This window comes from Cyrtonyx montezumae, unplaced genomic scaffold, assembly GCF_038088225.1.
Source record: "Cyrtonyx montezumae isolate F1298 unplaced genomic scaffold, pur_monq_1.0 scaffold_8, whole genome shotgun sequence".
NCBI lineage: Eukaryota > Metazoa > Chordata > Aves > Galliformes > Odontophoridae > Cyrtonyx > Cyrtonyx montezumae.
Genome location: NW_027072089.1, coordinates 45,079,930 through 45,152,018, shown reverse-complemented (window position 1 = coordinate 45,152,018; position 72,089 = coordinate 45,079,930).

Here is a 72,089-nt window from a genome sequence, read left to right as displayed (position 1 = left end):
TATTTAAGCATTATTTACCAAGTACTACCAAAGAACAGTTTCACCTTATACTGTGAGATGGTCCTTTGTCCACACTAAGAAGATAAATATTCAGATTTTCAGTAGAATTGACTACCTATGCAAATCTGACAGGAGTATTTTAGTACTACACACTCCACAGACAGAGAAACGAGCATCTGGAGGACTAGTTAGTTGCCAAACAGGGATTTGAAACAAGATTATCACACTTTATTTCAAGAGATTGAAATTATTATGGAAATGGCAATCAGGTTCCAATGAAGAGTTGCAAGGAGCTGAAATGGAAAGAAAGAATCCACACAGACATATAAGCTATCTTCCACCCTTTGAAACAGACTACTCTACTCTAGGACAACAGTGTGCCCAGGGGCCAAGAAGGACAATGGCATCCTGGCTTCTATCAGGAACAGTGTAGTGAACTACCCCTGTACTCAGCATTGGTGAGGCCTCACCTTGAGTACCGTGTTCAGTTTTGGGCACCTAAGTACAGGAAGGATACTGAAGTGCTGAAGCAGGTCCAGAGAAGGGCAACAAGGCTTGTGAAGGCCTTGGAGAATATGCCCTACAAGGAGAGACTGAAGGAACTGGGGCTATTTAGTCTGGGGAAAAGGAGGCTGAGGGGAGACTTTATTGCTTTCTTCCAATATCTGAAAGGTGCTTGCAGCAAGAGCGGGGTTGGTCTCTTCTCCCTGGTGACAGGTGACAGGATGAGGGGAAATGGCCTTAAGTTGCACCAGGGTAAGTTTAGGTTGGATATCAGGAAACAACTCTTTACAGAAAGGGTTGTTAAGTACTGTAATATGCTCCCCAGGGAGGTGGTTGAGGTACCATCTCTGGATGTGTTTAAAAACCGTTTGGATGTGGTGCTCAGGGACATGATTTAGCAGAGGGTTTTTAGTTAGAGAAGTATGGTTAGGTCGTGGTCAATGATCTTTAAGGTCTTTTCCAATCTGACTGATTCTATACTATGACTCTATGGTTAAGAAATATGTTCATGTAAACCCAAAGAGTAAGAGAAAAGAAAAACTCTCACAATCCCTTGAGCTAACACCATTTTTTTCACACTATGTATGCACAAGTGAATCTCTCACTACACACATTCTTACAACTCTAGGTCTGACTATATGGATGTATGTGCAGAAAGCAAGTTGATAAAATATTTTACATATTAAGTGTGCAAAGGATATTAACTCTCATTCAAAATGAAATGCTCATTTGCTAGACAATACTCCCATCAGTTCATTTTTGCTTTGAGAGAAGTGGTTATTATATTGAAAGTGGTGTTTTATTTCAACATTTTATTATGATCTATGCCATTACTAAGCTTTGCATGATGTGGCCCATCAAACTTTGTTGTGTTACATCTTTGGTATCCCATACCATTAAGCTACTTCTGATCTGGTTTTGTTCCTGTGATTAATAATAAAGTACCTTGGAGACATCTAGGTAAAAGTAATGATAGGTTCTGGCTCTGAATATTTCAACAAACAAATAATACAGCAGTTTTATCTTGCTAATTTGAACAAAGGAAAACTGGGATGCCTCCTGGGAATTACTACATTTTGCAAATTGCAAAGTGAACAAACAAAAGAAGCCTCCATAATGCTTCAGAAAAAAAAAAAAAAAAACAGAAAAAAAAAACCAGAAAAAAAACCCACAAAGGTAACCTTGAAGGCAAATAAGGAGCCTTACACGCGTACATTCTTTTTAGCAAGAAGATTACAGAAAAGAAAAAAAGCAAAAGAAGCACTATGATTATCAACACTGTAAGTAACAAACAGCAACACTTAAAAGTAGCAGCAACACTTAAAAGTCTTCATGCAGAACATCAGCCTTCAGACCACGCTACACAAAGCAAGCAGAGCTAGGAGGTGCAGGGTGAAAGTTCAAGAAGTCAAAACAAGCAAAACTCCTGATGGACCCAAGTGAAAACAAATGAACAGCAACAGCAAAAAAACTGTACTGTTTCAAAGAGACACTGCCGAATTTAAGCAATCACCTTGGAATACAAGCAAAAGTAGAATTAATCCGATTAAAAATAATGAATCAGTGAATAAATGATTCATCACCAAATTTACCCATGTCTGCAATTGAGTGTCCTGGATTCAGCTGGGACAGAGCAGATTTCTTCTTCATTGTGTCTGGAATGATGCTGTGTTTTGGTTTTAGGAGAGAAACGTTGATAACACACCAATATTGATAACACACCAATGTTGATAACACACCAATGTTTTAGTTGCAGCTAAGCAGTGCAGTACTGAGCAAAGGACATTTCAGTTTCTCAGCTTCTCATCCTGTCTTGGCAGCAAGGGGGCTGGAGGTACAAGGAGCTGGAAGGGGACAGCACCAGGACAGCTGACCTCAGCTGGACAGAGGGATTTTCCATACTATACAGCATCATGCAAAAAAAAAACCTATAAACCTGAGGGGAGTTGGCCAAGGAGGCTGCAGCTGCTTGGGGACTGACTGAACATTGGTCGATGGGTGATGGTGAGCAATTGCCTAGTGTGTCACCTGTTTTGTAAATATATATATAATTACTATTATTTATCTCTTCCTTTTCTGACTTAGTAAATAGTTTTTATCTCAACCCATGAGTTCTACTTTTTTTTGTTTGATTGGTTGATTGATTCATTCATTCTCTCTCCAGCGTCACTAGGAGGGGAAAGAGTGAGCAAAGCACAGTATGGTCATGAGCTACTTGCCAGGACAAACTACATTACTGGATAATCACCCTGGCAGAAGACTAGCTGTCCTTATCTCACTGTCAGTAGTGGGAAAGTGGGAACTCCCCAGTAAGGCATAGTTCTCTATTTTGGGCATTAAAATAAAAGAGCTCTCATATCTGATATCCACTATGCAAATTGAGTACGGTAAATATATTTCAGCCATGTCTTTCTTCCAGAGAGTCTAGAGAAAAGGAGAAACAGCCTGTGAATTACTACTCACACCTAATGACATCCACACGTAAAGAGCAGTCTTCTGTGTCCATGCAAACAAGCAGTCTTTATTACTGAATTGTGACCACTACCCTTCTTGGCTGATCCCAAACTGGTTAAAGGCAACTATATCAACTGCTTCCCATCCTTACAAATGGAAAAAAAAAGGACTGTGATCATCTTAATGAATGTTTCTCAGAGGAATCTGTGAGCAACATCACTGACAACAACTGTATCAAGGGAGGTTGTGGTGAGGGAGGGGTCGGCCTCTTCTTCAGATAACTAATGACAGGACAAGACGCAATGGCCACAATTTGCATTAGAGAAGATTTAGATTGGGTATGAGGAAAAACTTTTCATCTTGAGGAGTTGTCAGGCACTGGAATGGCCTGCCTAGGGAAGTGGTGGAGTTACTGTCCCTAGAGCTGTTCAAGAAGCATAGGGATGCTAAGGGATAGCTAAGGGATATAGCTAAGATAGTATGCTAAGGGATATAGTTTAGTAGCTTAGTGGGTAGGGATGGTGATAGGAGGATGGCTGGGCTAGATGATCTTGTAGGTCCTTTCCAACCTAGTATTTCTATGAATCTATGAATTAGTTGTCTATAAAGCACTAGAAGGTGGTTTTCAAAGAAAACCCAAAACAAAGAAAAACTCTACAATATTCCCGAACGTGCAAAGCAAGTATAAAGAAAATGAATACTGGAAGTAATACACAAATAATTAAAATAGCTCTCTTAAATGCAAATGAACTGCCATGCTACACAAGGCCACAAAATTTTTCCCCACCCAAGACAACAGAAGCATCCTGGTATAGAAACACTGAGAACACTTGATTTAGGTAGTCCTCCCCAGTCACATTATAGGATTTTACACAGTTTCCCGAAGTAGGGTCAGAGGCTCACTACAGCAAAGATTTTGCAAACTGGGAAAACTGAGCTTCTGCCAAGCTCATCCCAGTACTGTACAGACAGCTGGCTTTCTTCCAATTCAGCATTTTCAGAATCCAGTACATAGGAAAAACAAACTGTTGCTGGTATATTTGGAAATCTCTTTGAAAGAAATTAAAGGCTTTTCCTCTTTCTTACTCCCAGTTCAATTGATAACAGGGAAATAGCTGTCTCACTTCTTGAAGGTTCCTCAGAAACTGGTCCAACATGAAACAAAAGTGAATGGCCTCATTTTCTGAAGGGAGAATAATTTAAAAAATACCAGGAATGCTTTTCCTAGTCAGTAATTGCAAATTCAATTTTAGTATTCTGAATGGAAACAGGCTTCAAGAAGCAAGCATATTGCAGGCTGAAGTTTGCCAACTGCAAGACAGTCACAAGTGCTCTTTATTTCTCTTGTCACTCAATAATATTAGACCTTGTTAAAGAGGAGAGATTGAGTTTCAAGACTGAGCCCTAGAGACAGCATCCATTTACAAATAAACAGAAAAATTAACGCTGCAAGGTACCATGTGAGATATACACTGCCACCAAAATCAAAAAACTGTGTTCTCATTTATCATGGCCTTCCTACTGTGAACTTTACAGCATATTGAAGAGAAAGACAGAGTGAAATCAGTAAACAAAGGAAGAACTGTAAAATTAGATTTTGCAATAATGTCTCTACCTTGAAGCTAAAAAAGTAGTATTAATTTTATTTAACTTTTGCACAGGATAGAACCTTTCACCTTGGGTGGCTTCACAAGAAACTCCACCCCGTAGCAGTTGAAATGCTACTGTTCATACCTTTTGGTATTAAGCACACCAGCACTATCTGGTATAACAAAAATAAATAAATAAATAAATAAAGCATTCAGAGAAAGCACGTAACCCTGTGTTGCACCCGAAGTATGATTCACACTGCTTGCTCCACCAAAGATGTGCAATATGGTCACTGATTTCTTGTCTCTCTACTTGCATTCTAATTAATATGAAAAACCTCCTACTATTTGGAAGCCATTTCTCCTTTTCATTGTCTTTAATCCACACGAATATCTGTCTTTCAAGTCTTTTTGTAAAAATGATAGATATGACACTAATTTAGAAAACAATTACAGGTTCACCAATGCAAGAACATACCATGCATCTGAAATGCATGAAAAATCAAGACTAAAGATGATTAACTGTTTTTTTAACAGATTTGTCTCTGCCTTCTGAATAGACATCACCTCTCCCTTGAGATCAAGGATCAGCCACTACTTAGATATTTAGTACTTAGCACTGATTGGCATACAAACCTTCCCCATCAAGCATTCTTAGTTATGTTCCTCTATTCTAAGGAATAAAAATATCAACAAACTGAAATACTGAACAATTCATTTATGACATTCAGTGAAGGGAAAGAATGAGATAGTAAAAAGGATGTACTGTATTTATATTTCCTTATTCTTTCTATTTTGACCCAAGAATAAGGTGCTTTCTCTTTTACATTCTGATTGTGTTTCATGACAATCATTATTCACCGAATGAACCATTTTGATGGATTAAAAATTAATTTGATGGTCCCAGCATAGCTCCCCATGAACACATGCCCACATCAAAAAAAAGACCCCACACTAATTGGCAATCTCATTGGCATTCACAGCACAGAAGGAAGGAACTTCATAGATTTTAAAGCCAGAAGTGACCATTGTGATCATCTAGTCTGACAGGTCATGGGACTTCCTTGAATTAATTATTGCTTCAAAACTCAATAGCTGTGATTGACCTGGAACATGTTTTTTAGAAAAACATGCAATATCAATTTTCAGGTTTCCAATAATGGGAAAACCACTAAAAAAACTTGTTTAGTAATTCTAGGAGATTTTTCTTACTTGCTAAATAATAGTTTTTAAAATCTATTTTTACAGTGAGTTTTACAATGTTTATGATTTCAAATTTGTTGACATTTTATACCTTTGTTTGCTAGAGTGAAATGTCCTCCTGTCAAATTGTTAGTGGTAACACAAATGTCAGGACTAGAGGATGCCTTATTTTTAGTACTATTGTCTAGCTGTTGAATCATTTGCCCAGGAAAACAGGAAAACTAGATTCAATGCATTCCTAAATCTAAGAAATTTGTAAGCTACATTTCCCAAATCCTGGAAGAATAACCCAATTACTAGACTACCCACTGCTGGAAACGGGTTAGAATACTACTTCCCTTTCTTTTTTGAAGCTGCATTATGTTGGCCAAGAACATTGTGTTTCTAAGGACAAAGAGAGGACAGCAAGAAAAATTGCACTAATCCCAATGTACAGAGTTTTTAGTTCAGGGGTTGTTATGCTATGATATGTGGCATATATACTTTATAATGTTAAACAGAATAGTTGTTTAGTGAAATAACTTATAGAAGAATTTAAAACTCAAGGTACATCTTTCTGCCTCCCTTTCCTTGCAAAGTGCTTTGGTATCTCTTGTTCTTAATTCTGTTCTAATACTCCACTGTCATTTCATCCCAGACAGAGCTTCATCACTGCATGATGAAGTATATGATGGAAAAAGCCATGCTGTATTGCTTGTGACATACCCATTTTCTCAGTACTGATGTCTGAATTTTATATACAAATCAAATAGTTCAACACATTCCATTGACAAAATTTATTTTTATTTTTTTAATAATGTATTAGAATATTATCATAATATTGGTGTTGTCATGTGGAAAGCATCTCTATCTTTCTGAAGAGTATAATTAATTGTAGGTAGACATTGCATACGGAATCAATGAAACAACCACATTTTCCAACAGATGGAACTAATACGGATTCACCCTTGTTAATAGCTTCAAGTTTTAATGAAAATATAAAGCCTTTCCTGGGAAGTATATCTCCTTTGATTCACACTTGAGTCACAGTGGCAGCCCCCTTCTTAAGAGACCGACAGCAGAAGTGAAGCTGTCGAGCACTCCAGGAGCCCTGAAGAGTACGAGCATATGAAGCTTATAATAGGAAAGCATAGTAGTGGGTTCAAGGCCCCTCAGTGAATAACTGGTGCATTTGTGCTCTAATTAAAGCAATGCCCTTCCTTTTACTCTTTTTTTCTCATTATAGTATTATATGTGCCTGCAATATGTTGGGGTAGAAACCCTGACATCTTTAGTGCTGCTTGAAGTAAAAACAACATTTACTTAATCTACCCAAAAGAAATTTGGGAAGTGTTTCATTTAATATATATAATTTTTTTAGATATACAGGATAACCTCTTCCATTCAAATTTGAACAGAAGAAAAAGGACACTGAATGCCTACTTCCATAAATTCACACTTCCTTAGCATAAAGAGACTATTTTTAATAGGTGCTTTAATTACTTAATAGCGTGAAATAAAGTTATAACCTTTTGGTTTCCACTGTAATTATCAGTAACTAAAATATAGAGCTCTGGCAAAATGGCAACCTCTCCAGGAAAACCAACTCTCTACCTCTGCTACTCCCCAACACTCCACTTAATTACGTTTTCTTTCATTTAGATGGTGATTCTATTGCCAAATCTGACAAGAAGAAGATATAGCACAGTAATAATGAAGCTACTAGGACAGATGTTTGATCAAGGCATTACTGAATTACACATACTGAGCATGCAGCTGGATGCTGAAAACTGATGCTTTCACTAGGTGATGAAATTCCACTTTGTTGTTTTTAATACAGTGTATCCAAATAAAGATTCAAAGAAAAAATAAGGCTCATAATGGATTACATGCACAGAAGCATGTCTACCCTGATATGTTTATTCAAAACATTATTATCTCTCTTACTATCTGCATAACACTTTATGACCACTTAATTGGGATTGCTACAGATCTACCAGTCATCCCAATTAAGTAAAGTCTTCAGTGCAACAGAAATCAAGTGGAGCTATCAAAAGCTCCATCAAAGCCATTACATACTCAACAACAAGCCACTCAGAGGCACCCATAAATGCAAAAACCTGTTAGAAACAAAATCCCTCTTTCTCTCTAACAACAGAGCCGTAAGGGATTCAGTCCCTGGAAGCACTGTTGCTGTGCCCAGAAGACAGGCGTCGAGCTGCGCCAGGACAAGTTGCTGGTGGTAAGCATGGCAGGAGCATGACAATTCAGAGACCCACTGCTGCCCCATGTTTTTGGGACTGCGTGCCTGTGCTCTGCTAAGACTGCTGCTAATTCATGCCTGGCACCTGGCCTGTCCACAGAGGAGGAAGAGGAGGACCCCAGGGATCCACCAGCACAGCGTGTTGAAGGGATGATTTCCAGGGCTCAGCAGCAGTTTTGTTAAAGTCTTTGGCACTTCCTGTTTAATTACAAAAATAAACCTGAATGGCTAGTGAAACCAAGGGATAACCTTGGTGCAACACTAGGAAAGACAAACAAAAGTAACCCCAGTACAGGCAATCAACACAGTCAACATTGTAATTATTATAAGAAAACATTTCAGCAATAGAGGTGAATCTGAGTTCCAGAACTTGTATGCTCAGCCTCTAGTTACTGGCTGTGCAGAGACCTTTTTTGTGATATATAGAGTGTGCTATCCCACCTCTGGTCCCTTGTGTCTCATCAGCCATGTCCCAGTGTGTTTTCCTGTCAGACAAAGCATCTAACCTCTTAAAAGAAGAAAGGTAATCCATTTGGAGAAGTTTCCCTAAGAGGGTATGGAGAGGAAATAAGGAAGGTAAGGGCATATTTGGTCATATTGGTGACCAAATATGACCATATATGATGATCAAAAGGTAATAGAACTGAATTCAAAAGAGAGTCCTTCTGCAAGTATTACTGTTACATTTGAAGCTACAGCTTTCACTCCAAATTTTATTTTCCAGAGGTCATAGTTTTGCCAAAATACTTTGCCTTTGTCCTCACACTTCTTAATATTTGGCTTTGACCCCAAAGACTTTGCTTTTAAACATCTGAAGGGAAACTAAAAATGCTTCAGAACTGTTGAAGTTATGATGAGCTTCTCTACACATAAATACATAGAAACACAGTATCATTAAGGCTGGAAAAGACCACTAAGACCATTTAGTCCAATCATCAGTCCATCCCTGCCATGCCCACTGACCATGTCCCTCAGTGCCACATCCACACAGTTCTTGAACACATCCAGGGACATTGACTTCACCACCTCCCTGGGCAGCCTGTTCCAATACCTCACTGCTCTTTCTGAGTATAAAGTTTTCCTAATATCCAGCCTGTAATGTTTCCTTGGCCTACCTAAGCATTTGACAACTTTATTCAGTTATACAATTATATCTGCATAGATTACTATACACACACACACACACATACATACACACGAGCACACATACACATAAAGGATCCATGTTCACCATCACCAAAAGCCCATAAACACATGCGCAACCTGTTGGAAGCCCAGCTGGTTGTGCAGGGGAAAACATAAAGCAGGTCTTCTTCTAATGCACTTAGAAGAAAACTTCATATGTGACCTTCCAGATTCACAGCAGCTTCTGTAGATGTATCAAGGTTCGTTTAATAGGCCAATGAAGCAACAAAGTCTAATTCCCTAATTTCTGCAGCACAGGAGAATATATGGCAGCATAAGCACAACTGAAAATCTTGTTGGGAGACATACAGCACTCTATCCAATCCACCGGCAAAAATGTTTTTCTACTTTAAACTCAAACCCTGCTTCGTCACTGTCTTCATCCCCATGCACTCATTTACACCTGTGCAAAGTGAATGGAAAACACTACTGAGTGAGAATGAGAGCAATTTATCATTCTCTTTTTACAGCTACTGCACAGTGGGGAAGGATGTAAAGAAGCAGGCACTGAATTTATCAAGTCCAAAAGAGATTACAAATTCAAATGAATATATCTACGCAGTTTATTTTCAAAGGAAACACAGAATTGTAGACTAATACAATGTTAATGTTTCAAATATATCCTCAACCAGGAAATATATATATAATATATATATAATTATGGTTCCTGTAGTAGTCACATTTGGGACACATTCTGAACTGCCCTGAAGGTCAATAAAGTGATGCATAAAACAAACTGGTTAAACAGCATGAAAATACCATTGTGTGAAATTATATATTTATAGGTTTAAATGCATTAGATATATTATCACTTAAGTTGACCATGAAATAGTTGAGTTCAGGACCCTTATGGCATCAAAGAGGGTGTGCAGCAAGTTTCCTACTCTGGACTTCTGGAGAATAAACTTCAAATTCTTCAGGGAACTGCTTGGCAGGGAGACATGGGATAAAGTCCTGGAGGGAGCTCGGAATGCTGGTCAGTATTCAAGGACCATTTCCTCCCAGCCCAGAAGCAGTGCATCTCAAGAAAAGGGAATGCAGGCAAGAATGCCAGGAGGTCTCCGTGTATCAACAAGAAGATTCTGGACTTAAACCTAAGTGTAAAAAGAAAGTCCATAGCGAGTGCAAATAGTAACCAGTTATCTGGGAGGACTACAAAGAAGTTGTCTGAGCAGCTAAGGATCAGATTAAAAAAGCTAAAACCCAGATGGAATTAAATCTAGCCAGGGACATAAAGGGGAACAAGGGGATATTCTACAGGTTTATCAGTGACAAGTGGTGTTCCTCAGGGGTCGTTGCTATGACCGGTGATATTTAACATCTTTGTAGGTGACATGGACAGTGGGATCGAGAGGACCACCCAGCATGTTTGCAGATAACACCACGCTGAGTGGTGCAGATGACAGGCTAGAGGGAAGGGTTGTTATCCAGAAGGACCTGAACAGCCTTGAGAAGTGGGCCCATGCCAATATCATGAAGTTCAACAAGGTAAAGTGAGAAGTCCTGCACCTAGATTGGGGCAATCCCAAGCATAGATTCAGGTTGGGCAAAGAGTAACTTGAAGGCAGCCCTGAGAAGAAGGGAGTGTCAGTTGATGAAAGATTCAAAATGAGCCAGCAATGTGTGCTTGCAGCCCAGAATGCCAACTGTATCCTGGATTGCATCAAGAGAAGGGTTATTTTGCCCCTTTACTCTGTTCCTGTGAGACCCCACCTGGACAATGTGTCCAGTTCTGGGGCCCACAACACAGGATATCGAGCTGTTGGAAGACCATGAAGATTATCAGGGGGCTACAGAACCTCCCTTTTCTGGACAGGCTGAGACAGATGGGGCCTTACAGTACCTGAAGGGTCCTACGGAAAAGAAGGACTTTTTATAAGGTCAAGTACCAAGAGGACAAGGGGAAATGGTTTTAAATTGGAAGAGGGTAGATTCAGACTAAACACTAGGAAGAAATTCTTCATTATGAGGGTGGTGAGACAACTGGACAGGTTGCACAGTGAGGTTGTGGACACCCCCTTCTTAGAAGTAGTCAAGGCCAGGCTGGATGGGGCTTTGAGGAACCTGATCTAGAGGGAGTTGTCTCTGCCTATAGCAGGGGGCTGGAACTAGGTGATCTTAAAGGTCCCTTCCAACCCAATCCATTCTGTGATTCTAAGTTACCACAAAATGTTAAATACAAAGGAATGGCATTTGAATTATAGTTTTGGTAAAATTACAAAAATTAGACCAACAATATGAGAAGCACAAACTTTTAGATAAATTCTTTCATATTATTCCAAATTAATACAACTTTTGCAGCAAGCATTTTCATACAGCTCCTGTGACCATCAGGCTGACCTGAAGCTGATTTATGTCCTTGAAACGCTGTGATGCAGCGCCTGGGCTTTTAAATGATAATATAAATCATAAAAAACATCAGACCTCAGAAATCACATTCATTATTTCAGAAGAACAAAAGTCACATTTACGCAAACAGGTAATCATATTTCAAGTAGGGATTTTTCCACATCAAGTATGTGAACCTCTGTTTGAATATAAAAGAAAATAAGCAGATTTTACAAGTTGCTAGGCATATTCTCATCAGATGCAGATTGTTTCCTAAACACCCATTTACTTCGGGTAAAGGAAAACTGAAAAATAAATATTACAACAACAGCATAATAAACCCATTTAATTCACCTATTAAATATTCTTAGATTTCTTTCTGGATTAAATTAATTTTTTTCACTTTCAGTCGATATCAGAGAATGTAGAATTACAAACTTCTTTCTTTTCTCCTCTAAAGATAAATTATTGTTTCAGGACTAAAAAAGATTGGCAGTAATATAACAGGACGTAAATTTGCCTTCCAGCTTTTTTTAAAAACAAAAGGAAAAAACAAATCCCTTCAGAAATCATCTCTCATTGACTACTCCCAATTATATCTCCTTAATTTAAATGATCAGCTCCCAGGGAGAAGCATGTTTGTTGGGACTTCCTGTAAAAAATCAACTCAACAACTTTAATAAAATATAACATTTAGCAGTGTAAAATTTTCTGCTTCTGTGCATTATTCTGTTAGATAGATTATTAAACTGCTGCTGTCTTATTCTGTAAATAAATTACTGCCCATGAGTAAGAAATACAAGTTGGTTTGGTTGGCCCACAGAATCACATAAATATTCGTATATTTAGTGTTGCTTAAATGTGAAGGTTGTACAAACACTGGCACTGTTCTTATAGCAAAGGGGCTAAGAATTAATCCTACTTTTATGTAAGGAAATAATTGAATGCTTTCAGCACTTATCAGCGAAGTCTTACTTTCAGAAGATTGTATGTGCCTTTTAAAGCATGATTTAGTGCTCCTTCCCCACAGACCACCAAGCTTACCTTAAAGTATCACATACTATAAAGTGTTAAAGGTGTGTACAAGAAGGTAATTGTTAAAGGAGGCTCAGTAGTAGCATGGCTATACAAGTATGTTAAAAGGGCTGATTTTTGCTTTAATTTAGAGAATAATAGTGTTCCCACTCCATTTCTTTGACCATATCTAAGGAACTAAGTCTACTATATTGCCCTTAAGCAATGAAGAGCTGGTATTATTCACTTTTGCATCCTTAAATAGCATTCAAACTGGGCCAATATTAACAAAAATAGATCTTTATTTCATCCTTTTGCCTCCAAAAATTAATTTTCAAAATGGAGTTTCTTTCATTTTAAGTGCATAGGCTGCTTGCTGATTTGATCAATAGTGTCAGGAAGAGTTGCTAATAAGTTAAACCAGTGTCCTTTCTGTCTCTGTGCTAGGAGGTGATCACGGAATCACAGCACATCTTGAGTTGGAAGGAACCCACAAGGATCACTGAGTCCAACCCCTGGCTCCATGCAAAACCACTCAAAATCCAAACCCCATGTCTGAGGAGCACCACACAGATACTTCTTGAACTCCAGCACCTGGGGCCATGCCCACAGCCCCGTGCAGCCCGTCCCAGGTGGGCAGCACTGTCCCTAACCCCCAGCCGCCCCTCCCCTGACACAGCTCCATGCCGTTCCCTCGGGCCCTGTCGCTGTCACACAGAGCAGAGCTCAGCGCTGCCCCTCCGCTCCCTGGGAGAGCTGCAGCCGCCAGCAGGCCTCCTCCCCTCAATTTCAGATCTGTTTCTCTCCCTGGAAACTTCTAGTAGATACGGAGGGCACTAGCTGAGCCTTGGGGAAATGAAACTCCAAAGCCAGCCAGTCATCCTTCGAGAAAACAAGGAAGAAGTGAGAAGGTGGCAGCCTGCATCTTAAAATTGCTGGGAGAAGGGAGAGAAGTGTATATAGTCAGTACTGGTGTCAAAGAGGGTAAGGCACGTTGGGAGAAAGGGGGATGGAGAGCAGAGCTGCCTTTCTCTATAGCTGAACTTCTAAATCCTGGAGCTGGCACCGTGCAGCCGTGCTCCTGACGAAAGCTAACGGGATGACACCACACACATCTCGCTCCAAGACAGCTAGATGTTGCAGTAAGTGAGAGTTCAAATGAATTATTTAGGAAAGTATCAACGATATGAACAGTAATGGGGCGGAATTGAAGGGAAGCTGCAAGGAGGCAGTGTGATGAATTTATTGGAAAATCCAGGCTCACTCAGGTGCTACTCTTTAGTGGAAACAGGGAGAGACTTGCAGGTTGAACATGGGATGTTTCTTATGATTTAATAAGCATTTTCGCATTATTCTTAAACACTACAAATTAGCCTCTAGTTGTTATTTCAATTACAGCTGAAAATTATTATTGTTGAATTACATTTAAAGCATACTCAGGAGATAACTATCATATATTGTTAGTATACTCCTAATATGGAATCCCAGAAGTTCATACTCTTAGACAATTATCAAAACTGAGGAATTCGTTCTTACACATACTGAGCAACTTGTAATCAACAGTATTCCTTAAATATAGGAAATGTGTCTAAATTAGGTGATTTCTAGTGAAAAAAGCTTTTCCTGAAGAAATGTAAAGTATAAGAAAACACAAAAGCCTGTTGAAGAAATCAGAGTGAAGTGCTTTTTCATATACAAGATGAAATCAATGTGGTTTCTGAATCAACAGGATGTCTGGTTTACTGGTTTCCGTGGTTCTCTCCAGAAACGCATAGTGGTCCCACAGGATATATAAATTAATTGTTGCATTAACTTTTTTCTAAAGGATGCCAGGGAAATTCTTTCCATGTTATCTGGCTTTGTGAGTCTTCAGAAATAGCTGAAAATTAAAATATTTAATTTTTTTTTCATGTGCAATATGAAAAATAAGCCTTTTCTTTGAACTGAATTTTTGAATTTAATAATTTTCTCAGGGAAAGTGTAAGAATAATGAATAAAATAAGGCTTAGCAGACAGCAAAGGAAATAAAATTCTTAAAGTAAAGATGACAAAAATATTTCCTTATACATTCGTGGGAATATGTAGGTATCATAAACTTGAGATTTAAAAGTCAACATGTTTTATCTATCTAGACTTCTCTATACTTGCCTACACTGTCCATCAAATATATACATGCACATATACATTTGAAGTTATATTTGATATTGATAATTCATTTATATTTGTTATATGTGTGTATTGTCTGTGTGTGTGAATGCACAATATAGTTTCACAATTATTTCATAAAATACAAAAGCATAATCCAGTGCAGAGAAGTGACATGAGGTCACAAAGGTTGAACATGGTGAAGTTAGGATGTTAATCAAAATCTGGTTTTATCAACTAAGAACTCAGAGATTAGGGACTTCAAATTCAATAAAAAAGCTCCAAGCTTTTCATTTTCTTTCTTTTTTTTGTTTTTGTTTTGTTTTGTTTTGTTTTGTTTTTGTTTTGTTTCATATAAGAACATACAGTCATTTTTGACTTTCAAAATCCTAAAATGTATCTTCATTGCATTTTTCATCCTCAAGATTAGAAGCAGATTTTTAGAAAGTAAAATTGAGTGTACACTTTATATCAATAAATGAATATACATAACATTTCAACAGCTGAAACATTAGACATGAACTATTACAAAGAAGTCTGAATGTCAGAGATTATGGTGATACTACATCTTACACTTCATCTTTTCTTTTAATTTATGTTTTAGAAATGTTTCCTCATTTACTACTCAACAGCTTAAAGTTACATTTTCAATTAACTTTTTTAACATTATACTTGTATTGTAAACCTGCCTAATTTTATAGTGTTGCACACACCACTAGTAAATCCTCAGGATTACATCCTTACCAGAAATGAAAACAGCAATCATCCTTTTCCACTAGAAATCTGTAAAAGTGAAAATTTTGGGGAAAATGATACTTCTGTGTTTGTGCCAATTCCTGATAGGTGCTGTTTCATCCTAGATTAGTGTGTTCAAACTACTTAGGTGAAATTTAACACAATGTAAGCAGAAGGATATATAGTCCTGTGACTATATATATATCCTGTGACTATATATCCTGCTGGAGAATCACCAGTCAAATATCGCTGTAGTCCACAATGGGAGAAGTGAAGAGCTGAGCACTAAGTGGCCATAAAAGAGGCCTCTAGTAACAGCCTCACCTAAAGCCAGGGTATGCTCTGAACCTTTTCAATGACTCATCTGTCAGAACTAACAATTCATTTCATTTCATGAAGGTAAGCAGTGAGTGTAGCTTCAAAAGCGAGTAGGCCTGTGTGTGAGCAGTTCTGTATTACTCTTTCTCAGCTTCTTGTACCTGTTTACCTTGTCCATTCCTGGCATCTGGTCCAGCTATAAAGCATAAATCACCAGGAATTACACTGTATTTCTGTGTTACTGGAAGGAGATTGTCTGTGGGATTTCAAGCCTTTCCAGTGCAAATAACCTCTCACCTGAAACAGAAACAGGCTACTTTGCTTTAGGCATAATTTGATGTGTGAAAGGGAAAGGGAGACTGCTTGGGTCTCATTTGTGCCCTAGGCAATTTTCAGCAAGTTACAAGTTTCCTATGCCACTGACAACCAAACTACTGGTTAGCTTTCCCTCCATACAGCAGAATATGCCTGTCACCTACATCTCCTCAGCCGTACATTATGGTAGAGCTGACATTTTCTTAACAAGAAGAGGCATTTGCAATGAGCAACATCGTTTGGAAATCTCATCCTTTGGATATGAATGATATACAGGCTACTGCTCTGTGTATGTGAAGACAATGGAATGAGCAGATCTGTGGACAGGAAGGAGTCTGTAAAATAGGAATAGTAGAGAAATTAAGGAAATGGAAGCAGAAAGGCAAAACTGCTATGTGTGGACATGATTTAAGGTTTCTTGAGGTTTCATGCTTTTTTCTCTACACTTTTGATCCAGCCATAAAGAATACAAGCAAAGTGCAACAAAGTGTAACATCTCATTGGTTAATAAGTTATCTCTAAGGCCTTTCAAGACTCTTCAGAAGCCTTGTACACACCAAGAAGAACTAAATGTCAAAGTTGTGACACTCCTTTTTTATCTGTGTTAGAGTTTATGCTCTCATTTAAAACATAATTCCTTCTCATGCTGTTTAGCATAAGGGCAATGTTAAAGACAAATTTTTAACATAAAGTATAAAAATACTGCACAATTGAATAATCATTTTCACTTCAAACAAGTGAAAATGAATTACATATGGTCTTTTTTTCTTAAAATTAAGACTTGATAGTTTGAAAAAAAATATATCATCTTTGGACTGAAGAAATCCATGCTGTTTTTTTCCAATTTCTTCAGGTGAAATATTTATTTTGTTGTGTGCTCCCTGTTTCATGAATAAGTCTGCTTAGAAATCGTGGATATTACAGAGGCAGTTCCCAGATTGTCACTGAACAGGCAAAAGCTCTGAGAGAGCTGACTTGTCTATGGCAGTGGCACGGAGTAAACCAGCACTGAAGACATGAAAATCCATACATCAGAGTCAGCTGAAGTGTGAGAGCTGACAGAGCTGCACAGTAGGGTCTGCCTATAGATTCCTAATGTGTCTTCAGCTGCTCTTCTTTCTAAGCAGAAGTAACAAAGAGTAAATCACTAAGTATATTTTAGTCTGTATTCTAGTTAATGACATTTTCATTACATAGTTTACATTTTATTTTTAGGGATGCTGGTCACCACTGAACTGGCAGAACATATGCCCTGGGAAAATTAAAATAGCATATTTTCAATCAACAGATATTAAATTGTTCCATTTCCTCTTCCCCATCATTTAGCATCCACTTTTGTAGCAAGCAGTATTATGCCCATTCTCTCCAACAAACAGAGAGCCACTCAGGATGCCGTACTAGGATCTGAAAAAGGATCTATGCCTTACAGATTGATAGCAAGCATGTTGGTTTCTGACTTGTACTACTTTTCCTGTAAACAGGATGTATAGACGCTCACAGCCTGGCAAAGAGAGAGAAAATAGTTCCCCTGGATACTGAATTTGTAACTGCAGAGTAGAGAGCAGAGAGGGGGAACACTGAATAATGCACTTCATTAAAAAACCATTAATGCACTTCCCACTAAAAGGACAGAAAGAAGAGAGCTACACCCCTGCCTTGCCCACATAGGGTTGTTTGCCATGACTTCTGGACATAAATCTCAAGAATCTTCTATAATCTCAGGAAGTTCAAAACTGATTAAATCTTTCTTCTTAAAATAATCCAAAGCTCTGCGGTCCTCCAAAAATTTTTCTTTTCTTACTGCTGTCCTTATTATTAGTATTGCTGTTACCACTACTACTGCACTGTTGTCCTTACACTAATAGTCGTAGCACCTAATTGTTGCAAGAAGATGACACATTGCTGGTACAGTAGGCATCCCTAAACAGAATTCTGCCAGGACTAAAATTGAAAGGTGCCTTTTACATACAGCATGCTTTGAATTACTGTCTGTGTCCATGGCTGGCTGACAAGCCTGTGACATTTGGTAGATACATCACGCTTAGTGGTATTACCTTAGCTTTGGACTGAGTAAAGTGAGCATGGTTTGTCTGAATGAGAAACAAACTAGAAGGAATGTGTGGCAAACTTGTTGGCCTTTGTTTCGTGATTTGTTTTACATATTGCATAACCTCTCCAAGTGGGTGCAGAAATAGCCTGATTAGAGATAGCAGTCTTTTCTGATTTAATGCCAAAGACTCAGCTCTTGAGATAAAGAAAATAGTAATGATTTCCCCTGCCTACTACAGAATAAAAATATTCGTTCATTATATTTTTCTTTTACTTTCCTATTTGCTAATCACATTTGTAACACAATAGAGATTCTAACTAGTTTGTTATGTTGTTTTTGCTTTGTTTTGTTTTGTTTTGGTTTGGTTTGGTTTGGTTTTTTTTTAAGAAAATCCTTTATTTTTCTTCTTCTACATCTAGCACCAACATGTTGGAGGCACTGCAAACCTGGATGAGCAACCATCAGAATGCAGATCTGCTCTTCAGCTGAAGGGATGGATTTCAGGGACAAATTAAAGGAATGCTTTTATTGAAAGGTGCACAGTAGGTCAAGTATGAAAAATATAAACATATTTTTCAAACTGACTTTTTTCTTTCAATAATGACAATGTTCACTGCTTAGAATGGGAGTTAAACAGATCTACACACAGAGAACTACACTGAATTCATCGTTTTGATATCACACATAAAAATAAAACTTCGCTATATGAGGCCTTGTAGATGCAATTTGGTCAGCTTTCTAATATTATGTAGGACAAACAGATTGCATGCAAACCACTAGAGGCATTTTTTGCCTCCTTTGCACACCCTTCTACTCTGTTCTTGACATCATAGGGAGTAAAAGAATCTGTTTATAGAACAAGCTGCAGTAACAAAAGCCAGACACTGAGTATCTGGGATACAATCTGCATGTGAGGACGTAAGAGTTCCAAGCTAAATTTAAGCAGAGATTAGGTTGCAGTGGCTGACTGAAACTTCCTGTGTATCGCTTAGGAAGGCATCCAGTGGGATACAGACATCCAGCAGTAGCAAAACATATATCTGCAACTTCAGAATGCAAACAAACCACCAGAAATCCACAATTAAACCAAAACAGAGAATACGAACAGAGACACAACTGCAATTGGGCATTACTGCACCTGCAAAACAGACAATTGCAATCTGGATGCTCAGAGAACTCCATGAACTGCCGTGAATGCATGAACAGATGCATTCAAAACTCTTGTGAAACCCACTTTCAAAGCAGTAACTCTATGAGCTAGAGACTTCTATGTTTCCACTGATCGAAAACTGTATGGATATAAAGTAAATAGACGTGGAATATAGGAAAACCATATTGTTATAAATTCCTAAATATGTCCTAAAACAATGTGGATCCTTCAGTTGTAGCCCTTTCTTAGAAGACAAGTGTCTCTACATGAAACTGTAGCCATGAATACAGTATAAATGATTCTGTGATCTAACAGGATACAGGCTTTCAGGGTGTCAGAACCAATCAACATTCATAAAATTCTGACTACAGGTGGTGTCAGAAAGAAACTCAAGTGAAATTTAACATTTATCAGGTGACATATGAGCAGTGTTGCCACACAGAAATTTGTGATTTTCATTCAAAGGGAGCTGCTCCTATTTTTTCATTGACTCCATGGAAATCATATTAGTAAACCTAAGGGATTTTTGGTCTTTCATGTGTAGAACAAAGACTTTGATTTCCCCTGAAGAGAGTATTTTGCCTTGCATTGACATTAGCCAACAAAGGATATTGCTTTTCTTTCATAAGGATTCATTACAAGTATTTGCATTCACAAATACTTGCAGATAAAGTATTTCTGCCTTTTGCTACAAGCTATGTTTCTACAAATCCTCATGGGACCTTGGCACTGCCAGGAAAGTGGAAACCAGAAGAGTTCCAACAAATCTACTGGAGACCATGAGATTCAACAATCTAAGTGGAACGTCTTGAAGCTGGCTCAAGGCAACTCCTGCTATCAGTTCAAGCTGGGCGATGTAAGGTTGGAGCACAGCCCTGCTGAAAAAGACCTGGGCATACTGGTGGATGGCAAGATGGACATGGTCCAGCAATGTGCCCTCACAGTCCAGAAAGCCAGCAACATCCTGGGCTGCATATAAAGAAGCATGGCCAGCAGAGCAAGGGAGGTGATCCTGGCCCTCTACTCCGAGCCAGTGATAACACCAGGTTGAATTGGACCCTGGGCACCTTATCTGGTGGTTTTATAGAATCAGAAGCATTTAGGTTGGAAATTACATCTAAGATCCTCAAGTTCAACCACAAACATAGCAGAGGCTACCACTAAAATATGCCACTGAGCACCACAATTGCACATAAGTATTTTTCTATATAAACTGATCTCAAACAGAAATTTCTGGAACCTCTAAGAACAGGAACTCATTAACGAGATAAATAATACCTAGAAAAGGTATCACAAAACTATGTGTTTCAGTCACTCTGGACTACACAACTTTCTCACACTTGTCAAATCAGGTAGATCTGCAAGCTCCACAGAAGTCTAACTCATGTTGAAAAAACTGGTGCACACTACTACAAGTCAGAATTTTGTAAACAAAATCCCTAGGGAATAGGAAGAGAAGGAATGTATAGTGAAAAATTGCTGTTCACATTTTTCAGAATTTAGAAACCATCATAATATTGGGCTTCATTAAGGGATTCCTAGTCTGAAGAAAATTCTTGAGGTATTTGAATTCCATAAGGAAAACTTCTTTTCAAAAGACCAAAAAAAAAAAAAAGAATTGCTTCAAAATTCAAAATGTGGGGTTTTATTGAAAAGGAAAACCTATTTTGGGGGATGGGCAGGGATAGTTGATTATGGTAGATTTCATTTATTTAAGTTTTTTAAAACTCTGCTTATTGCCCCAACTTTGGATCTCTAGTCTCATGATCAAAATGAATGAAATTGAAACCTGTCCTGTAAGTCCAGAAAATCTCCCCTGGCATCTGTCAAGTTAGACCAGATATCTACTATTTTCCTCTTAAAAATAGAAAGCAGAGCTTTGAAACGTTCTCTGTGGTGTAGGCATATGTCCAAAAAGCAAAGAACTGCATTGATTAAAAATGTGCCCTCTGAGCCACCAGCATGCAAAGCTGTTCCAGTTGGGCATTTAGACTCCAGGACTGCACAAGGCAATTTATTATTACTCCTCCTGGGACCTCACCAAGCACCTTTCCATCATTGAATGAGATGGAAGCCAAGTTTATTGGTGGTCTTGTTTATCAGACATCTTCTCAGGTGACAGTGACTTCACAAGCTCTATCAGCATGCAGTAGGGATTTCAGGGTTTGACTGTCAGTTGGAAAGAGGGAGGCAGATAACACATTGAGAGTTTCAAGAAAAAGCAGGTGAAAAAGAAACACTCAATTTCAGCCGTTTTTAGCAAGTCTATTTATACCTCACCATATCCTTTGAAAACATAAAATTCTAGTCCTAATTTATTAATGGAATGTGCCAGCACCAAGTTATTTTTAAATTTAGAATATAAATGGCCTTCATGAACTAGAGCGAGCAGGCAGCATCTGACATGAGTCTCAGAGCTAGTGTGAAGTATACTTTTAAATTGCTGCTGCCTTTCCAAAAATTATGCACCGTGAGCATGTGGCTTCACTCGTGTTAGCTTTTTCTTTAATTAGAAAATAGAACCGCAGGAAGTGGCACATAAGAAGGATCTTGCCCTTGCTCGGATGTAAATAATCCTCTCAGCTTATTTCAGCTGCTTCTTCCTACGTTAATTCAACTCACCAAAGGAATGCAAACCTGAACATTCCAGATTTTTGTCAAGCACAAAGGGTAAAAATGTTATTTCTTGTGTTTGTGTTGTTTTCCCCCCACTACCATTCCTTTCCTTCTTTTATTGAAAGCAGGAAGTGGATAGAAAGAAAACTGAAAGAAAGGAATCGGGATTTCTGGAGTTCCTGGGGATCTTCATTCTCAATATTAAGTGAAATGAGAAAGGATATTATTTGTAAAAGTGTTCCTCAAAAGAACTCACATCCCGGTGTTAATCCAATCTAAATCATTTGAACTTATATACTGTTGTCTTTTTCCAACAGCTGTCCTCATCGCAGCTTTATAAACCCATTAGAGGCATGCATTTGAGTGTTTTAGGGAAAGACTAGATGCAGTAAATGATTTCCCATAAATAATTTATTTGATGACTTCAAAATCCTCAGTGTTCCTGTAAGACACACTTGTCATGGAGGAATGCTGGTAAGAGATAGTGGCTCTCTTCCCCAGTCCCACCACCTGACCCAGAGAAGCTGCTGTGGTTGCTCCTGGGACATATTCCTCTGTTGTCTGAGTTAGCGGGAATTTTCCTAATAACTGAACTGGAACTGAATGAGATCCACATATTTCCTGTTATTTTTGTCTTCTGGGAATAAAAGGGAGAACTTCATTGCTTTGCAAAAATCATTCTTAAGCATGAGTCAAATCTGGGACAAAAAACATGGCTAATAGTTGTCTGGTCTCACAAGATCCTCAAAGTAACAGTGCTATTATAAATGGGAAGAATGCTCCAAAAGAAATGCCTCGTATTTTATCAGTTTGGCCCACAACATCAGAAGTGGATGTTGGTGGTATGGCAGTAGAGGCTGAAACTTCCCACCAGTATCCCGTTACATGTTGTTGCCATGTGACAGATGGCAGCAGAGGGGCAGTCTGACAGAATGGCATCTGACGTGGAAGTGCATATGAAGCAAAGGTGTGTCACTGAATTCATCCATGAGGAAAAAGTGGAACTTATTTGCATTCACCAACCCTTGCTGAATGTTGCTGCAGATCAACCAGTGGATGTGAGCACAATGAGGTGCAGTGGCAAGAACAATGTGAAAAACAATCCACATTTCAGACAGTTATGCACAGTTGTCACACAACAAATTGAAGAGAGTCTGGATCAGCGCATTGGCTAGTGGTGGTGACTGTGATGAAAGATTGTGCTTTGTAGCTGAGAACTGGCTCTGTCAAACAGTGTTATTGTGCTCTCTGTATCTACTGTAGTTTCCATGGAAATAAATAAGAGGCATTACTTTTGGAGTGTTCTACAAAATTAAGATTTACAACACTAAACCATTGAAGATTTGCAAAGGTTCAGTATATGCATTTTAAATTGAGCTTATCTCAATCTTCATATTTCCAGTTTAGTAGACATAGATTTGTTTTAAAATGTGTGAAAGAATTCCCTAAGTTTTCATTCATTTTAGGTTAAAAAAAAAAGTTTATTATGAATTTTTTGTTTTCTTGAAATATCAAAGCTCCTCTACAACTTTGGCAAGAGAAAAGCTACCGATATTTTAACATATTGAACATGTATTTGGCACTTTACCACATTTGGTGAGTGTATGTCTCTGCATGTTTCTACACAGCCTGTAACATCTAAAAGAACAAATTCCTGCTATGCTTTTTTTCTATGCTCTTTGTAAGTTAATCATCTGAAGTGTCCTTGCATTGATTTTGAGGAAAGAAACTCAGATAAGTCTTTTTATTTACCCTTGCCACTGTAATTTAAAACAAGTTCAAATAAAAATTAAAATTAAATGTTGTAACTACATACTAGTATGTGGGCAATTTATTTACCACTCTTAACAGTGAATGTGCTTAAATTATCTCACCTCACTTCCTGATAAACAATCAATGAACTTTATTTAACAGCTCCATCTCTAGCGCTAATTGTATCCATTTAAATGAAATTATTCTGATTGTTATTCCATGGAGTGATCTGGTGATATGAGACTTCCGAAGAGATATTATTGATCTGGGGCAACCAAGCACCATCCATTACAGCCATGAAGACAGGAATTAAATATAAATAGTGGGCTATTATTTTGCGGATGTCTTTGTGGACAAATAGGGTAGCAGGAGCAGGATAATTATAAATTTGCACTAATTTGTCATCTTGATTTATACATACATGATTCCTGAAAATAAAATGAGGGTTACAAAGTAATCAGGTGAAACTGGTAATAAATATAACCTTGTCTCTCCTTCAGAAAAAAAAAAAAAAAAGACAGACAAATTATATATTGTCAGATTTTAAAAGGTGTTTAGATGGCTAAGAAGAACCACTTTGGCAACTGATGAGATTTAGAGCAATGCCTACAATGATTTTTGGACAATTAGAATTTGGGAAGCAAACTAAAAAGTAAATATAAAAATGAAAAAATTTTCATCTACTGCACTGAAAGAAACCATAAGAAAATCATTTTTTTTTATGTTGGAAAAAGAAACAGGATTTTTGCTATGTCTCTAACATCATGGGCCAGCATTAACAAAACAAGAGGCATTGCTTTCAGATCAACCCATGTAGTATGCAGAAGTAAGAATTTTTATAGTACATTTAAAATTTCAAGTGAGAGGAACAGAGTTGAGAGTCTCATTTAGTGACAGCAAACTAGATGGAGATAGTTCAAAACACAAGGAGAGGAAGGGAATGTGTGGTGAGGTTGTTTGTAATAATCATGATAAAGCCCCAGATAGAGTGAAAAAAAAATCATTATGCATAGCACCCAAAAGCTCATAGACACTCTGAGGAAGAAAAATAAAGAAAAGGAAAATTACAGAAGAGGTGTTTCTGACCTAACATCACCAACCAACAGCACCAACATTTGAGAAGCAATGACCCAACAGCAAATTTGATCTTATTTTGCATTAGATGCAGAGTTCATTTGACCAACTTTAATGGCGTACTGTGTTGCTGCATATGATTATTTTTGTGATTAGTTAACGTGCAATAGCTACTCACTCTTTCACCCTCACTGCAGGGACTCCATTGCCCACCCCCTTCACAGGGCCAGCTGTCCACTAGCAGTAATTTAAGGGGATGATGCACAACAGTTGAGGCACTTCTATCAAACAGAAGGTAAAAAACACAACCTGGCCATCAAGAAGGGCCAGCTTACCTGCTTCTCAGGTATGAATCATCACATACCGCTTTAGTCCAGCATTTTTCTTTACACTGTACAGTAATACAAAAAAGTGTAGTGTTCATAGGGCCAAAAGTACTCACAAGACAGACAGGTTATGTGGTGCCTCACACTGTGTTCCTGGGCAGTCTGATTTAATAGGCACTGAACACATTGCTAAATATTGCTATGAGCAGTATGTGAGCTCGAAAGCCCGTAAGTCTTTAGGCTAGATATTCACTAACAGTTGTAATTTTCTGGAAACTACTAAGGTACTGGACATACAAGTGTAATTGTATTTTGATCCCAGATGGCTAGAGAAAGATGGAATAACTGCGATTTAGATTTCACCCCTCCAAAGGGAACACTGCTACAGTCATTATTTGTCTCTAATGACCAATATATCTCAATCTGGCCAGCCAGGTCTTTTCCAAGTGTCCTGTGGGCTGCTGGGCAGAGTAGTCCTCTATGGATGCATGAGTGCTCTCTAGGCAGTGAAACAAAGCATTTCAACTCACTGTGAGATGATGGCCTAGAGGTGAGTCCAAAACCTGACAAGAGCAAGTTATGCAAAATTGCCAAGATCTGTCCATCAGTATTGAAGCCTCTCACTACAACCAGAGCCAAAGCCGATGTTATTCATAGACTTATACCTTTGAAAATATCACAATGAAATGTGGGAACATTTTTGGTACTTATCAGTGGATAAGAATTTTAAGAATCTAAATTTCAGGCTGAAATCCTTTTGTATATTTGCCATCATGCTGAACACTGAATATTTTCTTTACACTCCCCCTATCTCATGTTCAAGGCCAGGTTTGTGTGTCCTGAAGACGGTCAGCCTACAGTCACAGCTTAGGCATAACTCACCTTTTGCATGGCTATGTAGTACTGAACACAGGAGATGGATTATATCAGGCTATGGAAGACTGGAGAATTGGACTCAATGATCCTCTTACAGCTCAAGACAGCTCTATGTTCCTGTGATACAAAGTCATGTATTAAATTTAAAACTCTATCTAGATTGGTTATTCATGGGCTGTATGCAAGTTGCTTATAAAGAGAGTACTTGTCTGAAAAACAGGAGGAAAGTAGGACTTGCTGTGCTTTCAAATATCTGGAAGAATTCTTTCAGAGTTATGTAAGTGATAATAAAAACTTTTCATGACAGTAGCTATCACACTGCAACATTTAGAATTAGATGAAAATCAACCTTTTGCAAAATTATTGCAGTAGAAGGATCAACAAATACCTCTTCAGCACAAAAGAGGAAATTCATTTGTTGGTGTAAAGCCCTGTGCAACTTTCTACCTTAATATATACCTTAATCTATATTTTTCCTCATGAAAATAATCCCAATTGTAAAAGACAAGGCCTACTATCTAGGATCACTGTACAAGAAATCTGATGCCAGAGTTGCAAATCCCTGGATATCTCAGGTAACCAATAAGCAGAAGTACTGGTACATTTCTCCAACACCATATTCATCCAAGAATGAAAAAAAGTTCATTCCAACACTTCCTTTAACTTAAATATTGCATATTGGATATATTTTTTACCTATTCAAAAGAGGGAGGGAGGGAGGGAGGGAGGGAGGGAGGGAGGGAGGGAGGGAGGGAGGGAGGGAGGGAGGGAGGGAGGGAGGGAGGGAGGGAGGGAGGGAGGGAGGGAGGAAAAGGACTGAAAATCCTTCCTTTTTTAAGTGATAAAAATTGCCAGCTAATATCAATGAATGTTTGTACAGAATCTGAAAGAGCACAAACAGAAGGCACAATATAGTTATTCTTCTGAAGACAAAATTCTGTTTTTTACTCTGTATCTTTTGACACATGTAAACCTTCTGTCATTTATAAGGCCAAAGTATTATACAGTGGCTATTCACTGCACAAAACATGCACAGTTTGATGTTCAGTTCTGCTTCCCTTTGATGCTGATGTCATATTTTGGCACCACATTACAAGGCTCAAAATAAACTTGATTTTAATAGTTTACAAGGAATTCAGGGAAACTGCTACACACAATTTAAATGGGAGAGAATAGGAGCAGGGGATGGATGGAAAGCAATGGAAGTTTGTGCGTTTTTTTCCTAGTGTTATATTCTTCAAATGAAGCAGTAGTTTTCCAATCTGTCTTACAAGTAGTTGCAGATCTTACACAGTAGAACCAATACCATTCTAATATCACAGAAATGGTGAGTATGATATCAAATGGTGATTTTTCTTACATCCAGAGCATAAACACTATGACAATATCTTGTATGGTGAAAAGAGCTTTGCATAAAATGAACCTGTGGATCTCAACCCTCTTGTTGTCTGAATGATGGACTTACAGGGATATAATAGACAGGATATCTAGAATCAATCATAGAATCTTTAAAGGTTTAAAAAGACCACCAAGATCATCAAGTCCAACCACCAGCCCATCTCCAACAAGCCCTCTGACCGTGGCCCTCAGTGCCATACCCACACAGTTCTTGAACACCTCCAAGGACATTGTCTCCACCATCTCCCTTGGCAGCCTGTGCCACTGCCTCACCACTCTTTCAGAGAAGAAATTTCTGCTAACATCCAACCTGAATCTCCTCTGGCACAACTGGAAGCTGTTCTCTCTTGTCCTACCTGTGTCACAAGGGCCAATCAATGAGACATTCATTAGACGTTTCTCCCTTGAGGCAGGAACAGAAAACAGCACTGAGGCTCCAGAAGTTAATGGAACCAACAGACTGCTGAAACTACCATGTCTAGAGAGCAATACAGAAAGTTTGTACAAACAAGAGGTGTATCTGCAAATATATTTGATTTATATATGACTTCATTATTGTTGCTGAAATATTGCTGCTGGGCCTGGAAGGGAAGGATCCATCACAGAGCTCCCTACTGCACAGCTGGTGCCATTCAGGCAGAAAAGCTTCCCCACATGGTTATCACCAGAAACCTTAGCATTGCTTGGAACCAGCACATGTCTGTAATTCTTTAGCCAAAACTTTGCTTTTAATAAAGAAATGAAATACTAAATATTCTTCTCCTGAACTGAACAATCTGCCCAACATTAGCCTAGTGAGAACTTTTATAACAAAAATTTATTTGCTTCTGAGAGTTGGAGTTTTATAATGGATAGAATGAGTCACTCTTTAGTACTGCAGAAAGACAGAACTCCACTCTAATCACAGATTCCCATCTGGACCATTTATTTGTGAATTTATCTTAAAATATGAAGCCATTTCAGAAGCGTTTTTTTTCCCTGGCTCGTTTTACCCGTGCATCCTCCCTTCTCTTTTGCCAGTATTTTCTTCTTTTTTTTTTTTTCAGTTGGACAACTTTGCATTTTACTTACATTCTAGCATTTCCCAGCTGCAAACAAAATATTAAGAGATTTCATAATGAATTTGCTTTTTATTAACAAAGGAAACTGTGTTAAATCATTGTTTGAAGATACTCAGAATAGGTCTTAATTAGGTGTGGTCATGTAATTGCAAGAAAAAATGAGAATTGAATTGTAAATTAGAAGAATAAAAAATTTTACTGTTTCCCCAATGTAAATTTGGTTGACAGATGTCATTGAGGGCTGGAATTTGTTTAGTTAGAGTCTAATATGGACATCATTTATATTCAGATGACAATTTATAAATGAATATACAATAATAAAGGTAACACTTAAAGCTAAGCTAACTACATGCTCACCCTCTAATGACCTATTATAAAAATGACAATAGCATTATGGTAACTCAAACACAAGTGTTAGTGTGCAAACAAACAAAAAATATTTAGCCAAAAGCCACTTACCTGTGTAGCACTTGAGTTAGATCAGACTAATCTAGAGGGGTGGAAAAAGGAAAGAGTTGTGGTAATACCGGTATTTATGTGGTCAAAGACACATTTTTAATTTGAGAGTTTTGAATGAGCACAAACACAGCAGATGGATACATAAACAGATAGGGACAGTGATCTCTGAATGATGAGCCTCAGCCGGGCATCATGGCAGAATTCAGCTGACATTAAGCATCTCTGTCACTAGCTTCATGAACAGAGAACCAACCTCTGTTTAACAGCTAAACAACTAAAAAGGAGCTATTAAGAAGTCATTTTTCCAATTAAATAACTCAATTAGCAATCAGTCAGCACACTAAACTGTTTTGTCACACTAGGAAAAAGACTGAATTTTACAGAACAGAGAAACCTGAGCTCTGTTAACTGCTTTCTTGTTTCACATGATTCTGCTTAGAGTTTAGGCCGTATGTACATACACCACCACTCATGCAAACAACAAAATAAGGAAGCTTCCACAAAGAAAAGTACAGATTGTGTTTAACTTGAAAAACTGCATGATGAAGTTTACTGACAACACAATTTTGCTCTAAGCTGATGTTGCCAGGCAGAGTTTCCAGGCGCCAACCTGTACCATATTTCCCTAGAAATGCCCCCAAAGCCATAGTCACGATCTGCTCTCAGACCTTCAAAGCCAGGGGGTTATGGAAAACCAGATCTCCTCACAAATGTCCCTGCTAGTACTTCTCAGTGCATTTTACAAGATCCCATTTCTGATATCCACAGCAGTCAGCTAAAATATTTCTTATTCATTTTTTCATGGGTTAGAAAGATTTGAGAAGTGGAGATTTGACTACTCTATTGCATAATTGGACTCTCTGTCTGTTTGACCATCACACACAGTTGTATCATGGACAGATATCATGCCTAGAGGTGATAGACATTGCTCCATTGCATGCAGCTACCTCCTTGAGCTGCAACTGAAGATGAACGAAATCCCATTTTAAAATGATGTACTACGACAGCTAGCACACCGTTGATGCTGTGCAGTCAGATAGATAACAAGAGTTTTATAAACACAAATATGTGCAGGTGAAAATGTCTGAATATTTCCTTTTCCTTGGATGTCTGTGGAGTAAAAAGGAGGTAGAAACAGTAGTAGAAGTTAGCATCAGTGATCACACAAATACGATAGCCAGGGTATTTTCTCCATTTGGTAGAAAACCCTTGTGCTCCCTAGTCTGTAAGAAATCTTGAAAGAAGTCAGTGTGCTCAAACTGTTCCCAAGAACAGAATATTTCAATCTTCTCAAATAGCTCCTAACATCAACCTTTTTCTTAGGTATACGAAGTTATTATGCTGTGAGAGAGAAAATCTTCCCTCTCCCTCTCTCACAACAACTGAGAAGTTAGGAAGACAAAATATGAAGAAGAAAGCCAGCTTTATCCAAAAAGAAGTTACATCTTAATCCTTTGAGAATCTATGCTGGGAACTCTAATCTTCAAGGTTCATAAATGGAAAAGATGTGAGCAGTGAAAGAACTACATTTCCAAATGATGCAAGTTTGTTTTCCAAATAGTCGTAAATTAACATAACTTACAGAATATTCTCCTGATACTCGGTTACTTGGCCATAAAATGGCAAATTAAATTCAGTGCCAATAAATGTAGAGTAATGCACATTAGAGGAAAAAGTCCATGCATAAAAGAAATGATGAATTCTCAACTTACAATTATCATTCAAGGAAGGATGTTGGAGTCAGTTTGGACGGTTCTCAGAAAGCATTGACTTAGTGCTCAACAACAAACAAATTGAATGATAGCAAATACTAGGAAGGGTGGAGGGCATCGCTAAAAACATGGTTCTGCTATGTAAAACCCTTATGTAGGGTCGTAGGTTGACATGGGGTAACTGACCCAGAAAAGGCACACTGAGGACAACAAAGTTTATTAACTGTCACAGAAGGAGAAACTAAATAGACAGAACTTGCTCATGGTCAATAGCTGATAAATCTGTGACAAGATTGACATGCACAGGAGGTCTGGGAGCAGCAGGAACAGCTGATCCCAAGGGGCATCCAGGGGCATATCCAATTCAGTCAGCAGCCCAGTGGCCAACAGATATGTTGTCTGTCACAAAGGCAAGCAAAAAAGTCAACAAGGTCCCACAGACAACAATCTAATTCCAACAACCCTCACAGAACGTAGTTTATGCAAGGACCAAGCAGCAGGGCTTTAATGGAGCTCCTGGGCCAGTGGGTGAAGGTGGCTGGATCTTTCAGATGGTGGATCTTCATTTCATCTTGCTACTGACGGAGAAAAAGGGTACCATGGTATATGGGCATGTGCTCAGCCTCTGAGCTTATTAGGGAATGGTCTGATTATCTTTGTAAATGAATCGGCAAAATAGAATGCACAGTTTTACATCCCAAACTTGTATTAATGTAGTATCTCAGTGATTTGTGATTCATTCCTGTACTGCTCTATTTGAGTAAAGGATAAAAATAAGCTGCCACTATTTAGCCATCTTTGTGAAACTAAAATCAATATTTTAACTAAGAAAAGACTAATAAGGCTTAATGAAAAATAAAAAGACCAAAAGTTAAGTAGTGAATTCAAATAACTCACTACATTTTTTAACACAAATTTATTCCATAACTATGCATTTCTATTTAACCAGAGCAGCTGGAAAATGTTTTCCCTTTTCCATGCACGTTGTAGACCCTGACACAGGTCCTATTTACTGTGAGTTGAAAAGATGCTACATTTGAGAATAGAGCTGTTATTGTTTTCAGATTTATAGACCTACCTAGAGGTAACTGTAAACCATTTGAGTGACTGTCATAATCCATCCTGAAATGACTGGCAGCCTTTCACAGCAGATACTCATATGCAAGATGTAATCCTAACACAAACAAATAAACAATTGTGGGGATACCAGAAGATATTTGGAACAGATTTTTGCCTATATTTTTTCTAGCAGATTTTAACTGGAATGTACTGGAAGTGCTGAGCACTACAGTAGAGATTGCAGAGCAGAATTACAGTAGGATCTGCCCAGGAGTGGGCTGAGAATGGCTGTATACCTCAGAGCTTGTGAGCCAGCAGGAAGGAATAGCCTGGAGACCTCCTGGGCAGAGGGTTAAGGAATACGATGTTCATAAATTAATCATGCTTCATCTTAAAACAAACAAATCCATGAAAATATCTTCTGAAGAGTCCCAACAGTAACTCTTAAAGCTTCAAGGCAGTTTTTATCAAGTATAATTTCCTGAGATTGCCTCACATACCTAGACACTGGGTTCAGTCTCCTGACTAAACCCAGAAAGACTGGGTTGAATTTTAAATGAAAATTGAGGTAAATTCTTATCTAAACAACTTTTTTGAGGGAAAAAAATGAAATGGGCTAAACAGTGTTAACTCATCTGTGCAAATTTACACTAATAGGTTAAAGTTTACAGTGAACTGGAGTTACTGAATTTTCTTGTGAAACAGTGGACCATACAGACTGGTCTCCAAGGACTAGGGTGAGGAAATGCCTGTTCTGCTGATGTAGAGCTACCTAGGTGGTGGGGCTGCTTGCAGCTCCCCAGCTGCTGGGTGATGAGAGAAAGGGAAGCAGAGCAGGAAAACATCTTCCAGGCAGAACCACCCACCAGCATCTCTCTTAGTGATCCTTGGCAGACTGTGATAGGTTCAGTAAACTCTCCCAGGCCAAGCACAGGTAGGAGGTAGGACCAGACTATGTGACACGTTGTAGGAGGCTGAAAGAACATGAATTATTTTCGTATTTCCCACAGTCTTGCATAACAACTTGGCAAGCCTGGCTCAGTCAAGACTGTGCACACTGTTACATGTGAAGTAATGGACAATCATGCAATGGGCTCCTTCCCATGGAGGAGATGACTTGGAATGCCAAGTCCTGCCACTGGGGAGGAGTAACCGGAAGAAGTACATGCTGGGGACCAACCAGCTGGAATGTTGCTTTGCAGAAAAAGACGTGGAGTTTCTAGTTGACAAGAAGGTAAACATGAACCAGTAACATGCTTTCATGGCAAAAAAAAAAAAAAAGGCCAGTGCCATCCTAGGTGAAATGAGGAAGAGTATCACTAGGAGATGAAAAAAGGTGATCTTTCCTCTCTGCCTAGTAGTGGGAGGCTATCAGAAAGAGAACACAGACTTTACCAGGGTCTCTTGTGATAGGACAAAGGGAAATGGTTTCAAACCAAAAGAGGGGAGATTTAGATTGGATGTAAGGAAAAAGTTTTTTATAGTAAGGGTAGTAAAGCACTGGAAAATGTTGCCCAGAGAAGTGGTAGATGCCTCATCCCTGGAGACATTCAAGATCAGTCTGGACCAGCCCCTGAGCAACCTGATCTAGCTGTAGGTGTCCCTGTTCATTACAAGGGAATTGGACCAGATGAACTTTAAGGATCTGCTCAGTCTCAAAAAACTGTGATTCCACTAGTGGGTTGCACCTGAAGTACTGAGCGCAATTCTGGGCTCCCCAGTAAAAAACAAAACAAGGCATAGACTTACTTTATAGAGCCTAGTAAAATGTTCCAAAGGTGATTTAAGGGACTGGAAGTTCTTACATATGGAGAGAGACTAAGAACTGAGACTACTCAGCCTGGAGAAGAGGCTATATACAATCTTATCTGTGTATATAAATATCTGATGGGGTGGTAAAGAAGACAGAGCCAGACATCTCTCAGTGGTATCCAGTGATGGGACAAGAGGTGATAAGCACAAATTGTAATTCAGTAAGTTCCATTTAAACATAAGAAAATATCCAAAAGATGTTGCAGTCTTCAAAAGATACTCAGAATTTGACTGGACATGGCCCAAGGAACCTGCTTTGACCCTTTCTTTGACCCTGTCTTGACCTCGACTGACCCTGCTTTGAGCAGTGAGTTAATTTAATTGGAGCAGTTGGACCAAGTGATCTCCAGAGGTGCTTTCATTCTTCCATGAATGTGATTTTATTTTAATATGACATTTTTTAAAGTAATTGCCCCATGATGCAGTGATTCCTTGTGTGGAATGCAGCAGTGATTTGCAGAGCACTACTTGGAACATAAGAATACACATTTTTAAATAACCCAAAGCAGTTCTCATATGTGCTAGTATTGCTTAGGGAATAGGTTTTCTCTTCCCATTGTGAGGCAGGAAAGCTCTTGTGATCCCCACAGTACAGACTTGAGGTGACAAAGATTTGTCCACAGCTTGGCCTTACAATTAGAGGTTTTATTTTCAAACAAAAAGCACAACTCTTCCAGGTCTCTCCTTATGGAGTGAAGAGATGCAGGCTGCAGAAGACCATTTCTGGGCAGGAATTTGCCCAGTTAACTTGACACTTAGGAATGTACCAAGTAATTTTATGGCTATTTCATTGAAAACAGGGTATGTTTTCAATGAAAAGCATGATATGTGCCTACCTTAAAATCTTGTCCTACTTCTCAAATATAGATCCCTTCTTCCCTCTAACACTGACTATACTGTTATTGGCCATCCTTGGCTTTATAGTGTTCTATGCCTCTCCATGAGAAGCAGCAATATTTTCTGTGCCTGCATTGCTCCGCCTGGACAGGACCAGGAGAGAATTAACAACAGGGTCTTGCATTTCTTCTTGTGCAGTGAGGTACATGCAACTGAGAAAACTCTTGTGCATCTTGTGCATCCCAAAGGAGATGACTGAAGTTGCAAAGGGGAATCCCACTGGGGTTTGTCAGCAGGATCTCTTTTAATGGAAGCCTGCTTGATGAACCCATCAAGACTGAGGAAACACTGAGTAATACAGTGTTTGGTGGGTTGCAAAATGTTTGAACAATTTCTGAATGCACTGGTAACTTTTTCTCTGATACTTTTCAGTAGATGAGATCCCTTTCCAAAGATGGGCATGATGATTGCATCACCCTGTATATAACACATGTCCACATATGATGCATATCCGTGTATAATGTATGCCCACATATAATGTATGCCCTGCCTTCAGTGTCCCTGCCCTTTAGAGAGAGATTACTCCCTGTTTAGGGCAAAAAGAAACAGTCCTGGAATAGATGTCCCTTTGTCTCCATCTTTCTATACAAACTGGATCCTAAGCATTCCCAAGGTCTTGTTTCCACTGTGAGGAAGAGGGAATTTATCAACAGCTGGTCAATGGGCATCTCAAATGTCTGGTAGAATTCTAAAGTGAAACGAAAAAAAAATAGTGTGATATTCTGACTGTTTATCGCTTCCACTCTCTAAACTGTCAGAGAAGTCAAAATCTCTTCTCTGCAGCAAGTCTAAAGGCCATCCCATGATAGCCAGAAAATTTAATTTGTTTGATGGTAGAGTCTTCTTGGCTGGGTTTTAATTAACAGTTGATTTTCTTCCAATGAAAAAAAGCAAAGGGTGTATGTCCTGCAACACAGAAAGGAGGTGTGCATCACGTCTTGAAAGCTATATTGATTTGTCTGTTTCCCTCAAATGGTGCTATATTTTGATGTTTTCATGTGGAAATATACAAAAGCACAAATATATATGGAAGTGTATTATGAAGTAAAGAGGAAAAAGTAAACAAAATAAATGCAGACCAAGAATTTAAGGACTCCATTTGTTTCTTCAGTATTGCTGTATAGAGTAGTCTTGACATCAGCCAAATATTAACAAGCACAGATTGTCCTGTGACTTCTCTAAACAACATGTTCACCAATAGTTACGGCCAAATAATGCCAAAAAAAAAAGGCCATATTGTAAATAATGTATTGATCAACTGATGGACAAGCAATTATCAGATACATTGCTAGATAATGTTTCAGCCAGCTACATAACTGTTAGACTAATGAATATGTTAGCTCATATATAATTTCATCAAAGAAATGACTAATTTCCCAGATATAAATAAATAATTCAGTTAGATGTGTTTGTTTACTGTCATTTGTTAGCTAATATAAATATTTTCTTAAGATCCAAGATCCTTTTACTGAATTTGAACAGAGGCTTTTTAAAGAGTTTCAGTCCTACTTGCCAACTCAATTTTACAGGAAAAAAAAATGACCACAGATTACAAATTACCTACGTGCTCATGTATTTCCATAAATTCAGCCATAAAAAATCAGCTCACTACTTTTCCCATCAAAAAATCTGCACAACTCTCATAACAATTGCGGTGTCAGTGGATAATTATCTTAATTTAACTCATTCAGGCCAGCCTCCTGCTAAAGCAGGTTCCCTACAGTAGCTTGCACAGGAAAGCATCCAGCTGTTTTTCCTTATGTATGGAACTTCCTATGTTCCAGTTAGTACCCATTGCCCCTTGTTCTGTGACTGTGACTGGGTACCACTGAAAAGAGCCTGGCCCCATCCACTTGACTCCCACCCATTACATATTCATAAGTACTCACCTCATTCTTCTCTTTTCTGGGCTGAGCATCCCCATCTCTCCCAGCCTTTCCTCATAAGGGAGATGTTCCAGGCTCCTCATCATCTTTGTTGCCCCCTGCTGGACTCTCTCCAGTAGTTCTGTGTCTTTTTTGAACGAAGGGGTCCTGAGCTAGACACAGTACTCCAGATGTGTCTTCACCAGGGCAGAGCAGAGGGGATGGACCACCTCCCCTCAACCTGCTGGTCACCCCAGGATGCCATTGGCTTTCTTGGCCACAAGGACACACTGCTGGCTCATGGCCAGCTTGTTATCCACCAGACTCCTAGATCCCTCTCTGCAGAGTTCCTCTTCAGCAGGTCATCCCCTATCCTATACTGACACAACTGTTTATTCCCCCCTAGGTATAGGACTCTGCACTTGCCCTTGTTGAACCTCATCAAGATCCTCTCTGCCCAACTCTTCATCCTGCCCAGGCCTCCTCTATTTACAGGCCTCCAGCCAGCCTTTGCACTACTGATCACAGCCCTCTGAACTCCAGCAGTCAGACAGTTTTCAATCCACCACACTATTCACTTGTATATTCCTTAATTCCTAAGCTTACCAATGAAGATGGTATGGGAGGCAGTTGTAAAAGGTTTGAATCCTACTTGTTTCCTTGTTTCTTTCATGTAAGATTCTGAACTCTGCTATCTCACATGGTCCCTGCATCTAAGGCTCTCCCTGTCCTTTACACTGCCAACTGGTCCATCCTTGTTCATATGAACAAGGTGCAGCAAGGCACCTATGACTCCTTATCACCTGTGTCAGAAGGTAATCTTCCGTGCACTGCAGGAACCTTCTGAACTGCATGTGCCTGGCAGTGCTGTTTTTCCATCAAATATCAGGGTGTTGAAGATTTCCATGAGAACCAGTGCCTGTGACTTTTGAGCTACTTTTAGCTGTTCACAGAAAGCCTAAACACCTTCTTCCTCCTGATCAGATGTCCTGCAGTAAATACTCATAATGCATAACACTCATAATAGTGTCACCCATATTAGCCTGCCCCCTAATTCTCACCCATCATTCATCCCTAGTCAGAGCTCAACACATTCCAGCTGCTCTTTCACATTAAGAGCAATTCCATCACCTCGCATTGCTGGTTTCTCTTTCCTCAAAAGAACATAGCTATCCATGATAGCATTCCAGTCATGTAAGTTGTCCCAGCATGTCTTCATGATCACAGTAAGATCATGGCCCTGCAACCACATGCAGTTCTCTAATTCTTCCTGCTTATTCCTCATGCTGCATGCATTAGTATAAAGGCACTTCAGAAAAAAAAAAAGGGGGGGGGGGAGGGGGAGCAGAGGATGCAGGGTTTCCCTAGAGGGATTCAAGAGGATCCTCCATAGCTATACACACTCTCACAGTAGCTGACCTTCTTATGTCACAGGAAGCAGCTAATGAATATTTGTCACTGTTCTGGTTGGCCTGGCTTATTCCCCAGTCAGTTGCAATGGCATGGGCAGTGCCATTTTGGACTCCACCCTCAAGTATTGCAGTTGAAAGCCCAACTCACTAGTTTGGCCAGCCTGCTTCCAAAGATTGCCCTGCCTTTTCTAGACTGGTGGATCCAATCCCTCTCTTAAAAGGTTATATCTTCATAGAAAGTCCCATTGCCATAAAAACCAAAAACCAAAAACCAAACCAGCTGCACAGCCAGCAACTGCTATGCATTATATGTCTATTTCTGGCTTCCCTCTTTCCTTCCACTGTCAAAACTGCAGAGAAAATCACTTGGTTCTTCACTTGCACTCCCAGAGCTTTTTTGATTCTGAATGTGTTCCAGCTGAACTGTTGTTCTCGCCCACGTGAAAGAGCATTAGTGGATAGTAGTCTGTGCTCTTGACAAGCTGTAGCACTCTCCTGACAATGTTTCAGGTCTTGTCCCCCAGGAGGCAGCAAACCTCTCAAGACTGCCTGAGGGGCACATTAGTGCCTTTTAACAGGGAGTCACCCACTACAAGCACACAGTGTTTCTTTTTATGATACTCCCTGTTGGCTGCCAGTATAGTTTCTTCTTGTAGATCTTGGTCTTCGGTGTCATGGGTGTCTATAGCTGTAAGAGCTTCATATTTGTTTTTGGTAGTGAAGCTGGAGGGCAAGTACCAGAGCGGAGCCCTGTATTTGTGGGTCACAAGTGCAAATCTCTGAGTTCATTTGTACATTTGGAAATATTTTTATGTCTTGAGTTTAGTGCAGAGGTGCACAGTGCCTGATCCATCTTTTGCCCAAAGGCAGTGTTACCAAGACACACAAAACTCTTGTCACTCTTCACCAAAACTCCAGACTTTGAAATGTAGACATTTTATGATTGCAGCATGTTTTGCATACTAAGTTTTCAGCACACAACGGAGGAGCTGTCCATACACAATTCATGCAAAAATAAAATTTTAAAGTGCAATATTTTAATTGCAAATAGTGCTGATGGAGTGTTAATGGCAACATATTACATTGTCCGTTTGAAACTGATTGAGAATGAATGTGCTCAAACCTGTTCAGAGTCTAAGTTCACCACGATAGAGGTTAATTCATCCCCGTGATTGCCTACATGTATTATAGGAATTCACAGTACTCACACTTCAGTTATACACAAAGAAATATAATAAGAATAGGAATTTAGAAAAACCCAAAGATCTTAAAATCAACCTTAGTTTTAATTTTAAAGTTAATGGGTTTCTATCTTCCCTTTTCTATCTGAGGACTTTGTTTCATTCACATCTGGGTGGATATTAATGGGAGAAGTAAAAATCACTTGATCTATAATGTACTCTTGGAAAAATCTACTGTTCTTTCACATCATAAAGAAAAAAAAATGAATATGCATGTATATATATATGTATATACATTTTCTGCTTAACACCATTTTCTCAACTTCTGAACTGTTTTCAATAACGTTAAAAAAAAACAATCTGAAGCAATCACCTACCATGGAAAATTTCAACATTACTTGTTAAAGTGCAGAAAAGGTATTAGAAAATGAAATAAACTATAAATAGATTTACAGAAGAGCAGATTAAGCACTTCAAAAGCAAGATTTCACACTGTTCATTACACTTTGTCCAAGATAAAACACTTATTGTAATCCCAAAGCAGTGGTCATTGCAAATTGATGCACATCTTAACTAGAAAAAGGCACTGGGTACCCATTAACTCATTTTATTTTAATTTAGCAGTAAAAGCTTTCATTATAGCCATTAGACAAGAGAAAAACCTTTGGCATTAAAGTAAAAGAGAAAGCATACATAGGAAAAAAATAAGAATTTAATTTACAGCACAGGAATTGGCATGTTTATATTAACAAAACTTAAATACAGTTCTTAATAATTGAGTATATTGAATACAAATGGGAAATATATCAAAAACATTAAAAAAAATGGTAAAAATCATTTTTGAGCTCTGTATATAGCAACTAACACATGTTTTAATACATATTTTTCCAGTCATGACTTGAAGAAACAAAAACACATTGCTTTCACAACCATTTGTAGTGTATTCGTGTTATTTGTAGTATATTTATGGTGATTATTATTTTCCACATTTTCCTGTAACATCTGTGTGGTAAATAAGGGTGAGAAATATACAGACGCTTGCAAGCACAGTATTCCTCCACCTGCTCTTTTCTTCAACTCTGGAAATATTTCTTTTCTTGTCTTTTCTTAAATCTTACTCTTAAAAATATGTATTTTTGGAGTTACTACTTTCTATTCACTATTTACAGTGTCTGTTAAGTAGAATGGTGAATTTGATACATTAGATAATATGAAAACAAAAGCTAAAGCATCTAATTCATATTAGAATAGGGAAGTCTGGAATACAGTAAATTTGGAGTAGTTTAATACAGTTTTTCTACTGGACGTTCTATACAGCTTTCACACAAATAACCTTTGGATAATAGCTCTCTGTAAAAGACTTATGTACTACATCTAAAATGCACTATCCACATGGTTTCTAGAGGACCCTGGGGGTATGTACAGGTTTGAGAGCTCCCCTCTGTGCTCAGCACTGCAAAGCTCAGCCTCATGCAAGCCCTGAACCAAAACGATTTGATCAGTTCCATCTCTGCTTTCACATGCTGACCAGTCCAATCTCATCTTCCACTAAGAAGAAAATGAAAGGTGGAAATGGCCATGCCTCTAAATCCCTGAGTCTTGTCCAACTCAAATGTCATCCTCCAGGAAGGGGACACCCAGACTGAGCATCTTTAGAGTTTTCACGTTGCCCTTGATCTTGCCAGGCCACTCAGAACCTGGGAAGGTCAGCCTTACCCAGTCACCAGCAGACATACAAATGCCAGGTGCCAGATTCAAACTTGTGTCTGTCTTTCATGACCACGTTTGTTTTAACAAACCAAAATCCAGATTCAGCACAGCTTTTATTTTACCTTTCTGTACCCCCATGATGCTTAGCAGCACACAGGGCTCCTGACCCATAGCTTCGGTTCCTCAGCCATACAATTTACACTGCTTGTAGAAATAGAAGCTATGTTATGTAACTGAGAAGATATTCTAAGCTCTTCTCATCCTGACAATTTAAGCTTTGTCTCTCAAGCAGGACACACGTATTGTATGCTTCAGACATGGCAAAATCTGCTTTGAAATTCATCCTTCCATCACATTTTAATTTGAATTTCAGCTTACGAAGTAAATATGTGTAACATACATACTCTAGCTGTGCCTTTTTTAGGGAGCACCAAATCTAGCCTTTTTAGCAGTGAGTTCATTTGCATACAAGTGGGCTGAGCTGTCCTTCAGAAGCATCTGAATCCCATTTTCCAAGGAAAAGGGATTTACTGCATTTGTGCCATGGAATTCTCCATTTTGTAGTCAACAAATTCACTGGGACTCTGCAAAGTGCTGAGGTCCACCCGCACAGAACAGCTTGCAAGACTAGGGCCTGGGCACAAACAATAGCAGTTTTCTTGGCACGGCTTGAAAGACCTTCTTGTTGGCAGATTGAGGAAGCCCACGCTTCTCCCACTGCACTGCCGTTGATCAGTGTTGGAGAAGAGCATTAATCAAACATGTGATACCATTATTTTTCCAAATTGAGGTCTCAGGTCTGTGATAAGCACTTCTCTTAACACAACATTGAACAAATATTATGCAACCACACTTCAAAACTGCTGTGTTGAGAAATTTAAATAATAATGAGTAGTTTTTGGAAGTATTGCTCCAGTCTTTCCTCTGTCTAGGCAGGGAAGGCTGATCATGGGCAGATAGCTATTTGCAGCATAAGCTAATTTGTCTTTTTATCTGCTTTTGGCTCACAGCTCACATATAATTTTGTGAGAAATGACAGAGTGTCAACATCTTGCCATCAGTGGGCCATGTGACAGACGCCCAGCACAGCAGGCTGAGGGGATGCACTGGACTCTTACGGCAAACTCTTACAGCTAAGTTTTCTGATGGATGACAGAGCCCTACAGTGCTGACAAAATGCCACTGATCCTACTTTCTATATACTGTATGGTTGGCAGTTTACAGGGGTAAGTTCAGGATATAAGATACAGAAGAACCCTGATAAAAGAATGCTTGTGTTTTTGTATATGTCTGATTGTCTTTTATATAGATAAAATTATGCAAAAGCAGTGAAATCTCTAAAGGAAGATCTTTTGAAAAAGTATTTCTACAATATAGAGAAGAAGCATATCTCTTTCTGAAGAGTAAATAAATGAAATGATAGGAAATCGCCATCATTTTTTCCATGTACCACTTTTCCTCTGCTAGAAATTGTATTGCTAACCTGTGGTGGCATCCTAACTCTCCAGATCATGTTAAACATTTTGAAAGTGGGTGCTTTAATCATAGAATCATAGAATGGCTTGGATTGGAAGGGATTTTAAAGGCCACCCAGTGCCACCCCATGCTTTGGGCAGCCATCCACCAGCTCAGCTTCCCAGGTCCCCATCCACCTGGCCATGAGTGCCTCCAGGGATGGGGCACAACAGCTTTCTCTGGGCAGCTGTGCCAGCACTTCACTGCCTGTTTTAAAGTTCCCTTTATAAAGGGATCTTCAACAATACAACAAATCCCTTCTCACAACAGTTTCTGCTAACTTTTTTCTAGTTGTTAAATACTTCTGTTTCCTTCCCTGCAGAACAAGCAAACATATTCAGGCTTTAAAATGGGAGTAAGAATTAAAACAACATGTGCTTTCCTTTTCATTCTTCATCATCTTTGAGAATCAAATAAATACAGCCTTCTTGTCTGTGAGGATGGGTATTAGAAGTATAAAAGTAGGACACATAAAACAAAAGCTTCACTGAGTCATAGCTGCATACACGGCAAAACCAAAAGCTATTCTGGCAGCTCCGAAGAGTTGCTCATGTACAGTCTTTGGTGTATTTGCATTAGTGTGTTAGTCCAAGCCAGGAATGGCTCAGCTGTCCCTGCTTTCCATGCAATGATGCCATAGCAGAACTCACACAGCAGCAGTGCACATTCTTGTGAAGCAGCCCCAGGATGTCCTCTGGGAGGACATCTAATTTCTTCCAGCCATGAAGAGGCATTCAGGCCACAGAACCAGGCTAGAGCCAGCCAAAGGGAAAACTCTAGATAAGTCATGCAGATGAACAGCCTTCAGCACTATTTCTCTCCACGGGTCCACACCGGTTGTTCCATACTCCCCAGTGAATTCAACAAAGCTGGTGAGCTGGTCAGGCAAAACCTCTGGGGTATGCAAAGCTATATCTAAGCCAGACACTGCTTACCTTCTGTTTTACTTTTCAGCAGGGTGCAATGATGACCCATCACAGTTTGTGAATGCTTCAGCAAAGGAACAGAAGTATCATCAAAACCCAAATCTTAAGGTGAGGGTAGGATTTGGAAACAGAGTAAAGAAGCTGTGGTCTTAACATTAGTTCATAGGACCATAATGTTTAAGGGGAGCTCCAAAAGCTATATGGACAAACTGTGCATATTTGTAACAAGAGGGGTCCTGTCTGAATACTGCAACTGGCTCTGAGGCCAAAGAGAAGCTACTAAGGTGCTATTCAGCTGGGGAGAAGTCACAAGCTGGAGGAGAGAAGTCCATCAAACACTTCTGAAGACACTGAGAAAGCAGAAATGAGGACTTATTACCTCATGTACATAGTAGTACAATACTACACAAAGAAATTGTGTTCCAACAAATATTATCTGCAGTGAAAGGTGAGGCCTCAGCTCTTCTCAATTCCAGGGAAGACAAACTCCCACAGATATGTTAATGTGCCATGATGTTCACTCACATAGTGAGTGCCCATTCAGGTGCAGTACTTTGCCAACCAGCAGTGCCAGCAGCCATTGTGAACTGGAACATGTTCTTCAAAGAGCTGAGCACTGGGGAAAGCAGACTTCACTCTTTAAAATTCATGTACTTCAGAGATTAATTCAACCTGAATGATCACCTGTTTACAGCTACATCGTTATTCTATTAAGCCTACAATATGCCTCTCCAGATTTGGAGATAAGACTTTTGTTTGTTAGTGTTCCTTCTGTCATTTATTCCTGTATCTTAATTGATATTTAAGTGATAAGGACTTCTCAGAATGGTAGCTAGACACAGAGAATAGAAAAATGTTCATCAATTTTGTTTTGCCAAAAAAAAAAGTAATGATTTGAGCTTTAACATCTAAACAGAAAGGAGGGGAGGAATAAAGTAAATAAAGGTAAGTTCAAATAAATTCTGCATCGTACATGTTTAGATGTGGTGAGCTAGACTTATCCAGCAGCCAAATGCTCACCCAGCTCCTTGCTTGATCTCTCCCTCCTCAACAGGACACTTGGAAAAAAAAAAAAAAGGAAAAGCTCCTTCACTCCTGACTCTTCTATCTCTCTTCTCAATGGAGCACAGGTGTGGGGAATGGAGTTAGTGGTCCGTTCCCAACAGCCTATCTCTGACTCTACTTCCCATGCTGGTGCCCTGCTACAGCATGAGGTCTTTCATGGCTTTCACCTTCCTTCAGGAAACAACATTTCTGATTGGTTGTAAACAGCACAGGGATAAATACACAGTACTTCCACAAAGAAGAATGTGCAAAATATGCAATTCGTGGAAAACCACATATATATGATTTCTCAATATTGAGAAATCTAGTGCAAATTACTATTGACACATTTTTTATCCATACTCAAGATCAAGGACCTTTGCATTCAATATTTTCAAATAAAATTCTATTTTATGCAAGGATGTAATGCTGTCTTCAGACCTTTTGCAGATTTTATTCCTGCAGTAACTCTAAGTGTCTTTATATTTTCCACAAGGGTAGCAGAGTATTTCCATATTTCATAACAAAAGGTTTAGAAGTCTCATCAAAGCAAATTCACCTGCTTGATATTTGTGAAACTTTTGTCGTACATAAAATATTAAGATCAAATACTTCTGAAAAAGTCAGGAGAATCTGCAAGATATTTTCATTCAGACAAGACAGGAAAGAATTTACTTTATGAATAAACATCTTTCAAGAAACTCACAGCAGGAGCAGCAAATCTAGAAAAAAAAATAAAGGAACTCAGAAACTTAAAAAGAAACTTATTAGCATGCATCAGAAAAAGAGAAGTCTGGCAAGACTCGAGCAAAATCAAACTTCACATTAAACAAATTACATCACTGATTTAGCCCAAAGTCTTGACTTTTCCTAGTAAAAGAACATGACAATAAACTGAACTCGTATATCTGTTAGATTGAGCCTTTCATGTAATGCATTAGAAGGTGTTTTTCAGCACATCTCTCTCTGACAACATTAATCAGCAAAAGCCCTATCAAGACAGAAAATTTACTGAATAAGATTGCAGTATTATTATTAAACCAGAGACTCTGACACAGCAAGACCCTACCTAAGGGAATGAAGTGCATGACAAGGTCCCTATTATGCATTTTTTTCTGGGAGGCTTTTTATTCTTTCAGTCAGTTACAAAGAAACAAAGAAAACGTCTCTGGAGCCATGGAGCACCTAATCTCAGCTAAAATTAGGAATCTTAAAACCTGCACTGGCAGCCCAGAAAATGCTAGTTCATCAGCATGGATTTTCAAGGAACTGCTCTGTCAGTTTAATATAGATTTTCTAATCCAATACCATTACAAATCATGTGCCAAGTAGGAAAAGTAAGAAATTAAGAATTAAAAAAATAACAAAAACAAACAAACAAACAGAGAAGTGTTATAAAACTTAAGACAGGGTGAGTTTATGCCTCTTCATGGTGATACTAAGCCTTTTTTCCAGCTTGCAACTGTAAACTGATGAACCCTAAATGTGCAGGAAAATCTTGCCAGCAAATTTCAGTGGGTGCACAAATCTGCATCCAAACAAGCACAAGACACCTATGGGGAGTGAGTCTCCTTTTCTGGAGGGTTGTAGATCTGCAAGACCAACGTCTTCTGGCCCACCAGCAAGTGATGTGTCCACCACCCACTTCCTACTACCCTGTGCTTGAAAAGCCAAGGGGTGGACATGTATTTTGTTCAATAACTTACCCTTGGGAATTTAGGAAGTTCTGTTCACAAATCTTGAAATGATTTGAGCAGGAACTCTCTGTTTGCATATGTTTAGAGGATTTCCAAGAAGTTATCATGAAATGCCTCTTTGTAATATTCCCAGTGAGGATTAATATGAAATACATGTTGGGAGAGGTACTGAAATAACCAATTTTATAAGTTTATTTTTATGTTCCCAAGCTTTTCTAATGAGTGGAAACAAGTTACGTTTTCAAATCCAATACTACTTGGCATTTTCATTAAACATTCATCCAGAAATAGGTATCCAGCTGACAAAATATCAGCTGAAAATGGCTAAGTTATAAGTGATCTGACAGCAGGGTCTTTTAGGAGAAGATATCCAATTTGTGAGGACTCCTAACACCTGGTGTTTGTGTGATGCAAGATGCCTGAAACACTGTTAATCACGGGTGATTGTATGCTACATGTATGATCCATATGTTACAAATGCTGTGAAAGTTGTTCAAATAGGTCATTTATAAATGTGTTAGAAAAGAGTGAAATCTTTTCATGAGAACTAGCTTAACCCTATATTTACTTCTTTTATGTAACAAATGGAGTAATTTGGACTACCTCTTCTTGTCTATTTTAGATCAAGTCATCAGTCCTTATAAGGTCAAAGACTTCAATTTACCCAAAATAAAGCCAATTCCTGAGTATCGATTGCTCACCCAAGCTGTAAATTATCACTGATTACTTTGAGAACAGACGTGTTGATAGTTCCCCGTCATTACTTACCCAACTGAAAGTAAGTTTAGAATATAGTTTATTATTTATAGCAACTAAAATAAGACAGGAGTGTTTTAATGTTTCAGTTTGTTGGGTTTTGTTCACTTTATGGAAAACCTTAGAAAATCATAAATACTAATGTCAGATTCTTTTCTGTTCAGAGGTGCTTTACTGGGGTAAATAGTTATGCTCAAGAGTAAGGTCTAGAAGACTGATAATCTTGTAAAATATGTTTTTTGAGTTGAAATATTAATGTGCAGTGCTGAAGGTTCTAACATCCCATCATAAGTGAAGCTAAGCATGTTCATGTGCCATGTGCCAATGAGGGGTAAGTGAGGAGGATTTGAAAGTATTCAGTGAGGATGGCTTGGGATCCATACTGAAGTATAAGCCCCTGTTATGTCCAGAGAAACCCAGGATATACAGTGGCATTGAATCCAAGTTATTCCTGGTCAAATTCCACCAGATTATTTCCTCCCAGGCAGATTTCCACATCCTCTCAGCCACAAGATACTGGTGCCTCTGTTGGACTGCACCAATCCGGCACAAATCCTAACCTGTACAGATTTGTCGAGTAAAGATATGGAACATCTTAATTGGGTAGAGGCAAGGAGAACCAAAGAGTAATAACTCATGTTCAGTTGTCTGAATGAGTACAAGCCTTCAATTCCCAGAGCTGCCAATCTGGTATTTATCACAGATCCTTTTTTTTTTTTTTTCCTATCTTAAGAATACATCCATCCATACTAAATGAAATTGTAATATGTCTTCTTAAGTAAAAAGGGGTCAAATGCATCAATATAGTCAAAAAAAGACACAGACTTTGTTACCCCTTTCTTTTGCTTTCAAATGGGAAAAAATGTGCACAACAAAAAAAAAAAAAAAAAAAAAAGAAGAAGAAGAATTAAAAAGAAAAATAGAGGCAAGAACAAATAGCTAGAAACTCAAAGTCCCTCTTTTGGGACCTTATGTCAGCAACACCAGTGTTCCCAAAGTAGCTCTTCTGATCTGACTCTTTCTGCAAAGTAGAGATCAAACAGCACTATCAAATATTTTACTGAATGATCTTTTGCATAGCTTCTGATACTAAGTAATTAAGTACATATAGTATTAATTTACAATTTTTCAATTCTTTCTCCATTTTATAGCAAGCTTTACATGCAGACAGAATTAGTCATGATAGGGAGAATTAGATCTCTATGTATGAATGAGGAGTCATTGCTATCTATTACTGAAAAGCAAATGCTACAGGTTTGGGGTGGAGTAACTGAAAGACTGTGGGGTAGAAATGGACCTGGGGGAGCTGGTCGACACTTGACTGAACATGAGCCAGCAGTGTGCTCAGGGGGCCAAGAAGGCCAGTGACATCCTGGCTTGTAGCAGAAATTGTGCAGTCATCAAGAGCAGGGATGTGATCATTCCTCTGTGCTCAGCACTTGTGAGGCTGCACCTTCAATGCTCTCAATTCAGTTTCAGGCCCCTCACTACAAGAAAGACATCGAGGCCCGGGAATGTGTCCCAGGAAGGTGCATGAAGATGTGAGAGGTCTGTAGCACAGGGTCTTATGGGATTGTTCAGTCTGGAGAAGAGGCTCAGGAGAGACCTTATCACACTTTTATCACTGCCTGAAAGGAGATTATAGCATCAGCCTCCTCTCCAGTAACTAGATATAGGATAAGAGGGAACGGCCTCAAGTTATACCAAGGGAAATTTAAGTTAAGTGAATTGTTGGACTAGATGATCTTAGTGGGCTTTTCCAACCTTAATGATTCTATGATTCTATCTCCGAAGAGAACCTTCACAGCACAATCCTTTGAAGTCTGTGTGTAGCAGAAGATGCAACAAGAACCATTTTGTTATCACATCTAGAGAAAATATTTTTCAAAATGTTTCAAATCTTCTTTCTTATTTCTATAAACTAATAAGTGGTGCAAACATACAAATCTGCAGTGTACCATCTGCTGTTTGCTTTCTTTAGATGGATGATTATGCCACCCTCCTGAGATGTAGCAGATATGGAGTTGCACATTGTTGATCCAAGTTCTTTGTGAGTTTGTATCTGAGGCCCACTTATCTGTATAAGAAGTTAAAATACAGCCAAAGCAGCAAGTTCCCAGGCAAGGTTTAGATTCAACAATTCTAAGTCATTTGGTGCCCACTGTATCCGTTTGTTTATTTTCCATTCTGCTGTTTGTAAAAAAAAAAAAAAAAAAAAAAAAGCAACAGATGTAATTAAGGTTGATTAAAGTAAAGAACATTCATTTGCACGCTTTGAAAGAAATTGAAGAAGTTTTTTTTTCATTTGACTGCTTACTTATGGTGTGATTATTTCTAAGAATTTGACTTTCTAGAAATCCTGAGCTCATCTAGCCTGGAGAAGGGAGATGCTGGAGATACTGTTAGAAGGGGAAGCTCTGTCACAAGCACAAACAGCCCAACCTCAGAGCTGCTGACAACAGTGAAAGTCCTTCCTGTGAATTCCTGGGAGCTTGAGCTGAAAGAGCAACAACAGGTCACCCATCATTTAGCACAAATGAACACTCACATATGGCTCCATGTTTGTTCTCACCCCACTTGCTTTTATAATTTTTTTCCATAGGGTTAATTTTCTTGTCAGTAATGAGAGACAATTTTGTGAACAAGGGGAAACAGCATTTGCAGAGACAGGAGCTCCCCTTGGAGACCTTCACATGAATTCTTGCCACAGAAAAGACAGGAAATTTGGCGTGTGATCTAGAACTGCCTAGAGTACACCCAGCATTTCAACACCAGCTCAGTGCTCAGATTCATCAGACTGGATCCTACGCACCATCACTTTGCTTTAGTTATTTCTTCTTCCTTTTTTCTGGGCAGTGTTGCAGGGAAGCCTCTTTGGGGACCAACTTTCCTAAGCCAGATATGATTTCAATCATGGAACCTCCTGGGCTCGGTGAAACAAAGCAAACAGATGTCTGAATTTTCAGTAGGAAAGTAACAGTGGAAATAGAAAGTGATAACACTGACAAAATCCAGCTTAACCCAAAAAATACTAGCCAACTTTTTCTACTACAGTACTGGTTTTCTAATTTCCCTAAAATCTAATTCTCAAAGTCGTCAGGTTTTTTTCTTATTTCCAGAAGTGGCAAATGTGAGGAAGAAGAAACCATTGTCTTTACAACACTTCTTTATTTTCTCTTTTTCTCAAAACTACTGTTTTGCCTAACATGGTGTACATGCCAGTTTTGATCAGAAGGTTTAGAGTTTTGACCCTTCTTTTCCTTTTTGTCCTGTTCAGTGCTGAAAATTAAGTCAGTGATGTCTTAGCGTTTCCTCAATGCAAATAAGTAGAGGAAAACAAAGGACTTGATGAAAGCAGATAACCCAAACTTCATTTTGGCGTTCCATTCTGATTCTGTTGCTGTGACAGGAGGCCATATATTTTGATATCTAAGTACATCTCCGTGTTGTTTCTGTGAAGGGAAGCCCTTGGAGATAGCAGTAGCTGGTAGCAGAGCTGGCAGAGGCCAAAAACTCCATCCTTCTCAGTCAAACAATGTACGGGATATAATACCACTGAAAATAATTTTGGCTGGGTTTATTATTACAAGAATTATCCTGAATAGAAAATTGGAGTGGAAAATAACATATACTTGGAAAACCCACTCATTTGCATATGCAATCAAATGTTGAGCATGACTTGCAGAAGTCTCCAGTTTGAGTGATTGGCCCTTGAAATTGTACTAATGAAAACACTTCTGTTCTGTATTTCCTGTGTGTATTTTTATTTCATTTATGAAAATGAAGGCTTGATTGTGTATTTTCCTCTGCCATTTGGTAGTCTGCCATCAAAACTCTAAGTGGCGTGACATGCAATAGATTTCTGCACCATGAAGCAGAAACAGCAGGGGTTTGGGGTATTTGTGTTTTATTTCCAGTCAAACAATACACAGGGGGCTGTCATACTAACAAGGTATATAATGATTGACTTGCTCAGCCTCTCTGAGACCTTTACTTCGGTATAGCTGTAATCTCAATAAACAGGAAATTTATATTTGAACAGCTGCTAGTTTTGAAATGTTGGTCTTTTACCTGCTTTCTTTTCTGAAAACTGAATAAGGTTAATTCCTAGTCAATTCAAAAAATGTTCAAACTGAACCAAATTTATATATATTATAGTCTTAAAATGAGGTTATGCACTATTCTTTTCTCCTTTCTCCTTATTTAACATGTCATTGTGCTTGTTGATATGTGCACAGTTTGCAAACTATCCTCTGCACCTTTGAACTTTCTAATACTGTTGTTTTCTCCCATTGGAGGCATCATAAGGCAAAAACATTGATGTGGCCATCCTGCTGTCCCAAATACATGGAATAATTTCACCATCATGTTACTGTGTGTCTCTTTAAACATCAGACTGGAGCCTTGTCATAATATTTATGGTCTTTTGTCCCATACGGCAAGAACAGGACAAAGCCTCCAGGTAGCGTTGTCATCTCTGAAGATGTTTGCATGAGTTTCATATGTAGAAATTCTGCCTGGAGCTCTCTCCAAACCACTTTCTACCTCTCCTGTGCAAATTTAGGGCCATTTAATCTCAGGCTCTTACTTGCTGAATGAGCAACAGTCAGTAAAAAGAAACATTAAAGAAGCAATTGTGCATCTAATGTGTGGCAAAAAAAAAAAATTATCTTTTAGCTATTAGGAAGGTGTGATCCAGCTGATTCATTTGTGTCCTCAGATTCTGAGAAATAAAGTCCTACTTTATAATAAAGCTTTGCCAGGACAATTTTTCCTCCTTAGGCTGCAGAAATAAACTTGCTAGCAGAGCACACAACAGTTCATCCAAGTTGGGAAAGCAGCAGAGGTGCCACTTGTTCTTTGCTGAGTGCTTTGATTCATCTTAAAGCTGATCTCCTGGACTGGGAATGATGAAGGATATCAGCCATTACAGCTGCCCTAATCTCTGCAGCAGTCAGGTTATGCAACCTGAGAGTTGTTTTGTTCAATGCACAGAGCAGGAGCTATCATGACAGATTTAAATCAGTCTGTAATTACTTTTTTTTTTTTTTTTTTTGCAGTTTCACTAATAATATGGAGTGAGTTTTAAAACTTGAAATTTCTCCCATCCTTTTTCTGTGCCCACACATTTGAACCAAAGAACAGAGCGCTGAAAAAAATGATCCCTCCACTACAAAGCAGTTTGTAAGCAAAGGCAAAATTTTCTGACATGCTAAATCAATGCTCCCTGATTTATATTAGCCAAAGTTCTGGCAGCACAAGTCTCTGAGTACAAGGGCCATACTAGACAAAATGAGGAGGCGTATGCTAGCCTTTCATCATGAATGAGGCCCAGCAGCCAGTTTCTTACCTCCTCAGATCTTTTTGTATGAAGCAAAACATCCTCCTGCATGAAGAGAGCAGGTTGTCCCTGAGTAGTAATCTATCTCTCGTATCTTTGAATTTGCATAAGAATAACTGAGCAATTAATCATTTCTGTCACAAGAAATGAGTAATGTTCATTGAAATTCACTGGCAACAAGTGAAAAAAAAGGTACCTGCAGTGGACAAGTAGGTTAAGCCTTGTGATAGCTCTGCTAGCTAGGTCCATATCACCCAACACTTAACTGAAAAGAAGATTGGCCTCCGTCTTGCTTTTTACCAAGAAAGGCTTGAGGGAGGAAGACAGGGAAAAAATGTGAAAAGATTAGCACTCATCATTTCCACTTCTGAACCTGCAGAGCTTCAGCACTTGATCTTTTTCCTGGCACTGGATATTTATCTTAGATGAGAGTCTCATCTCAGGTAAAATTCCACTAACATTGAATCATAGAATTATAGAATCATAGAATACACCAAGTTGGAAAGGACCCATAAGGATCATCAAGTTCAACTCCTAACAGAAGGAACTTTTTGCATTACATAGCACTGACTGTGCCTGTGGGTCTGTTTGTTGTTTTTTCTTTTGCCAAAACTTAAATATTTAACTTACTGTAATATTGCTTTACCTATTATTTTGATTGTAATATATAGATGATAATTTAAAGGCAAGGCTCATCATCTCATGGTTCGTGTTAGCCAGATCACCATAGAATTGCAAAGAGGGGGACCTCTGGAGATCGTCCAACTCCCTGATAAAGCAGATTCCCCAAAGTAGCTTGCACAAAAAAGCATCCAGGTGGGGCTTGAAATACCTCCAGAAAGAAGACTCCACAACCTCTCTAGGTAGCCTATTCCAGTGCTCTGTCACCTTTGAAGTAAAGAAGCTTTTCCTCATGTTCACATTAAACTTCCTGTGTTTCAGGCCATTGTGCCCTTTGCCTCTTTTCCTGTCCCTGAGCACTGCTGAAAAGAGCCTGGCCCAATCTACTTGGTTCTCACTCATTAGATAAGTGTTGATAAGATCCCCCCTCAGGCTCACTCATACGAAAGATGCTCCAGCCATCATCTCTTTGGCTCTGTCCTTCAGATGTACAGTCTGTAGATGAATGTAGTGCTTCTCCTTACACACTGTTTGCATTTCACAATTTTGCCACCTTCTCATCTTCTCCAACCTTTTCCCAGCTCTTTGGTTCAATGTTTGCCTGCCTCCCACAGCAGCCAGAGGAGGCAATTGGCAGCACATTTCCCCTCCTGTGCTCCATCTGCCCTTCCCATGCTCCCAGTCCATGGAATAGGCCACAATAACTCAGTGACTAGCTGCTCTGGCAACTTTGCTGCCCAAGGGACAAAATGAGATTTCTTTTGTCTTCCAGTATTTTTTGCAACCTCAGATTCACCTTGAGGACTGTAGCCAAACAGCAGGTTTAGGAGCTGCTGTGATTAAATCATCTGCAAAGACAAAGGAGATCTGAAACATGCCCATTGCTTGCCAGAGGAGCAACAAGGAATATATAAGAGTCATCTGGGATGTCCCAAGATCTCTGTGACTGCTAAATAAAACCTGGCCAAGAACTTGGCTGCACTTTCTTTCATAGAACTATACAATAGAATCATTAAGGTTGGAAAAGACCGCTGACATCATAAGTAACCCACTAACCCATGTTCCCTTCCCTCAAACAAGGCAGCCTCAGAAGGCTGCATCTCCATCTGCTCTTCAGCCCATCCCTTCCACACACTCACATTCTATCTCTGCAGCTATCCCATGGGGCTGGGAGATGATGGGAGAGGAGCAGATGACCAAGCTGGATCCCACATTGTTGGTCATCTTCTCAGGCATTTCCAGGCTCCACGTGCATATGCACTAAAATGGCCATGCTGAATTTTATGTATATGCTGAGAGCCTTGTAAGTTTCTGTGTAGCTTTTCCTGCTGCTTGCACATAAAGACAAAGCAGAGCTATTTTCTTTCATTGCAGCATTAACAGCAAGGGATGAAGAACAGCCTAGCAAACTAATCAGGTATGTTTGCTCTAGTCAAAGCTCAGATATATCCAGGTCAAGCTTTGGATCCCAACCTTCACTAAAACATAAACTGGCTGATGTGCACCCCTGGTTTAAAACTAGAAGAAAAATAAAAGAAAAATCTTGTATACTTCTTCTAAGAGATTTGGGAAAGGAAGGGGCCATTTCTTATTCATCTGTACTTGCACTGCCAAAGCTAATGTCAAGAAAAGCAATTGTTTTTGTTTGGAAAGATACATGAAGTCTGACTTACTTTTCATTTCTGAACAAATCGTACCCTATGTCACTTTCCATTATGAACATCTTGAGTTGTTTGTTTGTTTTCCCCCTAGCTTGCAAATTAAAAAATAATAATTCTAAATGACTATTATGCTTACTAGTTAAGCCATCTTTTAACCAACACCATGCAAAAATTTCTCTCCACAGATATTTTAAACAGCAGCACTGAAATTCTCATATACCTTTAGATACTGATTTTAATCAAATGAAATCTATTTAATGCAGGAAAATACTCCCAAAACAGGCTGTAATCACTGAGGACTTGGCAGAAATTTGTCAGATATAAACAAATGCAATGACATATGTTAGACTTCAAGAAACAGTCTTAGGAAAGACACCCAAACTCAGAGTTTTATCAGATACCAGTGCATGTTTCATATCCTTGCCTTCTTTAGGGGAATCAGCCTTCAGGTCCTGCTCTGATTAACATCCATGTTTAAGAAAGGCTTAACCACACTCAGATCCTGCTGAATCTAAGTCTCTTAAATGATACTGGCCTGTGGATGAGGAACTTGAAGACACAAGTGCATGAGTCCTCGTGTGTGACTGTGGGTTTCATGTGGGTGTGAAAAGATCTCCTGGTGGAGAGAGTCTGAAGGAATGCCCTCAGCTCAGGCAGAAGGCACTGTGCACCATATTGACCAAACTGCAGCATCTGTCCTTAAGTCAAATTCCCTGTTCTTCCACGTTCCTCATAAGGCTAATGAAATATAGACATGATGCTTTACTCTTTTCCTTACATAAAGCCTTTATCTTTGTGTTATATTTTGGAAAGCATAAAACATTCCTTTCATACAGGATCTCCACTGATTCACTTTTGAATTCTTAGTTCTACAGTTGTTATTTTTTCTTATTACTTTAATATTTGCATCCTGTTGAACCCCAGATGTCTAAACCAATCATTTTTACATCTTCTAGGCAGATCACAGAATGGGCATGTGTTAGAGCAGAAGTGGCCATGTCAGTAAAGCTGATCTCTGCACACTGCTGGAGTCCTGCATTGCTGGTTCAGAGACTCAAAGCATTCACAGTTCCCGAACTGATTTAGACATCTTTGAACTGTTCCTACTCAGTAATTAAGTATTATTATTCTGCATTACAACTGGGATGGGAAGGCCAAGAGCCCCATCCAGCGAGCATTCCTGCTGGATGTCTCAGTGACTTACTCCAGTCTCCACACTAAGCCTGTGCAGAGAAGGGACTTCTACTCGTGATTCTGGCAGGAGCCTGACCCCTCTGCATTAACTGCTCAGCACACTGAGCAGCACATTTATATTTAGTCTAATCTAAACTTCTCAGCCTCCTAGTGCTGTGAACCTACACAGAGTTGAAGGGCCTGTCACAGAGGTTATCTTAAACCCCATGCACTTTTTCATAGATAAAACTCTCCTAGCAGATGCAGCTTCGACATAAAGCAGGCAAGAATTTCAGATATGCTTTCCTGAGTGTTATTAAAAGAGACTTGAAAGTTCGCTGCCAGGAGGAAGGAAGGTTTGTAACTGCTTCAAAGCAGCAAATAAGGAGCAATCTCTGCCTCTGGTTGCACTGATCTCACTGGTATTGATCAGGTTGCACCAATATCAAAATAGGTGAGTACAGTTGCAGACCCATCCCTTCACTAGCAATCCTCAGAAACGGATTGCAATCCAGTTTGCAGCTGAGCTCTTTTATGATGTGGTACACAAGAAAAGGATAAAGCCGACAGGCTTTATAGTTTGGAAAAATTACAAGGCAGCTCAAGTTCTGAAAAGAGTTTGGAAGCTTTAATATTTTGTCCAGACTGAGCTATCTCTGGAGGTCAAGATCTCCACTGAATGCTGAGATCCTCTCTCATGAATAAAAACCTCTACTTTGAAAATGACAGATGGACACTCCCAAAATAAAGACATTATTTTCAAATACCTTTGCCAAAATATAATTTCATTTCGATCTGTTCTTTTCCTAAACCTGACAACTACAAGCATTCCTGGGAGCGTGCACATACACATTTGTGGCTGGAGGTAATATTGCAGGCTCTAGACAATACATAGCATGTAATAATTACATTGAACTGTTAGAATAACACATTCCTGGAACTGTTAGAACATTATATCCCTTCATATTTTAGAAATTATTTTTCTCTTATGTGTAGACAGATGGATCTTTTGCTTCAGGTCATTGTTTGAGTAGCACCACAAGTCTCATCATCGATATGCAGCAAAGGTATTGGCCATGTTAAAGCACTTAGCAGGGAGGACCATGTAAAAAATCTGTTCTTCCAACCTATTCCAACAAAAGAAAAATTAAACTTCAGCTGAACTTTTTAAGGCCCCATTAGTAGTTTAGAGAAAATTTGTGTTAATTCACCCATCCCTCGAGTACCCCTTAGAGTCAAGAGAAAAAGCAGTGAAAACTTTTAGCACTTATAAATATAATTTAAAAAAGATGAAAGTGCCCTTAAAAACTAATCATCATGTAAAATACCACATAGGGAATCACAGAACCTATGTTACTTTTCTCTCACTTTCCAGAGATGGCTAGCTATACAAAATAAATAGAAAAATGGCATTAATCTGTTGTGATATTTTTCCCACAAGCCCATTTACTTAATATTTTCTTACTGCAGGAGCTGTAAAACGAAGATGTTTATAGCTTGTCTAAAGCTCAGTAAGGATGATGATTCATCTCTAGAACAAATGTTTGGACATAAAAAAAAAAAAGGGAAGATTCAAGAAATGACGTCTGCCCTGATACAGGTCCCCTTGTGAAGGGAGCTGACCCAACCTCCATCACCAACTGACTCAGCTCACTGTATCGCTGGTGAACCAACCTTCACTTAACTCGTTTTCTAGATTTTCCTGGCACATGTAATGTGTAGTGTGGTAAGGCTTCCTCATATGAGATAATTAAATTTGCCCTGGTCTGCACTCTGGCACTGAGACATACAGGCACACACTAGCCCCTTCTGTGTTGTCAAACAATCCTAGCCTCCAAAAGAGGCTAAGCTGCCCTTTGGGAGCTGCTAGCTCCTGAGTCATGTCCAGGCTGAGAGCTGTTATTTGCTGTGGGTCACAAGTGTGCTGTTTGTGGGCCCTCACAGCAATAACAGTACAGATAATCAGGTACCTGTGCCCAAGGACCTTCTCTGGCAGTGTTTAATTTCCTCACATAAATGAAGCCCAACTTTGCCCAAGTTCGTCAACTTTTTTTTGCACCTCAGAGAAGCATAGAAGATTTCCAACAGCTTCTCAGTTCTGATCATCTAAGAGTAAGGCTGAATCTTTCCTATGTGGTAAATAAGGGCAGTGATACAGCAGTGTCGAACAGCCCATCCTTAAATAAGCATCACACCCACAAACAGTGTTAGCAACTGCCCATGAGAAATTGAGAACAGTAACATCAAAGTAAAGCACTTTAATTAAACCTCTAATATATTTGAAAGCCCGTTTTGTAAAGAAATGGCTGGATTGTGAGAACACATTAGATAATGGAGGTAATCCAATGGAAGCAAAGTTCTGTGCTCTTAATGGAAAAAAAAGAAACAAAAGCTCTTAATTGGAAAATGGCAGTGGCACTTGTCACATAATGTCTGTCTGGCTTAGCAAATAATGTGCTGATTTCAGCTGCATCAGAAGACCAGTAAAGATTCAGAATAAGAAACTGCCTCAAAGTTTTCCAGGACCATGGCAGAAAGTCCTTGCCTCCCAAGAAATCTTGTACATCTTACTTCTAGATAGTAGATCTGCTGTATTTCAAATCATGTGTGTATATAAATATATCTGTCTGAAGTCCTATTCATCCGTTTTTCTCTATCCTCTACACACAGCTACGTAAATGAAAACAAGAAAAAATACTAATTTCAGTGTTGGCCATCATCATTATTCAGACACTCATAAGAATGCTTTTCAGAGTTTCTTTCTATACATTTTTTACTATTAATTCACAGTATCTATTGATCCAGTAAGTCCCTCAAGGTCTCTTAGCCACTGAATAATTATTTAAGTTAATACATTTTTTAGTAAGCTTAATCTTTTTTAAGAATCTTCTAGAAATGGGTAAATCACCATTTCTGTGCTAAGATAGCATTCTGGTGAAATGTTAGGTTCCCCATAGCAAAACACTTCAGTGAATTATGTATAGACGATTTGAATTTCGAACACATGAAAAACTGATGAGTAACAAAGCACCAAATATTGAAAAGTAAGCCATTGTGACTGAACATTATGAAGGAAACAGTATTATGAGACGAAATATCAGAAGTTTCAACTCTATTATGAAAAAGTTGATCCTAGTTAAAAGTGTTACAAATTGCAAGCATTATCACAGTTTCTAACAAATTTAGACTCGTTGCACTCTCTTCCTTTCTATCCAGCTTTCCTTTCTTTATCTTCAAGAACTGCATTGCCATCAGCTTGGATTTTCCATTTGACCTGTCTAGTCAAAGGCCTGATAAGGGAATTCCCTTCCCTGTCTTGATAAATAAGGATCAATCATCTGTCTCCACAGTTTACCTAGTTCCCTGGTTTAGCTCTTCCATTTCTCCTGCTCAACTTTTTCTCTTCCTTCTGTTACCACAAGCTCAAGTCCTCCAGACCTCGCCTTTCTCCAATTGCACTTCTATTTTCTCTCTTTCCAGTTGCAAGGTCTTTCCCCAAACCCCCAGCATACCCTCAACTCCTTCTTCCTCTGATCCTGCACTCTTCAGTCTGGTCAACACCCTCAATCCTTAATTTGTTCTCTTCTCCTCTCTTACTCCTACAGTTCTCTTTCATCCCTCAAAAACAATATTAATAATAATAACAACAATAATAACAAAATAAATATTTAAACGAATTCCACATCTCTAGAGCTGACTGATTTTCTCTATCTTTAATTCAGCTTTTCAATCATTCTTTTTCTTTCCTCTTTCCTTTCTCTCATTGCACAGAATTTCGCCAGCTTATTTGGAATGAAAATTGGAATGTTTTTTCAAGAATTCTTCTCATCTCAGATTTCTCTTCAACTTCTGCAGGACATGTAGGACACATAATCTGCAATACTCATACTAAGCAAATAAGCATCTCATCATTAGTTTCTCCCAAACTTATCTCCTGATTCACCTAGTACTCTGCTGCTCCTTCTTTATTCTAATTCTCACTTTCCTTGCAATTCTCTATCTCACCATATTAAGAAGTCTTTTTAAAAATGAACTGCTCCTGAATCCACTTTATCCTTTACCAGCCATCCCAAATCCCTCTTGTTTCTGCAAAATACTCTTCCAGTTGAATTCAATCTTGTTTTCTTTCTTCACTTCTCCTTCTCACCCTCCAATAAAGAAACCACATTTTTAACTGTTCCTCATGTGTCATTCCCACCAAAAGTAAGAACTTTGTTACACTCCCCAATTTCCCTGTAAGACTCTTTCTCTTGGAAAACTGCACTGCATGGCCTTCATTTGACTCATCCATATCTGGATTCTCCCATTTTCCCTCTAACTGCACATTCAGCATATGTTTCAAAGGATTTTCCTCACTCTTCCCTCTGGTTTTCTACACAAGTCTTCTACACCTGGGCCTTGTCTCTGTTTCTTTTCATGTTGTTTCCAGATAATTCATTTACAGATAATTATACAGATAATCAGATTCTAGATAATTTTATCTGCAAAATAAATAAATAAAGTACCTGCTCCATGTTTCAGCCATCTGCTTAAGAGTGGCATGGTCAGAGTAGGGCTCTTCATCTTTCCCTCTAATATTTTTCCCTTTTCTCTGTCACTATGGAAATACTATTGTCCCACTTCTTCACCAGCTCCTCAGGTCCATAGCCTCAGCACATCCTTAGCTTAATCTCTGAGAGATTCTGACTGCCTCTTTTTGCATTACATTTATGACAGAGGGTTTATTCTCATTCATAACCAAAAATACTCCTCCAGGCTCTCACCACCTCCCCCTTTAACAAACATCATCTTCTACAAATTTGTTATATATAACATTCCTACCTATTTCCATTCATAACATTACAGTGAAGAAAACTGTCCTAGCCTTTTGCTCCGAGTATGTGATTTCACTGTTCACAGCCTACCCCCTCTTCATTCACACCAAACATCAGCTTCTTGTCTTCATTCTTCACAGCTTGTCTCCACAACATTTATCATCTTTCATATACTATAAGTGACAGTAACATTTAACACCCATTCACACAGCATACTTTTTCAGGAACAGACGTTCAAGGCCAAAAACAGAAGAGAGGTGAGTTAGCATTCCTTGCAAGAAGCTGATATAGTGTGCCTAAGCACCAACAGAGCCTCTTATCCTGTCTTTTCTGTTAAGGAAGGGAATTTACCCATCTGTAGCCAATGGTCTGAATAAAAGCTTATTTCTTGCAAGATTAAATGGGAAGAATGTAGCCTTGGTGAAGCAGTGACAGAATAGGTGGAAGAGTGTGGTGGAGTCCAGGATCTCTGTGCAAAGAACTGTTATGCTGACACTGACAAACTCATAGAATCGTGGAACCATTAAGATTGGAAAACATCTCTAAGATCGGCTGGCCTATCTGTTGACCCATCCCCACAGTTCTTGAACACCTCCAGGGATGGTGACTCCAACACCTCTCTGGGCAGCCTGTGCCACTGCTCCTTCTTAGAAGAAATTTTCCCTAACATCCAACCTGAGATTGAGACTGTGCCCAGTTATAAAACATCCCTCAGCCACGAGAAGCAGCCCTGCAAGGCTAAAGAAGCATAATGGCTGAAACTCCAATATGTGTTGGTAGCAGAGAGATGAGGTACAGAGCTCCATAACATATTATTCCTAGAAATTTCCACATACTTGGTACAGCCAGCAGGCACATTTTTTCTAGGCTTGGAACTGAGTCAATATCTACTGCAAAAATGATCATACAAAAACTGTTCTCCAAAGCAGTTAGTACACTGGCCTCTCAGTCTTTGAAGCTGTTTCCCTAAAACTATTCATGGGAGTCAGTCACCAGACATGGGTGCATGAAGCAGATGAGAGAAGGGGAACTCCATTCATCCCATCCCATTAGAGCTGAACAGCACAGTGTATTGCAGCCTGTCCTCTCCCTCCTTCCTCATTACTCACACCAGTGCTATTCACCTGCCTGGACTTCAATCTCTTCCACACTTCTGGGGAGACATTCATTTTGAGAACATCTGCCCCTAACGCTCCAAGATGAATAGGAAGACTTTATACCAGTAAGAAACAGCATTAGACACTTCGAATATCTTGTTCTGTAGATGTCCTTTAACCCTGAAAATTTTCCAGCATGAAATCTGAATTGATTTCTTATTGGCTTGACCACTAATAACAAATTATCTAGGCATTTGGGTTAAAAAGCCTCGTACACAGAAACAAGCATTTTGCCCAAATAGAGATTGAATAAATCTCAAAGTTTTTCCCTCCTTCCACTGTGTTGGTTGTTTTCCACTGATTTTCTTTCTTTCCAGTATATATGCTTTTAAGATAGAACAGAACAGACAGAAACTGGGATTGTCCTGAAGGGCCTCAATTTCAAAATCAGAGTAGTCCAATCTGTTTCAGTAAGCCCTAAATCCCATCAGAAAGTTGGAAGATGTTGTTTATAAAGCCACACTTGTTAAAAAGGTGAAGAAAATGGTCAACTCTCCATGAGTGTGTCCTCACAGGATGCTTAGGCCCCTCTCCAGTCTTCAAGCTGCTTGTATCTTGCAGAGGTGGCTGCTGGAAAGCCAGCTGCAAAACCTGTGCCTGTGATCAAAGCCAGGCTGTGGTGCTCCAGCTTATGCAGTGTGTATCTGCAAAGCTTCTGTCTTTCCCATTATCCTAGGTGATAAGTGAAATTGCATGAAAACAGCAGGACTTCACACCAGCTGAGTCACCCTCCTGCAACAGTATCTCAGGCACTCCTGCCTTCAGAGGTCTTCTTGGATTGAAACATTTTTTTTTCCAGTTATATATTCTACTTTATAGGGTGACCAGGAGGATTTATCACCAATTTAGTATGTAGAGAAAAGAGGCAGGGGCAGTAGACTACTGACATTATACCATTAGGTGGGAATGCACTCCTCATGTGCACAGTGCCTTCAGAAAAGCAGAGGGCATCCCTGCAAAGATCCTTACAGCAACTGAGCATGAAGAAATATGTCTCCCTCAGGGCCCATCTCACTGCTGCAAGAGCTATGAGGGCCACACACCATTTGTATGATAAGTTTAATTGGTTGGGTTGCATTTGTTTTGAAATCATACAAAATCATGCAGACTCCCTGGATTAAACTTGCTTAATAAATTGTGTCTCACTCAGGCAGTGAGTTGTGACAACATGCTGCAGAAGAAAAGATTGGAAATAAAGGAGATAAAATAATAATAAATGGAAAACTGAAATAAAGAGAAACTGAATGAAGGGAATGAGTTAATCGTCTTCCTCTTTGGGCAGTAAAAATTGAAGGAAGATTTCAAGGCACTAACAGAGCTAACATTTCTGGAATGTAAAATAGCGTTCGTACTGCACAGCTCAATACCATGCTGGAAATCAATATTCTCTGAAATGCAGGAGAATTTAAGAAGGTCGTTGTGTTGTGTAATCATGATCCTCTCGGTAGTGCTTCCCCATGGGACTCATAGGCTGAGATCTCCTTATGGAGGGCTGATAGATTTTCTTCTTCACAAATATAAAAGTTCTCTACAATCAGGAGCACAGTTATGGAGAAAGACACATTTCCAGATCCTAGATTCATTAAAGTCTGAAATCTGTATCAAGGAGTGTGCTGCAGCTGCCTATGTGAGGAGATCATGGACAGCTGGACCAGCAGAGATGCTCCCATCAGACATGGAGACGCTGTGGTTTGAGATCCTTGGCTCAGCTTGAAGGAGTCTGGATTTTAGATTAGGTGTTAGGAAGAAACTCTTTACTCAAAGGGCAGTGAGGTGCTGGCACAGCTGCCCAGAGAAGCTGTGGTTGCCTCATCCCTTGGAGATGCTCGAGGCCAGGTTGGATGGGGCCCTGTGCAGTTGAGCTGCTGGGTGGCAGCCCTGCCCACGGCACAGGTTGGGACTGGGTGGGCTTTAAGGTCCCTTCCAACATAAGCCATTCTGGGATTCTATGATTCTATGATTTCTTTCCTTCAGGGCATGGTTTAAGCTCTGCTGACAGTGTCAGCATTTCTCCAAGAACTTTCAGAGGCCAGCCAAGCCACCACTGGGGGCCTGATTGTGGCTTTATTTATCTGTCTTCACTGGAACTTACTTTACACTTATTGTCTGCAATGGCATATGTGACCTCAGAGATCTTTTATAATTAAGAAGTCATTACTAATGCAAAGATGAGCTCCTCATCTGCTCTTCTTGTTTGCACAGTTCCTAGTGGAGTGGGGATTTCAACTGTGGCTGAGCTGCTTGTTGCTATGGCAATGCAAGCAATAAATAAATAGTAAAAATAATACATTGGAATAAAATATTCTGATTCTGTAAGCGTGTTCTCTAGAATAGTAATAGTGGCTCTTCGTACAGCATAGTGCTTCTGAGCAACATGTTCATATTGGGGTGCCCCAAAACACTTATTAGCAGTGTTGTGCCTTACACACTCCTTAGAATGGTAATGCAGCTCCGCTACATACTGCTGCAGTTTTTTGGCTGTGTTGATCACAGCTTTGATTGTCTGCCACCAGAAGTATGTCTGGGAGAATCTGGGAGAATGTGTGTGTCTGTCTGTGGCTGTCTGTGTCTGTGAGTGTGTACATGCTGGAGCCAGGCAGATCCACACCAGTAATATTGCACAGGTGAAGGACAAGCTGAAACTTCACAGGCATCTCTCTCTCAACAGTACTGGAATATACTCTCATTTAAATGAAAATCCTTTTACACTTTTCTAAATGTGCAAGAAGGCCCCGAAGTGGCTCTAATTTGCATTTATACTCACTTTAAATAAAAATTTTATTTACAATTAAGCTCACTGAGACAAATGGAAATTTGCAAAACAAAACTGTAAATCGCAAATCATTTTTGAAAGTATTGCATAATTGATTCTTCTGGAACAACCTCAAAATTTCAGATTTTCACTTTTTTTTTTCTTTTATGTGTACAAATACACATTTCTATTGTAGACAGACATAAGAGTTCTGGAAACTGAAATCCTGCAGAAAAAGAGATGTTTTTCTTCCTGTTTTGCTGGATAAAGAAACAAATCCTGGTGTAATCTGATGTGTCTGGTTGTTTGTTTGCTGGAACAAAATTTATATCTGCTTCTGTAAGAATGTTATATAAGTACATAAGAACACAGTAAATAAATAGAAATGTGCACGCATGTGTCCATTTACTGCACAGAAAGTGCTGCTAGATATACTTATTAAATAAGGCAGTACAAACTTTCATCCTTTAACACTGACAGGTACACCTGATTATATCCAGCAATGGTGCTGATCATTGAAATGCTTGAGTATATTTTTGCCTGATGACACGTTCCTAAAAGAGGAGAAAAATTAAATGTTATAAAGTGTAAACATTGCTGGCTTGCAAACAAAAAGGAAGGTTAAATCCACAGCGCTCACAGATAGTACGAAGACCCAATGATATTGTGCAGAAATGAAAGAAGCTCATATTTCTAGCAACAGACCTTGAAAAATGAAGTTGATAACTCTATGCATCTTCATGGCAATAGAATTTTTCTACTATTTTCCAAATCCTCTGGTTACAGAAGATTTTCTTCTCCAACTCACTGCTTCAAATGAATGTGATATGACGGTACAGCGCAATGTCCTGTGAAAGAAGACATCCCATAGGAGAAAGGCAGTGTGCAGTTCAAACACAGCCAAAGCAAGGTTCTGCTCTTTCACGGTCAGTGGGTTATTAAACATCTCTCTGACTTTCTCACATGAACACAACTGGCAAAACATGCAAACAGGGGACATCAGTAGGATGTGACCCACATGTCCCCCGCTCACAGCTTAACCCCTGGCTTCTGCCCAGTGCTGTGTTCTGCAGGGGTGAGGCCCTCCTAAGCAGGTCTGTTAGATGTCATTCTGCACAGTCAGAAAGTGAGATAATAATAAACAGACCAGGCTTTTAGTTATGATAGGCTTTAGACAATCAGGTGAGTGCCAGCCCACAGACAATTGCTGTATCTTGTAGTTCAAAGAGGCACTGATGAACTTCAAACCTCTGTTTCACTGGGCAGGAGGTGTAGGAACGCAGTGCTGGGTGCCAGGACATCTCTTCCTTCTGGTAGCTCCAGTCTTCCATGTCAAACCCCAGGATATATCAGCCATCGACCTACAAAGCAGAATTTTCATGACAAGCACAAAGGTCCAGCAGCAACAGCTGTCTAGCAAATTGTCTCTGCTTTTGCTCAGATCAAAGAGACGAGTTGCTATTTAATTGCACACTTTCTATGCCAAATTTTATCTAAAATGATCTTTCGATTTATTTCCAAACCAAAATCCACGGGAGATCTCAACAGACAGTATCTGGTAAAAGACAAACGTAATGCTTCTTCTCCCCATCTTCATAATCCAAAGTTGGAAAGGCATTCAGTGCTGTTAGTTATACAGTAAAATGTTGGCTTATTGTACAATATCAAACCTGCGTTATTTATAATTATTAAACCTAAAATTCCTTATGTAGAAGAGGATCTACACAATATCTGAGGAGTTGAAATAATCAATTCAACTGGCTACTGCATTTATCTTTATTTAGAAAGTAACTTGAATTGTAGGACTAAGCTTGGTTACTTCTTGCCTTTTATGCTGAGCAGGTCATAGCTTACCAGTCGTCCACTCACGCTCCCTCTATACCACTCCTGCCACACTGATCCACTAAGAACACTCCCAGGTTCCCCTGTTGAGACATCATTAAGTAGAAGTGCATTCATGCTCAATATCACTATAAATAAATGTAACTCTTCAGTTAATGCTCCCATGAACCTTAAAAATGGTCTTTTTTTTCTGACTTGAAAAAGTACCCAATCTAACCTAGATGCATATGTCACTTTTGATTCATCTGATGTGAATTCAACCTTCCTCCACACCAATGACTGTATATTCATTACTGAAGGAAGTCCACTCTGTGGCCAGCTTGGCTTTTCCCAAAACAATGTTAGTATAAAGTACCCAACAAAGTGATGTGTCTGCCAACACAGGACAACTGGATTTGTGTGCATCACTACAAGAAATGTTCTCAGTGCTGAAGCACAGTTCCTTGTCAGTCCCAACCAGATTTCCCTGCCCACGTGAGCTGACACAGATGGACTTTGCTGGTACCTCTTTCTTGGAGGTGTCCTCTTGCTCTGCAGTACCATTTCCCTCTTTGAGCCACAGAACAGAGCTCCTGCTGAATGCGTGGAGTCCCACTTCTCTCCACTCATGATCCTTAGGGACTATTTGTCATGAACATACCCTAATGACAGGACAGGGGGCATGTTGTGAAAGCACTGCCTGCATGGAATTATTTCTCATCATAGGGAAGGACACAGCCTGTTATTTTTGTCTTTGTAAACCCATCTGGACATCTTCAGCTCACCAGATTTTTTTCTGATTAAGGCAGCCAGACTCTAACAAACTCCTGCTGGCTTATGTCTTTCTCTGCGATGCAAAGCATCTCAATTGCAAGTAGTCAGGGAAAGGCAGCAGCATTTCTCTGCCCCTTTCACATTCCTGCAGCAACGAGCCTGGGCTGATTGCTCCATATACAGAAAGCCATCAAAACCCAGGGGGAATTTTGTACTTGAAAGGATTTCAGTCATGAATTGAAACAAGTACCAGCAGCCCTCAGTAAGCTTCAAAGAAATAATGGGCGCATATATCATCAGCATATCTGATGAAGAAATGATGAAGTGCATATGACATTCCTAGGATACTCCTAATCTTGGCAGGTATTCTAATAGTATCTTCTTATGCCTAGGTGGTTATGCTAGTTTCCATACAATTGTGTGTGTATACATGTGAAAAGAGAAAACTGTCCAAGATAAAAAACAACTAAATTTCTTGACCAACCTGATGAAAGTCGCAAACTGGGTGAAAAATTTCATGATTTCTTTGATGATTCAAGGTAATCACTGGATGTTCTTGGGCAAGTTGCTGAAGCAGCTGAAACAAGAATTCACACACGCGGCTTCATGTTGTATTGGGAAATGTTTGATTTAGTTGAGATTTAGTTGCAAAAATTCACTCTGAAAATTCAAGCTTGGGCATTGGAGTTGTATGGAAAGCAAAACCAAATTGGAATACATTGCTTTATAATGTTCCTTTTTCTAGAGGCACTGTTAAAGAATCAAAAGTCAAAATGTACCCGATACATAAAAAATTGTCTGCATTGAATATAAAGTGAAATATTTTGTAGGCCATAACAAGAAATTTCAAAATGCTCTGAAGTGTAAACAAGACTGGACAGAATGGAAAAATAGCATGGATATAAGATTTTTAAGGAAAAAAAAACTTGCTTTGGAAGAGTTTTCTCGTTCTCCATTGATTTTTAGTAGGAGGTCACAGGAAAAACAAGCTGTGATGACAGTTGCATGTATCCTATCTGGCAGTATACACAAAATGAGACTGTGACTATGGTTAAGTATGTAACAATGTATTTTATCAAACAGCAAGAGCATATCCTGTATAAATAAAATGGGGCATTGATTGCCAATATAAAGGTCAAAACTAAGAGTGGCCATAAAAGTGGAAAATACAAGAACTACCAAACCAATGGCAATGGTTGGTAGGTCTGTTAAACAGGAATTTAAAGGCAGGTTACAGAGTAGCATGTCCTTTATTTACTAAAGACCAGATGTTCATTTCAGCAAAGGCAGATCTTTCTCCTGCCCTAATTGGTAGACTTTTCGCATCCTGATGATTGCCACCAGAAACAGGCAGCTGGGTGAGAGATTTGTCTTGGTCTGTGCACAAGCTCTTAAGCTATTGCTGTTAGAGCTGAGCAGAAAGTTTACCAGGGTCTATTTCTCACAAATCAAACGTGGAGGAACCAAGCTTATCTTCTTTGGTGCCTTCTCAAGGAGGAACAGCCTTCAGATACCCCCTGTTCCTGCCTCACGCTCCCAGGTTATGCCCAACTGCTCCCCATACAAAATATGTATTGCTATTTCAAGGCTATTTTTCTGCCTAGCACCTACTTAAGCAGGGGAATCTAGCAAAATCCCACTGGTATGTATCTTTCCTGCGATATCAAACATCCTAATTTCAGTCCGAAATGTTTCACTGCAGAGTCAGAGAACACATTATACCCCTTTTATCAGAACACAACCCCAGTCATATGTATGCCCACAGGAAGAAACTTTTCCCATGCAGAGAATGACTCAGACTAGGTCAAAGCAGAGACAGAAGGAGAGTGGAGAAAAGTGAACAGTAGCTGCAGTGTACAAAAGACGACATTTATCTTACCAGAGTGACAGCTGCTCACTCTGAAGTTACCAGAACGTATTGTGATTTTCTGACACTGAAGCCCACCCTTCATGAACCACTGACAAAGAATATTAAAAGACTGTACATGCTGAAAAAGTCAACTTTAACAAGACAGGGTCAGATTCTGATGAAACTCATGTTGAGTTGCATTTTACTTCTGCTTTTAGCTCTACTCACATTAACACTATGATTATTAGTAAAATAAGACTTAGTTAAGTACTGGCCAACAGTGCACCGCAGTTGCACTCCTGATGGGTGTTGATAATTGATAATTAATAGTTATTCATCTCGAGACAAATTTCAGTATTTCTGGTTTCTCCAAGTGCCCAACTCCAATGGTTGGTGATGATAGCATGGGGTTCCCCTGCAGGACTGTTATAATGACTGATCTTAATGACTGATTTATCCTCACCACCGCGTGGTACCTCCAGCTGTGGTAGGGCTCAGGAGAATGGGCTGCAATAACTAGCAGGCATGGAGCTGACTCTCTGTTTATAAGATTAAACAATGACTAAGCTTAGCAAGAAGCATAAACAGTGTTGTAATAACGCTGTCATTGCAGCATAACTAGAATAAAATGAAACTCCTATAAAACATAACTGCTTTTTATTATAGCAAAGTCAAATGTAATCAGAAAACAGCTTCCTTTTGGTATAAATGTTCCACCTGTCCACATACAGCATGCTACACGAAGTCCCAGGTTTAATCAACTCTTAGATATGTCATGACTCTACCCTAATGCAAAACACAGTGATGAACACAACCAGCTAGAGAAACCAGGAGCTATTGAGAAAGCATGATCTCAAAGAGCCTGGGACAGTCTACTTGTTAGTTTGTTTCTAGGTATTTACTGGCCCAGGGAAAAGAAGTAGGGAAAAAAAATGAAATTAAAAATAAAAAAGATCAATTCCATAAAAGCTGCATAAAAGCAGATTAACAATTTTATTCATATCAGAATGGACTGTGGGTTGTAATAACCATCCATTTGGTTGTCCTGGGACAAGGCTATGTGTTCCTCATACATAAGGTCCCAGCCCAGGCTCTGACACAGAGGAGACAAGCTTGGAAGTCGCTAATGGAGGAAGAGATACAGCCTTCTCTTGTTATGGCTTGGAGGTACCTCTTGGAGGAGGAGTGAGATGAATTTCACATGAGTTGTGTTGCCACCTAACGTTCATGATTCCTTTGATCTGACAGGAATCACAGAAGGTCTAGGGAGGAGGAAAAGATGAAGAAAATATTCAGTTCTATTGCAGGTAGATAGCAACAAGGGATGGGATGGGTTGAGTTGAGTTCAGTTGGGTTGGCTTGGCTTGGTTTGAACCAAGTTGGGTAGTGTTCAGTTGGACTGGTTTGAATTGAGTTAGACTGGATGGGCTTGTGTTGGACTGAGTGGGTTAGGATGGCCTGGCCCCATTCAGCTTTACTTGATTTCTTTTTGTGTGACGAGGAATGCTCCTTTGCTCAGATATCGGTTGGACTGATCTCATCTGTTTCATTTGTTTTTTAAACTCAGCTCTCCACAAACAGAACTAGCACAAGGTGATACTTGCAAGGTCATCAAGTAGTCCGATTTAAAAAAATGAGATTTACTGTACATAACCAGAGAATCTTAAATAATCAAGTAAGAAATAAAAAGAAAATGTAAATAAAGTTTATTTTTATCTTCTTTTTTTTTTGTTTGCTTTTGTTCGTTTGTTTGTTTTTAAGCACAGAGAATGATTGAGAAAAACAGAGATGTACTGGGAAAAACTTGGAGCCAGAAGATCCAAACTTCCCTGTGATTCTAAACTTAGCCCAGCCACTGGCCCACCGTGCTGATGACTCACTGCACTTCCTTGAACTTAAATCATTTCTCCTACAAAACTTGTTAAAGAAAGACGTCAGTGTAAATTAGATGTTGTATCTAAGTTTAGCTATGGCCAATACATAAATATTGTAACTTTAATGTGCTCCTATCATTTTCGTCTGATTTAGAAATATGTGTGTGTACGTACACATATGCCAGTGTACACATAGCAAGAAGAGAAAGATTTCTTTGTGCTATTTTTATGATTTAATTTCCATATATTGTTATTTTGCTGGTGACATAACAGCTCACAACTGATTAGCAGTTTAACCATTTTGAGCACAGCCTGATTCCCACACCGCCCAAGCACTCTTCATTCTCTCAAACTGTCAGTGAAGTTTCAATCCCAGCCAGGCAGTGGAAGTGAAGGGAGCATATATTCGGCATATAACATACATGGTGGCTGATTTCTTGTGACACTAATCTGCACTCCTGAGGGAAAGGCAGACATTTATTCATAACTCTACCGCTCAAAAGTATCCATCCTTCTCACCATTAAGATAAATGTCAAAACAGAGATCATCCATAGGCTGAGTTTAGTCTAATCTGTCCAAAATGAATACAAATTTAGATCTGCTGTCAAATCTTGAATGATAAAGCCTTTAGCCTGGGCAACTATTTTCTATCTGCCCTCTCTGCCTGTATATGGTATATGGTATATATCCACAATGGATATGCACTTTCAGAGGACCATACTACCCCTACAAAATTGGGTGAGACATGAAGTCAATCAGACTTTCCAGTATGAGCAAGGAATCAGAAGACAAAGCCCAAGACTTTCAGAAATAAGATGCCAAGAGGTAAAAATTTTAGGTAAAAAAAGAATTTTTGGTAAAATTTATCTTCTCTGTAACACTGATATTAAATTAGTGGGCACTGAACTCACAAGTTGTTGACCCAGTAAAGGAGAAAAACAGGCTCCAATCTGCATGTCAGTTTGAGGGATCTGTTGAAGTGACAACGGGAATTCCCATTCCTGTGGAACTGTTCAATCCCAGCCTCCCCCTCCTTTCTCCAGTTCATATTCCCACATTGAGGATGTCATCGGGGAGATCTTCCTTCATGTTAGATCCTGTTATGCCCAATTATACCTATGCAGCTTCTCATGCCCTGTTATTAAGATGCTGGACAACACCACAGAGGAACCAGAAATGACTGCCCTTTTTCTGCCCAACTTCTGTAACTCTAATGCCCTAAATCTCCACGAAGTTCTTTTTTGATGCGAAAGAGATAAAACTCATCTCAGAGCCTGAAGAGAAAGAGGTCTGCTTTCTGTGATCCACATAAAGGAATTGTGCTGTTTCAGAGATCAATGCAACCATCTATCTTAGACTCTTTTATCGTTACTGAAGTCGTAAAACAAACACTCTTGCATAAATGGCAAACACAGGCTGCTTTTTTTAAAGCGATTCTTAAATAACTTTGTTCAAAAATAAGTCCAATTTTTATGCTTGGACAAACTTTCTCAACAGCCACTTAACTATTGACTGCAAAAGATGGAGTGGATTTTTCACTTATTTTGCCTTTAGGAGTCCAACCATTTTATCTCTAATGCTTGATATCCCTGATATCCCTCTCAGGTATTCCAGATACTGTTCTCCAGCTATTCCAGTTAAGTAAGTGAATCACATTAAGTATTAGCACAAAGCATTTGCAGATGTTCCACACAGGTTTAGAGTCATGAGATTTTGACTGCGCCAAGATGGGATTGCTTCCATTAGCCTGAGTGCAGAAGGAGATCCAGACAGCAGCCTGCCACTAGTCACCAGTCGTTGCTGTCTTGGACTTTGTGCTTGGTCTGGTCCTTCTCTGGCTTAACTACACAGATAAGCACTGGTTCTGGACA